Source organism: Helianthus annuus, chromosome 6 (genome assembly GCF_002127325.2).
Source record: "Helianthus annuus cultivar XRQ/B chromosome 6, HanXRQr2.0-SUNRISE, whole genome shotgun sequence".
Classification (NCBI taxonomy): domain Eukaryota; kingdom Viridiplantae; phylum Streptophyta; class Magnoliopsida; order Asterales; family Asteraceae; genus Helianthus; species Helianthus annuus.
In genome coordinates this window covers 133,138,839-133,210,927 of record NC_035438.2, presented here as the reverse complement: position 1 = coordinate 133,210,927, position 72,089 = coordinate 133,138,839, and the positions used below count along the sequence as shown (strand labels likewise).

Genomic DNA, 72,089 nt, shown 5'->3' with positions numbered 1-72,089 from the left:
GATTGAGATCATACTCTTGTTTCATGGTATCAGAGCCACTTCTGAACTTGTGATTAATCATCTTCTCCGACGTATTTTCTGGCTAATCTGGCCGGATTCCGGCTACTCTGTTTCTACTTCTATATAGGCAGTTCTTTCTTCCCTTCATCCTATCTTCTTCTTCTTTTCTTCATTGATATCATCATCTTTCGGTGATATCATCTTCAGATCTGTGTTTCTATGGCTTCATCTGCAACACAGTCATCATCATCATCAACTATGAGTAACAATTCATTAATTCGAACAACAATCTTCCAAATATCCCAAACCGCCTATTAAACTTGATAACACCAATTTTTTGAACTGGCAACATCAGACATTGACAATTTTGAAGACATTAGGGCTTCTTCACTTTCTAAACAGAGAAATTAGACATCCAGTTGATTCAGAAGCTCGAGAAATCTGGAATAAGGATGATGCTTATGTAACTGCCTTCTTAATCGACAATTTATCTTCTTCCTTGTTTCATCTTATGCAAGGTATTGAATCTGCCTCCGATCTATGGCAGAAAATAGAAGAGTTCTTTTATCAACACCAACAGAAAAGAGATACGAACTGTACTTTTTCCGGCGACTTGGTTTCATCTGGCATGTTCTCTTCAGGTGAAGACGATGTTAAGATTAAAGAAGATGAATCGATTCTTTACATTGTGATGACAATGGTTCAGATTTGCGACCCAGTGTTCTCTTTGAAAGAACAGATTGTTCAGATTTCAAATCTATGGTTTTCTTTGAAAGTAGCGATGTTTTTTTGCAAAACTGACCAGTGTACAATTGGGTCTGGTCAACAGACTTCAAGGAAATTTGTTTTGGGCTCTAGTTCTGGCCCAACAAGTGGTTCTCATATGTTTTCTGGATTTAGGCCTGCTACACACTTTGGATTTAGTGCTGATTTTTTGAGTATTTGTGAGAGGGTTGACTCGTGGATTCCGGATTCTGGAGCGACTGCTCATATGACCATTGATGCCTCGATTATTTTTGACGCTATTCCTTATACCGGTTCTGAGAAAGTTGTCGTTGGTTATGGTAAGACACTTTCTATTTCTCATATAGGTAGTTCACTATTACATTTATCAGATCATACTTTGTTATTGCGACATGTGTTAGTGGTTCCTGGCTTAGCCAAGAACCTCTTGTCTATCACACAGCTTGTTATTGAGCATCCTATTGTTGTGATGTTTTCACATCTTGGTCTGCATATTCAGACCTTGACTAGACAGCTTCTCCACCACACGCGTGGTAGTCCACATCAGTTGTATTCACTTGCTGCTTTCACTTCTGCTTCCCGTGAGACTTGGCATTCTCGTTTGGGTCATCCGTCTGATGATGTTTTGTCTAGATGTTCATTTTTACATCTGACAAACAAACCCACACACACACATTATACAGCTTGTAGTGTTTCAAAATCGACTAGATTGCCTTTTACATTAGTTGTATCCCATTCTACTTTACCTTTACATGTTATACATTGTGATATTTTGGGTGCGTCACAGGTTATATCTAGAGATGGATACCGATATTTCATTACGTTCATTGATGATTTTAGTAGATTTACATGGATGTATTGTCACACCCCAACCAATGGCGGAAACATCGGGATAAGACGAAGTGTGAAGATTGCTCGAGACATCATAACGCTAATAATTGTGACAAGTATTTAAATAATCATTTCATTTCTAAAGAATCAAGTACAAGGTTTTGAAACAAAGTACAACAACATGAATAATAAAATGATACAATACAGATACAATTCTTTCTAAGTGGGTATCTAAGCATCCTACTAGATTCCATGCATCGTCAACATCCACCTGTAACATGTTAAAATAAAGTTCAATGCAAAAGCAAAGGCGAGTATACAAGTTTGATACGTACATAGCAAAAGATAAGTTTTGAACAATTCCTCATAGCAAGCATGTGATTCAAGATAAGCCTTTAAATATGGTATGTGTCTAACATATCAAACCAAGGAAACGCAATATGCTCATGACATAACCGAGATAAAGGGGCGGGTCGTTAATCCTATAGCGCTACATATGTCACGGTTTGGCTCGTACGAAGTTAATGATAAATTCAACACATAAGATAAATCCAAGTTTAAAGCATCAAGCCATCACGTATACAAGCATGTTATAGGAATGTTCATGTGTTAAGCAAAATGTTCATGTGTAAGTTGATAGATAAACATGTTACACCCCAAAAGTGGTAAAAGTAAAAAGGGGGAAATACGAGTATACTCACAAAGTTTGCATATGCTTTCCAATTATCCAATTATTGACCAGTTGATGAGGTTGGAAGATTGAATGTGTAGGGTTAAAGTTCAAGTATGCTTAGAGTCGAGATTCGGCATTCAAAACAACTTAAAAAGTAAGATATGTGAATAGCATGTGAAAATAATCATCTTCAACACTTAACACTTGTATGACACTTGGTAACCACAAGGGTTATGATAATGCTTTCATGAGTTGAACACCCATAAGAATCACAACAAGGTTTAGGTCTTAGGTGATGTTCTACTACTTTAACATATAAACATGAGTTCAACATTCCAAGTCTATACAAGTATCAAGGATCCTGTATAAGGAGGCTTGGTGCAAACGGAAAGCGAAGGACCTCATTCTCTTGCTTTTATCCACCCTATTTGCGTCTAGATTCTTCCCTAGCCTCGAGCTAGTGGTATGTTGCTTAAATCACATTCTTGAACTATTTTGAAGTCGTTAATATGATATGTAACGGTTAAAACTTGAAATCTTACAAGTTGATGCATTAAAGTCTACTAAAAACACTAATAATGATGGTTAAAAGCTCATATGTTGTGTAAATGTTGTAGTAATTGATTTGTGTGGTTATTTGGACCCGATCTATGTTGTAGTAGCTCGGATCATCATTTAACCCGGGTTGGTCATGATCATGGATCATGACATAAGGATGTTTTGAAAGAAACAAGGGTTAAAGGGTGAAACTCTATTACACATGAATCATGAACTTGTGTAAAAAGGAATTTTTCTTGTAAAATGAAGTTCTAAACTAATAGATCTAAAGAGCTACAAGTGGAATTTTCGAAAGACCAACTGTAAGACGAAACCATGTTTTAAAACCGAATCTTTCATGAACTAGAGGTGTTTTTGTGAACAAACAAGTGTGTGGACACTTGTGTAACAAAAGTTTTAACAAAGAAATAATTTTCATAAAAACCGACTAGAAGTTGTGAAACTTCATATTCTTTAAAAATAAGGTTTTTAAGAAATTAAACTTATTTATAAAGACAACAAGACTTACTAAATGTGCTAGTAAATTACTACACATTTTTGTAAATATTCAAGTTCATGAAATAGGGAAAATTAGTGATTGTTGTTGATGATTATTGTTGATAATTGTTGTTGATGATTGTTGACGATTTAAAAGAAAATAAACACATGTTTTGAAAACATGGGAAACCTCCACTTTTAGGGGAAACTCTGCCAAAATTTTTATAAATATTGACACTTAGAAAAATATAAGTTTTTGAAGAACTTATTCCCTAAAAATGTATTTAAGAGTATTACCAAGGTTTCCCTAATTTTTGGTGATAAGAAATGAGGATTTCTTCAAAAATAAAAATGGATATAAGTATGTATATTTTTGAGAGAAAAATATATATTATTTTATCACCAACTTTTGTGCTAAGTGGATATAGTATGTGTTATACGTGCTAGCGTATTAAGACTTAAAAATACACATACATCATACAAGATACATAATTCGGGTGCAAAGTGCAAAACACAAGATACTTATATTAATTTTAGAGAAAATAATATAAGTAAGATACTTAGTTAAAAATATAAAATATTTTTAACACAAGAATATATACACAAAAGAGAGTGACTGTACTTGTGCGATGCAAGTCTAGTGACTAACGTTAAGAAAACGCGTATAGGTTACGACGTTAATTAAGCAAATCCGGTGAAGTTTACGACGCACAGGAACGCAAAGTTGTGAGTTCATGCTCCCCCTTTTCTCTTAACTGTTTTCAGTTTTATAACTTCGGGGGTGAAATACATGTTACAAATATTTTTATGTTTAACAAATGGTATAATAATAAAAAGCACACTTGGTGAGAACGAGTACCAAGTGTGTAGCGATATAAGAATACAAGAAACACACGTGGTGAGAAACGAGTACCAAGTGTGATGTGATATAAGAATACGGGAAGCGCGCTTGGTGAGAAACGAGAACCAAGTAGGATGCGCTATATCGTGTCACGAATAGGGTACAGAAGCACCATTAATCAACAATATACCTAGACCGCAGAACAAAAGGTTAGATCTAACGGGTGCCGGGCAGCCACACTCTCGATGAGGGCGAGTATCGAGTAGTGCTTTTGTGTCTCAGAATATACCAATTAAATGCCTAAGGTTTGGTGACTTCCTATGTCGTGTCACATGTTAATGGCTTTGCAACCCATTAACAATCCTGATACTTACAGGAATACTTTATTTACATAAAATTTCATACCATACTAAAACTTGATGAATACTTGAGTACGTGGGGTACTCAAGAAGAGCTTGAATTGTACTTGTAGTACGTGGGGTACTCAAGAAGATGGGAATTATACTTGAGTACGTGGGGTACTCAAGAAGAATTTGAATCATACATGAGTACGTGGTGTACACATGAAACTGGATTTATGAAAACTCGATTTATTCACAAACTATGTTTTCATACAAAGTATACAAACGTTCAATACAAAACTGCATGAATTCACACCAACATTATGTTGACGTTTTTCCAAAACTCACATGTATTTCAGGTAACTAGGATGGATGTGCGCGTGGTCTTACTTATGCTCTTGGATGTCGCTTATGTTTATCTTTAAATAAAGTTGTAAACTTTTAAGACAATGTTTTATATGACCTAGCGATGTAAACGCTAAACGTATGTTTCAAATTATGGTATTTGAAGTTATTTTCATGAGCATGTAGTATGTTTACCTTTCGTATGCAATGAGAACCTTTCATGATCACACCTCGTGCTTCCGCCGCAAAAAGGGGTGTGACAGATTGGTATCAGAGCTGCGATTGTAGTGAACCAGGATTCCTTCTCGAGTCTAGTCTACAATCTCTAGGATCCTATCACGAAAACAATTTTTCAAAGAGTTTTCATTGCATAAAACGTCCCGCGACATCCACTGCCTGAAACTGTTTACATGAGTCTAGAAAGGACACTACGAGACTTAGGGTGCAGGAGTAGCACTTGTCTTAACTGAGAAATTACTTGCAATTATGTGTGATAATTAGCATGTACTAGAAGTAGGATGTCACAAGTATATGTGACTTTACCTGAAAGCAATGGCCCATCCGAAGGAAGAAATACGAGGATGAAACGAACTGTGCGGACTGTGCAAGGAGTTACGTAATTATGGATGCATACATAATTATGGAATTCAGTGCACAGAAACCACAGCAAGTCTCGTCACGTGTAGATTCCCTCAGTGCAAGCCTACTAAGTTTAAACGTACGCTTGGGATAGAGTCTAGTAGATTGGATATTCCCTATTCCATAGAACTAGCCAATGGTAAACTTGTTGAATCGGGCGAAGTTGTTAGAGGTTAGGTTGCACGCTAGAACTTGGTGAACGAAGATTTAGCATCGACCTCTTACCCATTCAATTGGGTAGCTTCGATGTGGTAGTCGGAATGGACTGGTTGTCCAAGAACAAAGCTGAAGTTATTTGCCATGAGAAAATCATACGCATCCCTTTAGCGAATGAGGAAACTCTCATCGTACATGGAGAAAAGCGAGACGCGCCTCTTCGAATCATCAATTGCATTAAGGCACAGAAGTGCTTAAGGAAAGGATGTGTTGCCTTCCTAGCACACGTTGTAGATAAGAAGGCTGAGGAGCCGAAACTCGAAGATATTCCTGTGGTGAAGGAATTCCCGGATGTTTTTCCCGAAGACCTGCCAGGACTACCTCCGCAACGACAAGTCGAATTCCGTATAGACTTGGTTCCAGGAGCCGCACCTGTAGCCAAGGCACCCTATCGACTTGCACCATCCGAGATGCAAGAATTATCTACACAACTTCAGGAGTTGTTGGATAAAGGATTCATAAGGCCAAGCTTCTCGCCCTGGGGAGCTCCAGTATTGTTCGTGAAGAAGAAGGATGGAACTCTGCGAATGTGCATCGATTACAGAGAACTGAACAAACTCACTATCAAGAAGGTACCCACTACCGAGGATTGATGGCTTATTTGATCAGTTGCAAGGATCAAGCTACTATTCCAAGATCGACCTTCGATCTGGATATCATCAGTTAAGGATACAAGAAGAAAGCGTACCAAAGACTGCATTCAGAACACGCTATGGACAATACGAGTTTCTTGTGATGCCATTCGGGCTGACGAATGCACCAGCGGTCTTTATGGATCTGATGAACCGCGTATGCAAACCATATCTCGATAAATTCGTGATTGTATTTATCGACGATATCCTGATCTACTCTCGGACGAAAGAAGAGCATGAGCAACACCTCAGGACCATTCTAGAGCTACTGAAGAAAGAGAAACTATTCGCAAAGTTCTCAAAGTGCGAATTCTGGATTCGCGAAGTACAATTTCTTGGTCACGTGGTGAATGAGAAGGGCATTCATGTAGAACCGTCCAAGATTGAAGCCATAAAGAATTGGGAAGCTCCCAAAACCCCGACTGAAGTTCGGCAATTTTTGGGCTTAGTGGGCTACTATAGGCGATTCATCGAGAATTTCTCGAAAATGGCTCAGCCGCTAACTGCTCTTACGCAGAAAGACAAGAAGTATGACTGGGGTGTTAAACAAGAAGAAGCTTTTCAGCTACTCAAAAGCAAGCTATGCGATGCACCAATATTGTCACTACCCGAAGGCTCGGAAGACTTCGTGGTATACTGTGACGCCTCGCGACAAGGACTAGGTTGCGTGCTCATGCAACGCCAAAAGGTCATCGCTTACGCTTCAAGGCGATTGAAGGTACACGAAAGAAACTATACCACTCACGACCTGGAACTGGGCGTAATGGTATTCGCCTTGAAAATCTGGCGACACTATCTATATGGTACTCGATGTACAATCTTCACAGATCACAAAAGCCTGCAACACATATTTGATCAAAAGGAATTGAATATGCGCCCGCGGCGATGGGTCGAGCTGCTAAATGATTACGACTATGAGATTAAGTACCACCCAGGAAAGGCAAACGTTGTAGCGGACGCGTTGAGCCGAAAGGAAAGAGTTAAGACCCTACGGGTTCGAGCATTGGAAATGACTATCCGATCGAACCTCACTTCACGTATTCGTGACGCACAACAAGAAGCCCTTAAGGTGGAAAACCGCAAAGCTGAATACCTCCGAGGTGCATTGAAGTACATGGCGCCAAATGAAGAGGGAGCCTTGTACTTTAAAAAGCGTATTTGGGTTCCGCTCTATGGTGGCCTACGAGAAGTCATTCTTGATGAAGCGCACAAGTCAAGATACTCGATCCATCCCGGATCGGACAAGATGTATCAAGACTTAAAAGAATACTATTGGTGGCCGAGACTTAAGAGCGACGTTGCTGTTTATGTTGGTAAATGCCTAACCTGTGCTAAGGTTAAGGCTGAATATCAGAAACCGTCTGGCCTACTACAACAACCAGAGATTCCCATGTGGAAGTGGGAGCAAATCTCGATGTAACAAAGTTACCCAGGACCCCAAGAGGGCACGATATGATATGGGTAATAGTTGATCGATTGACGAAGTCTGCGCATTTCCTACCAATCCGTGAGAAGGATAGCACTGGAAAGCTTGCTGAAATATACCTGAAAGAAATTGTGACACGTCATGGAGTGCCTATTTCTATTATTTCAGACATAGATGGACGCTTTGTCTCAAGGATTTGGCAAGCATTTCAGGAAGCCTTTGGATCTCAACTAGATCTAAGCACGGCATTTCATCCTCAGACAGACGGCCAGAGCGAACGGACTATACAAACATTGGAAGATATGCTTCGCGCACGTGTCATGCATCTAGGCGGCAGCTGGGATACTCACCTACCCTTGGTTGAGTTTTCCTACAATAACAGTTATCATACAAGCATAAAGGCCGCGCCGTTCGAAGCTCTGTATGGCCGCAAGTGTCGATCGCCCCTATGTTGGGCAGACGCCGGTGACAAGCGTATGGTTGGTCCTGAACTAGTACAAGAGACAACCGACAAGATTGCGCAGATCCGAGAGCGCATTAAGGCAGCTCGAGATCGACAGAAGAGCTACGCTGATCAAAAACGAAAACCCTTAGAATTCGAGGTGGGAGACAAGGTGTTGTTAAAAGTCTCACCTTGGAAGGGCGTAGCCAGATTCGGAAAGCGTGGGAAGCTGAATCCACGATACATCGGACCATTCAGAATCTTGGAGAGAATTCGTACCGTGGCGTACAAGTTGGAGTTACCGGAAGAACTTAATGGAGTACATGATACATTTCATGTGTCCAACCTGAAGAAGAGTCCAACACAAGAAAACGTGATCATCCCGATGGATGAAGTGCATGTTGATGAAGCCCTCCAATTTACCGAGAAACCCGTTGAGGTTACCGACTGGAAAGTCAACAAGACTAGGAGGAGCAGCGTAAAACTTGTCAAAGTACGTTGGAACTCTATGCACGGACCCGAGTACACATGGGAACGTGAAGACCAGTTCAAAGAAAAGTATCCCCACCTATTCAAAAAGACTCCTGCGAGAGTTAGTTCAGCCTGAATTTCGGGACGAAATTCTTTTAACGGGGGGAGACTGTGACAACTGGCACAAAACCGGTAACTTCCGTACACTTTAATTATTATTTAATGACTGCAATTATGTGCTTAAATGTCATCATTGACTGATTAGATGCTAAGCAAGTGAATTCATGCACGTTGTATACTACAAAATATTGCTTTATGCAAAAACAAGAGCGTTGCGTCAGAAATATTAGTAAACTCACCGGTAAGACACACTGTGTCAACGGAACTGCAGAAAGCAGTCAGACATTAGAATTGAGGCCTAGGTGTAGGTCCTACGACAAAGGTACATTAAAACCCAAGAGTACATATCAGGGTTTAATTTATGGTCGTTACGGAAGCTAAAACACGCACTAAAAGGCACCCGAAACACACTTTAAGTGCAGAACTAATTACGACAAAACTGCGAAACGAACGTTGGTGGCCGCCCGGATAATATTTAATCCCACAAATATTCTGTTATGATTAAAATTTTATTTTAATCAGGTTCGTGTTGAAAAATAAATTAAAACGCTTAAAAACGTTATTTTTTTTCAAGTTTAAGCGCGTACCGCGAGTTCCTACGCGACACAGTGCTTACACTGCAAAACGCAGACAGCGCAGAAAACCCAGGAATATACCAGGAATATACCAGGAATATGCCAGGAATATACCAGGAATATGCTAGGAATATGCCAGGAATATGCCAGGAATATGCCAGGAATATGCCAAGAATATACCAGGAATATGCCAGGAATATGCCAGGAATATGCCAGGAATATGCCAGGATTATGCCAGGAATATGCCAGGAATATGCCAGGAATATGTCAGGAATATGCCAGGAATATGCCAGGAATATGCCAGGAATATGCCAGGAATATGCCAGGAATATACCAGGAATATGCTAGGAATATGCTATATGGAAGGTCTACAAAAACCACCATTCCATCACTCCATCTTCCTCATCACCACACTTCAACTCTCTCCCTCTCTCTCTCTAGAAAAGCTACGGCCAAACACCCCCTCTCAATCCATCAATTTTTCGGTTTTGATCACCACATTCCAAGTCCATACAAGTATCAAGGATCCTGTATAAGGAGGCTTGGTGCAAACGGAAAGCGAAGGACCTCATTCTCTTGCTTTTATCCACCCTATTTGCGTCTAGATTCTTCCCTAGCCTCGAGCTAGTGGTATGTTGCTTAAATCACATTCTTGAACTATTTTGAAGTGGTTAATATGATATGTAACGGTTAAAACTCGAAATATTACAAGTTGATGCATTAAAGTCTACTAAAAACACTAATAATGATGGTTAAAAGCTCATATGTTGTGTAAATGTTGTAGTAATTGATTTGTGTGGTTATTTGGACCCGATCTATGTTGTGGTAGCTCGGATCATCATTTAACCCGGGTTGGTCATGATCATGGATCATGACATAAGGATGTTTTGAAAGAAACAAGGGTTAAAGGGTGAAACTCTACTACACATGAATCATGAACTTGTGTAAAAATGAATTTTTCTTGTAAAATGAAGTTCTAAACTAATAGATCTAAAGAGCTACAAGTGGTATTTTCGAAAGACCAACTGTAAGACGAAACCATGTTTTAATACCGAATCTTTCATGAACTAGAGGTGTTTTTGTGAACAAACAAGTGTGTGGACACTTGTGTAACAAAAGTTTTAACAAAGAAATAATTTTCATAAAAACCGACTAGAAGTTGTGAAACTTCATATTCTTTAAAAATAAGGTTTTTAAGAAATTAAACTTATTTATAAAGACAACAAGACTTACTAAATGTGCTAGTAAATTACTACACATTTTTGTAAATATTCAAGTTCATGAAATAGGGAAAATTAGTGATTGTTGTTGATGATTATTGTTGATAATTGTTGTTGATGATTGTTGACGATTTAAAAGAAAATAAACACATGTTTTGAAAACATGGGAAACCTCCACTTTTAGGGGAAACTCTGCCAAAATTTTTATAAATATTGACACTTAGAAAAATATAAGTTTTTGAAGAACTTATTCCCTAAAAATGTATTTAAGAGTATTACCAAGGTTTCCCTAATTTTTGGTGATAAGAAATGAGGATTTCTTCAAAAATAAAAATGGATATAAGTATGTATATTTTTGAGAGAAAAATATATATTATTTTATCACCAACTTTTGTGCTAAGTGGATATAGTATGTGTTATACGTGCTAGCGTATTAAGACTTAAAAATACACATACATCATACAAGATACATAATTCGGGTGCAAAGTGCAAAACACAAGATACTTATATTAATTTTAGAGAAAATAATATAAGTAAGATACTTAGTTAAAAATATAAAATATTTTTAACACAAGAATATATACACAAAAGAGAGTGACTGTACTTGTGCGATGCAAGTCTAGTGACTAACGTTAAGAAAACGCGTATAGGTTACGACGTTAATTAAGCAAATCCGGTGAAGTTTACGACGCACAGGAACGCAAAGTTGTGAGTTTATGCTCCCCCTTTTCTCTTAACTGTTTTCAGTTTTATAACTTCGGGGGTGAAATACATGTTACAAATATTTTTATGTTTAACAAATGGTATGATAATAAAAAGCACACTTGGTGAGAACGAGTACCAAGTGTGTAGCGATATAAGAATACAAGAAACACACGTGGTGAGAAACGAGTACCAAGTGTGATGTGATATAAGAATACGGGAAGCGCGCTTGGTGAGAAACGAGAACCAAGTAGGATGCGCTATATCGTGTCACGAATAGGGTACAGAAGCACCATTAATCAACAATATACCTAGACCGCAGAACAAAAGGTTAGATCTAACGGGTGCCGGGCAGCCACACTCTCGATGAGGGCGAGTATCGAGTAGTGCTTTTGTGTCTCAAAATATACCAATTAAATGCCTAAGGTTTGGTGACTTCCTATGTCGTGTCACATGTTAATGGCTTTGCAACCCATTAACAATCCTGATACTTACAGGAATACTTTATTTACATAAAATTTCATACCGTACTAAAACTTGATGAATACTTGAGTACGTGGGGTACTCAAGAAGAGCTTGAATTGTACTTGTAGTACGTGGGGTACTCAAGAAGATGGGAATTATACTTGAGTACGTGGGGTACTCAAGAAGAATTTGAATCATACATGAGTACGTGGTGTACACATGAAACTGGATTTATGAAAACTCGATTTATTCACAAACTATGTTTTCATACAAAGTATACAAACGTTCAATACAAAACTGCATGAATTCACACCAACATTATGTTGACGTTTTTCCAAAACTCACATGTATTTCAGGTAACTAGGATGGATGTGCGCGTGGTCTTACTTATGCTCTTGTATGTCGCTTATGTTTATCTTTAAATAAAGTTGTAAACTTTTAAGACAATGTTTTATATGACCTAGCGATGTAAACGCTAAACGTATGTTTCAAATTATGGTATTTGAAGTTATTTTCATGAGCATGTAGTATGTTTACCTTTCGTATGCAATGAGAACCTTTCATGATCACACCTCGTGCTTCCGCCGCAAAAAGGGGTGTGACAATGATAATGTTTTCATGAGTTGAAAACCCATAAGAATCACAACAAGGTTTAGGTCTTAGGTGATGTTCTACTACTTTAACATATAAAAACGAGTTCAACATCAAAGGTTCGAATGAGTGTATATATATATCTAGGTTAAGTACTACATATTATTTAGTCCAATAATTCAAGTAGGAGGTAGAAGATTAGAATCTTCATTTAGGCACCTCGTGTGACAACTCGTATTTCCAAACCGACCTTTGTACTTTGATGTAACGTATGTGTACAATATGTGAATGTTATGTGAATGTTATGTTAACACGTGCTTGTGATTATATGAATGATTATGTGTTTACGAACCGAACCGCACAACGTGACCCAGATCGCACAACACCCTTGGACCGCACAAGCCTATTGGGCTTTACACTTGCTTGCGGACCATTAGAAGTAGCCGAGTGGGCTCGGCCCACTCCCCTTATGCGCAAACAAACAAAACACCCCTTAGGGACTTGTTTTCTCATTAGTTGCAAAAACACGCACACAAGTCACAAAACCCTAGAAGCTCTTATCCTCTCTCTCGTTTCTCTTGAAGCCGACGGCACCCAAAGGCTCACGAGTTTGGAATTGTTCTTGCATCCTTCACCTTTCGGTTAGTGTTTGGTTATTAAATTGGTTGATGTTATGTGGTTTCACATGTTTTAGAATTGCATGATGATAAACTAGGGCTAATCCGGTTAGTGTTTGATGTTAAGTGCTTGCTAAATGATGCTTCGATTATGGGTTATGGAATGTTTGTAACCGGCTATAATAAGAATCGGTTTGATTAGGTTGCATGATAGTTTATGATTTTGTAAAGCACATGATCCGATTTGATGCTTGATTAAGTGCGAATTCTGTATTCTGGATGATGATGCTATGAACGTGTATGAATGTGTTTGATTTTGGAATGAAACTGTTGTTTGATCTGATCTCCGAAACTGCCTTAGATGTTTGCTAGAATCACGGATAAATCATTGCATGAATTATGGAAATCAGTTACACACTTGGTTGCGACTCAGATTGCGAGTCGGGAACCCACAGTCTCGACTCGAGACCACATCAGCATGAACCGAAACCACGGTTGCGAGTCCTGTTGCGACTCGTAACCAGACCATGACAAGCCGAGATCACCATTGCGACTCGTAACCTCCTGTTGCGACTCGTAATCTCCTGCTGTGACTCGTAATTCCCTGTTACGACTCGAGATCGCCGGTTGCGACTCGAGACCAAGTATGCACGTGCACTGTTTTGGGCCTACACCGTCACGGGCCCAATCATTCTGGATCAAACCTTTTGGACTTATGCATTTGACTGTCATGTGTTATGTAATTGGGCCGTGTATACCATGGGACCTCTATTGGGCCGATATGCATTTGGTAGTATGTAATTGGGCTGATTGTCTTTTGGGCTTAGACATTGGATCACATAAGTTTAATATATTGGGCCGGGTTATGTTGGGCCGAGATTAGAACGCACAAGTTATGCTCTTGACTGCTAAGTGTCACCATGTTCTTTAAGTGCTCGAAACATGTTAACTTGTATGTTTTATACGTGCATTACGTGAAGTCAAAACCTGACTTGTATACAAACAGTGATAGGTCGTGGTTGACCATTTACTTGCTACCTGTACTCTTTGTGTATCTGCCGAGCAAACCAAGGTGAGTTCACACAGCCAAGGCATGGGATTCCCGGGTGGGAATTGGGTTGGAATGATTACTCGTACTTACGCAATCACTAGACTATAGACCATCGTCCTCAGGATAGTCAGGACACGTTACGTAAAGCCTACGTAACCCAGTAAGTTGCCATTTGTCTCCTGGGTCGGGAGGACACGTTACGTAAAGCCTACGTAACCCAATACCTTCTACTGTCTTCCGGGTCGGAAGGACACGCTGCGTAAAGCCTACGTAGCCCCCACGCGTACCACTGTCCTCGGGGAATGGCACGTCACGTAAAGCCTACGTGACCCAGTACGTATTCCTGTTCTCGGTAAAGAAGAACACATGGTTGGAAGTTAGTCTAGTAAGTACCACTAATGAGAAGCCCTCATTAGTAAGGATAAACGTGGGAAGCCCCCACCAGTAATATAAACACAAGGTTTGGGAAGCCCCCACCTTTAGTACATATTAGTATGGGAAGCCCCCACTAGTTAAACTTACGCATTATGTTATAAACTTACTTTCTGTGAACTCGCTCAACTAGTTGTTGATTATTTTGCTGCATGCCTTGCAGGACCTTAGGTACATTATGGAGCTTGCACAGGGAGGAGCAGGTCGTTGTGGGATACGGATCATGAACGATATCTGAACTTATAACTATTTTGAGATTACATTACTATGCTTCCGCTACTTAAACAATGTTTGGTTTTGAAACATCAATCATGTCATGATGAATTACATTAATTACTTTCATTACTATTAAATGCTATGTTTGATATGATTGATGGCTTGATCCTGGTCATGCCACGCCTCCAAGCGGTGATACTCCGCAGGTGGATTTTGGGGGTGTGACAGATTGGTATCAGAGCCATTGGTTATAGAGAACTTGGTTTTAATATGGGAAAACGTTTTTATTAAAACCAGACTATAACCAGAACAGTGCTCTCAACGATCCACAACGACGCTTCGCTCCACGTGCAAGACTCGACATCCTAGGTAATAAGGTTTATGTTTATTGCCTGTTTGCTAGAACTGCTTAGAACTTTGCTCGCATTACGTTTAGATACACATGATACTATAGCATGAGAATCCCTACGTGCTTACACTTTTCTGTCATCGCCCTACTCGCGAACCACTCTCACTCACGTTACTTTTTACTATGAAGATCATGTTTGGAAGAATTAACATGACACAAGCCCAGCTAGAGGCTCTCGTCCAAGCTCAAGTTGCTGCGGCACTTGCAGCTGCTCAAGCAGGTAGTATACCCTGCAGTATAGATTCATACTAGGATCCTTAGATCCTACATTAACTCTCGTATTTAACTTCGTCCTATTCGCACACAATAGGTCAACACGCGCAGCAGCCTGTCTGCACATTTAAGAACTTCATGGACTGTCGTCCAAATTCTTTCAGCGGCACCGAGGGGGCAGTGGAACTCCTCCATTGGTTTGAAAAGCTAGAATCAGTATTCGAAATGTGCGAATGCCCTGAGGCTCGCAAGGTCAAGTTTGCCACCGGCACCTTGGAAGGAATCGCGCTAACCTGGTGGAACGCGCAAGTGCAAATTCTGGGGTTGGCAGCTGCTAACGCCACACCCTGGAACGATTTTAAGGAACTTATCAAGAGAGAATATTGTACGCGTGAAGATATTCACAAGCTGGAAGACGAGCTGTATAATCTGAAAATGGTTGGGTCAGAGATTGAAGCGTATACTAAGCGGTCAAACGAGCTGGCCGTGCTGTGTCCAACTATGGTAGACCCTCCATACAAGCGCATTGAGATGTATCTCAAGGGGTTGGCACCAGAAATCCAGAGCCATGTTACCTCGGCTAATCTCGACAACATCCAGGAAATTCAACGTCTCGCTCATCGCATCACTGACCAGGCAGTGGATCAGAATAAACTGCCTAAGCGTGTCAACGCTACTACTACAGTCACTCCTTCAGCTACTCCTGCTACTACTAGCGAAAGCAAAAGAAAATGGGATGGAGATTCCAGCAGGGGCTCAGCGACTGTTCAGCCACAAGCTCAGCAGCAGAAGATTGACCACTATCAGAGTCCCAGTCAACAATCCTCTGGTGGTCACAGACAGAGGAGATATCAGGGAAGTCAACCTAAGTGCCACAATTGCCACAGACATCACAATGGCCCGTGTAACAAGGGTCGTTGTCAAAGGTGTCTTAAGATGGGTCACGAGGCCAAAGACTGTAGGAGCCCTCGTCCTGCAAACCAGAACCAGCAACCGCAACCACCAGCTCCACAGAACCAGCAGCAGCAGCCACAACGTGGAAACCAGGGATGTTTCCAGTGTGGGGCTGAAGGTCACTTCAAACGCGATTGCCCTCAGTTGAACCAGAACCAGAACCGCAACAACAACAACAACCAGGGCAATGGGCATAACAACGGCGGGAACAACAACAATAATGGCAACGAGGCAAGAGGTCGAGCTTTCGTTTTGGGAAGAGGAGACGCAGTGAACGATCCCAATGTGGTTATGGGTAAGTTTCTCCTCGACAACATTTACGTTACTGTTTTGTTTGATTCGGGTGCGGATACAAGCTATGTGTCTGTGAAAATGAGTCAACTGTTAAAACGCGCACCAACACTTTTACCCACCAAACATGTAGTAGAGTTAGCTAACGGTAAAAGCCTAGAAGCCACGCACGTAGTTCAGGGTTGTAATCTTATCCTAGCTGGTCAAGCTTTCTCTATCGATCTCATTCCCATAGTTTTGGGTAGCTTCGACGTCGTGATTGGGATGGATTGGTTATCCCAACATCAGGCAGAGATCTCATGCAGCGAGAAGATTATTCGCATTCCTCGTTCGGGTCAGGAACCTCTCGTAGTTCAAGGCGACAAGAGTGGTGCAGTGGTTGGCATCATCTCTTTCTTGAAGGCTCAGAAATGCTTGCGTAAGGGTCACACAGCCATCTTGGCTCTTGTTTCGGATGCATCGGCGAAAGAAAAGAGACTGGAGGATATACCAGTTGTACGTGATTTTCCTCAGGTGTTTCCTGAAGACTTACCTGGCTTACCGCCTCATCGACAGGTCGAATTTCAAATCGAGCTCGCTCCAGGAGCAGCACCCATAGCTCGCGCACCATATCGTTTAGCTCCATCAGAATTGGAGGAACTGTCAAAGCAGCTACAAGAGCTCTTGGAAAAGGGTTTCATACGTCCAAGCTCTTCGCCTTGGGGAGCTCCAGTACTTTTCGTGAAAAAGAAAGACGGTACGTTCAGGATGTGCATCGACTACCGTGAACTCAACAAGGTGACGGTGAAGAACCGTTATCCTCTTCCACGCATAGACGACTTATTCGACCAGTTGCAAGGGTCGTGTTACTATTCGAAGATAGACTTAAGGTTAGGGTATCATCAGCTGAGAGTCCGGGATGAGGACGTCTCCAAAACCGCATTCAGAACTCGTTATGGCCACTACGAGTTTCTTGTCATGCCGTTCGGATTAACGAACGCGCCTGCTGTATTTATGGACCTTATGAACAGGGTGTGCAAACCCTATCTTGACAAGTTCGTCATAGTATTCATCGACGACATTCTGATTTACTCCAAGAGTCAGGAGGAACACGAGCAGCATCTTCGTCTTATTTTGGAACTCCTTTGGAAGGAACAGCTGTACGCCAAGCTTTCTAAATGCGACTTCTGGCTTCGTGAAGTCCACTTCTTAGGCCATGTGGTGAACAGGGATGGGATCCATGTCGATCCATCCAAGGTAGATTCGATCAGAAACTGGCCTGCACCGCGTACATCGACAGAAATACGCCAATTCTTGGGTTTGGCAGGTTACTACAGACGGTTTATCAAAGACTTCTCCAAGATCGCGCAACCACTTACACTACTGACACAAAAGGGTGTCACCTACCGTTGGGGCAACACGCAGGAAACTGCTTTTCAGTATCTAAAGGATAGGCTTTGCAGCGCACCTATTCTCTCATTGCCAGAGGGCACCGATGACTTCGTAGTATATTGTGACGCATCAATACAGGGTCTGGGTTGCGTATTGATGCAGCGGGATAAAGTTATTGCCTACGCCTCTCGTCAACTAAAAGTTCATGAACGGAACTACACGACGCACGATTTAGAGCTGGGAGCTGTTGTTTTCGCGCTTAAGATATGGCGACACTACCTGTACGGTACCAGGTGCACGATTTACACCGATCACAGGAGCCTCGAGCATATTCTTAAGCAGAAGGATTTGAACATGCGCCAACGACGATGGGTCGAGTTACTGAACGACTACGAATGCGCTATCAAGTATCATCCAGGCAAAGCCAACGTTGTGGCTGATGCCCTCAGTCGGAAGGACACTTTACCACGGCGCGTGCGAGCGCTACAGCTTACGATTCAGTCTAGCCTTCCTGCACAGATACGAGCTGCTCAGATAGAAGCACTGAAACCTGAAAACGTCAAGGCTGAAGCCCTACGCGGCTCACGAAAACGATTGGAACAAAAGGCAGACGGCGCCTACTATGTAACGGGGCGTATTTGGGTCCCACTTTATGGAGGTCTACGCGAACTTGTAATGGACGAAGCTCACAAGTCTCGCTACTCGGTACATCCAGGGTCGGATAAAATGTACCACGACATCAGAACAGCATACTGGTGGCCTAGTATGAAAGCCCACATTGCTACGTACGTTGGAAAATGCTTGACCTGTGCAAGAGTCAAGGTCGAATACCAGAAACCAGCGGGTCTACTTCAGCAGCCTAAGATACCTCAATGGAAATGGGAAGAAATTTCCATGGATTTTGTTACAGGCCTACCTAGATCCCAGCGGGGGAATGATACCATATGGGTGATCGTGGATCGACTCACCAAGTCTGCACACTTCCTACCTATAAAGGAGACGGATAAGTTCTCCACTCTCGCAGACGTCTATCTTAAAGAAGTTGTTTCGAGGCACGGGGTGCCCACATCCATCATTTCGGATCGCGATGCACGATTCACGTCAGAGCTATGGCAAGCGATGCACAAATCATTCGGCTCACGATTAGACATGAGCACAGCATATCATCCTCAGACGGATGGGCAGTCTGAGCGAACGATCCAAACACTTGAAGACATGCTTCGGGCATGCGTTATCGATTTCGGCAACGGCTGGGAAAAGCACCTCCCTTTGGTGGAGTTTTCTTACAATAACAGTTATCACACCAGCATTCAAGCCGCTCCATTCGAGGCATTGTACGGGCGTAAATGTCGGTCACCTCTCTGTTGGGCAGAGGTGGGGGATAGTCAGATTACGGGTCCAGAAATTGTAGTGGACGCCACAGAAAAGATTGCACAAATACGACAACGTATGGCGGCAGCACGCGACCGTCAGAAAGCCTACGCGGACAAGCGTAGAAAGCCATTGGAATTTCAGGTCGGGGACCGGGTTTTACTAAAAGTTTCACCCTGGAAGGGTGTAGTTCGTTTTGGCAAACGGGGCAAACTAAATCCGCGGTACGTCGGACCATTCGAAATCATAGAAAAGATTGGCAAAGTAGCATACAAGCTAAACCTACCAGCTGAACTCGGGGCAGTTCACAATGTCTTTCATGTGTCGAACCTAAAGAAGTGCCTATCAGATGAAACCCTCATCATTCCTTTTAAGGAACTCTCGATCGACGAGCGGTTGCAGTTCGTCGAGGAACCAGTTGAAATCACGGACCGAGATGTAAAGGTCCTCAAAAACAAGAGAATCCCTCTTGTTCGAGTACGTTGGAACTCCAAACGTGGCCCAGAGTACACCTGGGAACGCGAAGACAGGATGACAGAAAAGTACCCCCAGTTATTCGAAACCAATGCAACCACTACTGAGGCTGAAGCTACTACTTCGGAATTTCGGGACGAAATTCCAGATCAACGGGGGGAGGATGTGACACCCCAGGAAAACCAGTGAACGTTTGAACTTACCTAGCATCCTCAGTGAGTGCATACCAAATTTCGGGACGAAATTTCTAATTAGTTGGGGATAATGTGACAACTCGTATTTCCAAACCGACCTTTGTACTTTGATGTAACGTATGTGTACAATATGTGAATGTTATGTGAATGTTATGTTAACACGTGCTTGTGATTATATGAATGATTATGTGTTTACGAACCGAACCGCACAACGTGACCCAGATCGCACAACACCCTTGGACCGCACAAGCCTATTGGGCTTTACACTTGCTTGCGGACCATTAGAAGTAGCCGAGTGGGCTCGGCCCACTCCCCTTATGTGCAAACAAACAAAACACCCCTTAGGGACTTGTTTTCTCATTAGTTGCAAAAACACGCACACAAGTCACAAAACCCTAGAAGCTCTTATCCTCTCTCTCGTTTCTCTTGAAGCCGACGGCACCCAAAGGCTCACGAGTTTGGAATTGTTCTTGCATCCTTCACCTTTCGGTTAGTGTTTGGTTATTAAATTGGTTGATGTTATGTGGTTTCACATGTTTTAGAATTGCATGATGATAAACTAGGGCTAATCCGGTTAGTGTTTGATGTTAAGTGCTTGCTAAATGATGCTTCGATTATGGGTTATGGAATGTTTGTAACCGGCTATAATAAGAATCGGTTTGATTAGGTTGCATGATAGTTTATGATTTTGTAAAGCACATGATCTGATTTGATGCTTGATTAAGTGCGAATTCTGTATTCTGGATGATGATGCTATGAACGTGTATGAATGTGTTTGATTTTGGAATGAAACTGTTGTTTGATCTGATCTCCGAAACTGCCTTAGATGTTTGCTAGAATCACGGATAAATCATTGCATGAATTATGGAAATCAGTTACACACTTGGTTGCGACTCAGATTGCGAGTCGGGAACCCACAGTCTCGACTCGAGACCACATCAGCATGAACCGAAACCACGGTTGCGAGTCCTGTTGCGACTCGTAACCAGACCATGACAAGCCGAGATCACCATTGCGACTCGTAACCTCCTGTTGCGACTCGTAATCTCCTGCTGTGACTCGTAATTCCCTGTTACGACTCGAGATCGCCGGTTGCGACTTGAGACCAAGTATGCACGTGCACTGTTTTGGGCCTACACCGTCACGGGCCCAATCATTCTGGATCAAACCTTTTGGACTTATGCATTTGACTGTCATGTGTTATGTAATTGGGCCGTGTATACCATGGGACCTCTATTGGGCCGATATGCATTTGGTAGTATGTAATTGGGCTGATTGTCTTTTGGGCTTAGACATTGGATCACATAAGTTTAATATATTGGGCCGGGTTATGTTGGGCCGAGATTAGAACGCACAAGTTATGCTCTTGACTGCTAAGTGTCACCATGTTCTTTAAGTGCTCGAAACATGTTAACTTGTATGTTTTATACGTGCATTACGTGAAGTCAAAACCTGACTTGTATACAAACCGTGATAGGTCGTGGTTGACCATTTACTTGCTACCTGTACTCTTTGTGTATCTGCCGAGCAAACCAAGGTGAGTTCACACAGCCAAGGCATGGGATTCCCGGGTGGGAATTGGGTTGGAATGATTACTCGTACTTACGCAATCACTAGACTATAGACCATCGTCCTCAGGATAGTCAGGACACGTTACGTAAAGCCTACGTAACCCAGTAAGGTGCCATTTGTCTCCTGGGTCGGGAGGACACGTTACGTAAAGCCTACGTAACCCAATACCTTCTATTGTCTTCCGGGTCGGAAGGACATGCTGCGTAAAGCCTACGTAGCCCCCACGCGTACCACTGTCCTCGGGGAAGGGCACGTCACGTAAAGCCTACGTGACCCAGTACGTATTCCTGTTCTCGGTAAAGAAGAACACATGGTTGGAAGTTAGTCTAGTAAGTACCACTAATGAGAAGCCCTCATTAGTAAGGATAAACGTGGGAAGCCCCCACCAGTAATATAAACACAAGGTTTGGGAAGCCCCCACCTTTAGTACATATTAGTATGGGAAGCCCCCACTAGTTAAACTTACGCATTATGTTATAAACTTACTTTCTGTGAACTCGCTCAACTAGTTGTTGATTATTTTGCTGCATGCCTTGCAGGACCTTAGGTACATTATGGAGCTTGCACAGGGAGGAGCAGGTCGTTGTGGGATACGGATCATGAACGATATCTGAACTTATAACTATTTTGAGATTACATTACTATGCTTCCGCTACTTAAACAATGTTTGGTTTTGAAACATCAATCATGTCATGATGAATTACATTAATTACTTTCATTACTATTAAATGCTATGTTTGATATGATTGATGGCTTGATCCTGGTCATGCCACGCCTCCAAGCGGTGATACTCCGCAGGTGGATTTTGGGGGTGTGACACCTCGTGTTATCATAGATGTCATGTATGGGGTAGGAAGGACATGCTTCCATTTAGGAACCCCTTGAATGTTCACCACTTTACTTGGTGTAACAACAACCAAGGAGGGTCACGAACTAGGATTTGCACAATAACATAAACAACCTAACTATAGAGAAATCATCAAATCACGTGAGGATTGTATGTAGGACAACCCAAGTTGTTCCCTAATCACTCATTCATCAAGACCTAAGCTTGACATGATTTGTGGGTTGAAACCCTAGACAAAACACCAAGTTTATGAGGTTTAATCCTCTGATTTTAAATGTCTCAACCTTGTTTTTAAGCTTAACCAACCATGGGATAAGTTGTAAGCATTAGGACATAGGTATGAGATGTGTTGAACACAAGTTACATAGGTTTAAACAAGTTTTTGATGAACATAAAAACAAAGAAAGTTTATGGACGATTTCGGGGCATTTCCAGGTCTGATTTCTCCAAGGAGAAGTCTAGGAATCGAACCCCATGATTATCCAAGTAAGTAGGAAAAAGAATCAAGTGATTTCGTTAAGAAATGAGTGAGTTATGTTCATTTTCGTGAAGGGGTGTCAATCTGCTCGAACCTTTGCTTTCAGCTACGGTTTGGAGGATGTTTTGAGAGTTTTTAGTGTTGCAAAAGTGGTAGAGAGGCTGGTTATAAGTGGTATTTATAGGGGGAAGGATTAGGGTTTCAATGGGTTGGGCTTTGGAAGTGTTTAGAAGGGGTTACACCTTGAAACTAACCCACAAAACCCAACTATATGGGGCTGAATTTTGCTGAATTGGGGCTGCCATATTTCTTTATTTTTTTATTTTTTTAAGACATTATAATGAGTAATTTTGTTAGTTAAGTTGTGTAATAATATGCAACAATGTTTCCCCTAACTTGTAACAAGGTGAAATATGAAATAAAACATGATTTAACTAGGTAAAAAGTGTAATGTACAAGTATGTAACATGTTTGTAAGTGACAAGTATATGTCACATATTAGATGATTAACCGTTGTATAAATAAGCATATTATTAGGGGTTTTTAGGTATCAACAATTTAAGGACAAGCATGGACATGCATCGTGAATAAGTATCGTATAAGTATAAATTACAAATAAGGATTCGATGTACAATGAATTCGAACGTATGAACATGTATGAATATGTAGATGGTGAATTTAAAGAAATACGAATTTTATTTATGATCCAAGTCTCGGATTTACAATGATTACAAGGAAAGAACGATTACAAGAATACAAAGTTTCCAAAAATAGTTTTACAAACGATGGTTTCTATATATTGAAAGTATGAAAACGCGGGGCGTTACAGTCTCCCCTCCTTTAGGAAATTTCGTCCCGAAATTTATTCAAGAGGTAGACTTGAAGAGTTCTAGTAAAAATTTGAGACATGAAAATTTTGAAATGTTTCGAAAGGCACAAAACTTTGGGAAAATAAGTTTGTAAAATGATTTGTCGGGATAAAATGGTTTTGAGGCATAAGCAGGGGTAAACGTGGATAGGTAAAAATGATTTGAAATGGCTAAAATTAGAAAATCGGTTCTAAAGGTAATAAGGTAAGTTAGGATTCGAATGCTTGAGTGAGCTTGATTGTGACCGAGGCTCGTATGACAGGAAGGAAATGGGAGCATGGGGCGAACAATTGACACCAAAAGAACGCAAGTATATTAGTGATATGGGTATTAGATAGATGAAAGTTGCATGTTAAAGATGAAGTCTCGTCATGGATAATCGGACGTAATGCGTTTGTGAGTTGTTTAAAGCTTGTATTAGGTCCAAGAGGTCTGTAAAACACTGAATTTCTCATGGCACGTTTTACGAAAGTTTGGTAATATGGTGAAAACACTTATATATAGGAAGTACCAGCGTCGTATCCACCGTGTTTTGACCATGTTACATCCGTTTCGTCTTCGGTGTCATGTCACGTTCCGTGCATTACCATACGCAGTAGCACACTCTATGGTTCTCATACGCCTATCACTATAATCCCGTGTGCACCCGTGATTATTTTGATCGTCGCATGATCCACATAGCTTGTACTAGTTGTGTATGAATCAGGGTATACAAAAAATTAGAATGTGCACGTACAAGGATATAGTATATAAGCAAGTCCATGCTTAAGTATGTGTGGGACCCACGTAAGCGAATCCCTCGGATTCCGCTCGCGTACGGGTACGAATGTATGAATCATGAGTATAAGCAAAATTATGAGCATAAGTATACGTTTAAGTATGAATATACACGTAAGTATGGGTATCAAACGTACGAGTAGTATGAGTATACGTGTAAGCATGAAACGTATAAATATAATTAAAATCATAAAACGCATGAGTACAAGTATGAATACGATTACAAGTATAAGCATAAAATGTGTTGTTATGAATATGAGTGAGAGGGTGAGTACAAATACTATTGATTACGTATATAGTATTAATTGAAACATAACAAAGTTACGTATGTAAGAGTGCTCAAAAGGTTGAGTATGTAGATACGAACGATATAAGTGGAGTTGTCGTGAGATAGTGACAAAAACATGTAGGATGATATGCATGTATAGTTGTTTAAACGAAACATTGAGTTTATTGAATCAAATTTAGATTAAGCTTGGTTTGAAAGGTAGAATATACTTTGCATGTGTAAAAAGGATATAAGGTACTCATTGGTTAAGCATAATGCATTTTGTAAAGAATGGAAATGCTACTTTTGTTTTAAAAGAGTTTACGTAATCCAAGGATGGTCGGTCTCCAAGAAGTCTTCTTGCCCACGAGTTTTGTAAATTGGTGTAGGAAAAAGGTTTTCAATCAAAAGTAAGTTCATTTCATCAAACAAGAAATTATGAATTTAAGAGGTTCTTGTGAAAAAGAGGATCCTTCGAAAAGAATTTTTAGCAAAGAACTTAGTGATTGTTAATAGTTCTAACAAATGATGTGTCGATGTTTGAAAAGAGTATTTGGTAAAACGATCATATAACATCTAAAAGATCTTATAAGTAATTGAGAAAGGTTGGTTCGATTTTGACTAAGAATGGAAGTCTCTAGTATGATGATATAACGTGAGTGCGTTTTAGTGATTAAGTCGAATATGAAGTTCATGGGCAAGAGATTCATTGGACCGGTTAAATTGATAGGTAGCATTTCGTAAGCTTTGGAAATTCGTGTAGTAAAACGTTTAAGACATGATTAAGAGTCTCGTGTATATGAGTTAAGTGAAAATAGGTTGTAGGATAAGGAGTACGCTTGATGAAACAATGTATTTTGAAATTATATAAGTAGGTATGTTGATAAATGATAAATGATCTAGGTATAAAATATAATCGAGTTTGCATAATAAGATATCTTGAAGAGACGTTTTGGTAACGATCACCTAGGCAAGGGAAACCACCCCTAACTCGTTGGTGAGGTCGTTTTTAAGAAAAAGAGGAGTGGAGTTAATCGTTGAGGTAAGGAAATCACTCCTATCTCGATGATATGTCCCCACTCGTTGTTACAGGGAATGCAAGTTTAAATTATAGGAAATTATGCATATGTGTAAATGTGTGAAAAGGATTAAATAGGTTGTATGTGTGTGGAGAAAATACCGAGAGTAAATTCGTATTTGAAAGGTTGCATCGTATAAATAAATAATATAACATATGTTTGATCAAAGTTGGGATGGTTCCAAAACGGAACGTTGACTAACCAAAGCGGTCGAAAGTCTTTCGAATTTGAGGAGCATGCTTTGGCCTAATAGGTGAAATACTCTCGCCGACAAGTCGGTTAACGGTATTTACCCTTCCGGTTACTACATGTCCCAAATCAATCAAAATTTCGAGACTTGGCGGGATTAAAAAAATCAAGGAGTGGAACTAGTCGACAAGGTGCGGGTTTCACCCCTAACTTGACGATTTCGTATCCTAAGTGTGGTTGGTACTCGTCGGGTCAAAATTTAATTTCAACACTTTGACGAGGGTCCACTAGAATTTGAAATTTGAACTTCTCCATCAAGGTGAGGATTTCACTCCTAACTTGATGGTGAATTTCGTGTAAAAAGAAAAGGAAAGTGGATGGATTGAGAGTTGTTCACCAAATTATGGGCTTCACGCCTATTTTGGTGAACTCGTCTCGTTTGTGTAATATGTGTGTTGTCGGATTTAGAATAATCGAGTAAAACGCGTGAGGAAAAGTGTATATTAAAGATTAAACAAACAAGTATAACATGTCAAGAATATCACAATAAAAGTGAAATGATGAAACGAATATTAACGCATAAAAAGTATGTCAAGAACACGCATAAAAGATAAAATGATGAAACAAGTATTAACACATAATAAAAACAAGTATAGCATGTTAAGTGTTAACACATAAGTGACACATATGCTTACAAGATCAAAAGAGAATAAATAAAAGCAAATAAGATAGCATGCTAGTAATTTCAAGTAAAACATACGAATAAAGCTCTAGAACTATAGACTAGGTTAAAGCATTCCTACTTTTCCTAATTCCCTATAGTTATGGCTCTGATACCAATCTGTCACACACCAACCAATGGCGGAAACATCGGGATGAGACGAAGTGTGAAGATTGCTCGAGACATCATAACGCTAATAATTGTGACAAGTATTTAAATAATCATTTCATTTCATTTCTAAAGAATCAAGTACAAGGTTTTGAAACAAAGTACAACAACATGAATAATAAAATGATACAATACAAATACAATTCTTTCTAAGTGGGTATCTAAGCATCCTACTAGATTCCATGCATCGTCAACATCCACCTGTAACATGTTAAAATAAAGTTCAATGCAAAAGCAAAGGCGAGTATACAAGTTTGATACGTACATAGCAAAAGATAAGTTTTGAACAATTCCTCATAGCAAGCATGTGATTCAAGATAAGCCTTTAAATATGGTATGTGTCTAACATATCAAACCAAGGAAACGCAATATGCTCATGACATAACCGAGATAAAGGGGCGGGTCATTAATCCTATAGCGCTACATATGTCACGGTTTGGCTCGTACGAAGTTAATGATAAATTCAACACATAAGATAAATCCAAGTTTAAAGCATCAAGCCATCACGTATACAAGCATGTTATAGGAATGTTCATGTGTTAAGCAAAATGTTCATGTGTAAGTTGATAGATAAACATGTTACACCCCAAAAGTGGTAAAAGTAAAAAAGGGGGAAATACGAGTATACTCACAAAGTTTGCATATGCTTTCCAATTATCCAATTATTGACCAGTTGATGAGGTTGGAAGATTGAATGTGTAGGGTTAAAGTTCAAGTATGCTTAGAGTCGAGATTCGGCATTCAAAACAACATAAAAAGTAAGATATGTGAATAGCATGTGAAAATAATCATCTTCAACACTTAACACTTGTATGACACTTGGTAACCACAAGGGTTATGATAATGCTTTCATGAGTTGAACACCCATAAGAATCACAACAAGGTTTAGGTCTTAGGTGATGTTCTACTACTTTAACATATAAACATGAGTTCAACATCAAAGGTTTGAATGAGTGTATATATATATCTAGGTTAAGTACTACATATTATTTAGTCCAATAATTCAAGTAGGAGGTAGAAGATTAGAATCTTCATTTAGGCACCTCGTGTTATCATAGATGTCATGTATGGGGTAGGAAGGACATGCTTCCATTTAGGAACCCCTTGAATGTTCACCACTTCACTTGGTGTAACAACAACCAAGGAGGGTCACGAACTAGGATTTGCACAATAACATAAACAACCTAACTATAGAGAAATCATCAAATCACGTGAGGATTGTATGTAGGACAACCCAAGTTGTTCCCTAATCACTCATTCATCAAGACCTAAGCTTGACATGATTTGTGGGTTGAAACCCTAGACAAAACACCAAGTTTATGAGGTTTAATCCTCTGATTTTAAATGTCTCAACCTTGTTTTTAAGCTTAACCAACCTTGGGATAAGTTGTAAGCATTAGGACATAGGTATGAGATGTGTTGAACACAAGTTACATAGGTTTAAACAAGTTTTTGATGAACATAAAAACAAAGAAAGTTTATGGACGATTTCGGGGCATTTCCAGGTCTGATTTCTCCAAGGAGAAGTCTAGGAATCGAACCCCATGATTATCCAAGTAAGTAGGAAAAAGAATCAAGTGATTTCGTTAAGAAATGAGTGAGTTATGCTCATTTTCGTGAAGGGGTGTCAATCTGCTCGAACCTTTGCTTTCAGCTACGGTTTGGAGGATGTTTTGAGAGTTTTTAGTGTTGCAAAAGTGGTAGAGAGGCTGGTTATAAGTGGTATTTATAGGGGGAAGGATTAGGGTTTCAATGGGTTGGGCTTTGGAAGTGTTTAGAAGGGGTTACACCTTGAAACTAACCCACAAAACCCAACTATATGGGGCTGAATTTTGCTGAATTGGGGCTGCCATATTTCTTTATTTTTTTATTTTTTAAGACATTATAATGAGTAATTTTGTTAGTTAAGTTGTGTAATAATATGCAACAATGTTTCCCCTAACTTGTAACAGGGTGAAATATGAAATAAAACATGATTTAACTAGGTAAAAAGTGTAATGTACAAGTATGTAACATGTTTGTAAGTGATAAGTATATGTCACATATTAGATGATTAACCGTTGTATAAAAAAGCATATTATTAGAGGTTTTTAGGTATCAACAATTTAAGGACAAGCATGGACATGCATCGTGAATAAGTATCGTATAAGTATGAATTACAAATAAGGATTCGATGTACAATGAATTCGAACGTATGAACATGTATGAATATGTAGATGGTGAATTTAAAGAAATACGAATTTTATTTATGATCCAAGTCTTGGATTTACAATGATTACAAGGAAAGAACGATTACAAGAATACAAAGTTTCCAAAAATAGTTTTACAAACAATGGTTTCTAAATATTGAAAGTATGAAAACGCGGGGCGTTACATATATCCTTTGACTTGTCGTTCTCAAGCGGTCGATTGTTTTCGGCACTTCAAACGCTTGTTGAGAACCACTTCTCCTGTACCATCAAACACCTTCAGTGTGATGGTGATTCTGAGCTCATTCGTGGTCCTATGGCTCGTTTTCTTTCAAATGCTGGCATTGCTTATCGAATTTCATGTCCCTATACTCCCCAACAAAATGGGGTTGCTGAGTGGAAAAACCGCCATCTTTCTGAGGTAGCTCGAGCTTTATTGTTTCATGCTCGGTTACCAAAGAAATTCTGGTATGATGCATATGCCACCGCTGCCTTCCTTATTAACCGGTTACCATCACCGGTTCTTCATCACTCATCTCCTTATGAGGTTCTTTTTGGATCTCGTCCCGATTACTCTCTTCTTCGTACTTTTGGGTGTTTGTGTTATCCGTTTCTAGGTGATACTCGAGTGGATAAACTTTCACCCAAGTCTACTCCTTGTATCTTTGTTGGCTATGCTCCATCTCATCTTGGTTATCTTTGTTATGATCCTCATACATCTCGTACGTATACTTCTCGATATGTTCGATTCCATGAGTCGATTTTTGACATTCCGGGGAGTTCTACTATTCCCACAGCTTCTTCAGATTCTATTCCTTTCTCCATTCCTCCTCCTTTGCTTTCTACTTCTTTTTCTTCTCTTTCTTCTTCATCTTCTCCTATTATTCCTTCCTCATTTTCTCATGTTAGTCCCTCTCCTGATATCACTTCACCTTCTTTTCCTCCTTGTTCTCCTCCTCCTACTACTACTCTTGTTCTGACTCACCCGATGGTTACACGATCTTGTGATCATACACGGCAGCCGCGTCAGTTTCCTGATCATGTTCTTTTTCATGTCTCTACTACTCCCACCACTGAGCCTTCCACATTTCGACAGGCTCAGCAGTATTCTGTTTGGTGGGATGCGATGCATGCTGAGATTGATGCTCTTCATGCCAACCAGACTTGGCGTCTGGTTCAGGCTCCCACTGACGCCAACATTGTTGGTTGTAAGTGAGTTTATAGGATTAAACATAATCCTGATGGATCAGTGATTCGTTATAAAGCCCGGCTTGTTGCCAAGGGCTTTCATCAGACTGAGGGTATTGACTACATTGAGACTTTTAGTCCTGTGGTCAAACCTACTACTATTCGTCTAGTTCTTTCAGTCGCCTTCTCTTGAGGGTGGTCTATTCGTCAGGTTGATGTCAACAATGCGTTCTTACATGGGGATCTTTCTAAGACTGTGTATATGACCCAGCCCCAGGCTTTGTTGACCCATCTAGACCACATTATGTTTGTCTCCTGTAGAAGGCTCTTTATGGCCAGCTTGGTTTTCCAAGCTATCCACCGCTCTGCTTGTTGATGGTTTTACCCAGTGTCTTTCTGATGTATCTCTCTTTGTTTACAGCCGAGATTAGATACTTTGTTATGTCTTGATCTATGTTGATGACATCATTATTACTAGGAGCTCATCTGATTTTGTTACTGGTTTGATTGGGCGCTTGCACTCTCAGTTTGCGCTCAAGGATTTGGGATAGGTTATTGTGTTTTTCTTGGGCCCAACCTCATCAGTTGGAGTTCTAAGAAACAACATACAGTTGCTAGGTCGAGTACTGAGGCTGAGTATCGAGCTCTTGCTCATACAACTGCTGAGTTACGATGGATTACATCTATACTACATGAGTTACATATCACGATGACTTATCCACCGTCTCTTTGGTGTGACAATATTGGAGCTACATATCTTGCAGTCAACCCAGTGTTTCATCAGCGCACCAAACACTTGGAGATTGACTTGCATTTTATTCGGGAAATGGTTTTGGGTGGTACTTTACATGTTCAGTATGTTCCCACTACATTCCAGATTGCAGATATTTTGACCAAAGGATTGTCTGGTGTTCGTTTCGATAGTCTGAGGTCCAAGCTTCACGTGGATGCTCCTTGTTCAGCTTGAGGGGGCATATTAGAGTGTGTATGTTAGTTAGTTTGTTGAGTTAGTATTGACAGTTGTCATCGTTAGTTGTTTAGCATGTGGTAGTTTGTATCTTTGAACTATTCTATTCTATGAGATTGAGATCATACTCTTGTTTCTCTTTGAGTTCGATGATTTTTAAATTGATCAACGTTATGGCTCGTTCCGATGTGGATTTTGATATCGGTGTCGAATAGATGGAAGAGGTTGGAGGGGGCTGTGGTGATGGTGTGGCGGAGGTGGTGGCCCTTGTAGTGGTTGCACTCGATAACGGGGTTATGTTACCCATAGCGCCTTATAGCGTCCCGCGATGAGCATAACAACGCTATACACTGGTTTCTCTCTCTCACACATATATATACATATGTATATATAATTGAAGGGGTTACATAACTAACCACTGCACACTCAACTTATATAACCCATTTCTTACACATTGACCACGTATGACCACACATCTACGTAACCGACCTAAATTCAAAATGACTTGTAGCAAAGAAAAAAAAAATCCAAAAACAATATGTGGATCAATCAGAAGGTGAAAAAATGGACCAGTAATGAGAAGGCACTTAATCCCACTTGTTAGAATGTATTTTTTTTTTTGTTTTTAAATGTAAAAGAGTATTTTGGTCATTTAAAAAAAATTATCTGAGAAAATCTAACAGAGTTAGTAATTTGGACTTAGAGGGTTACAAGATAAGAATTTAGATACTTAGAGTGTTAAACCTTTTGATTTTGAACTCAATTGTTTAAAACCACTAAAACATAGAGACTCAAAAAGTAATTTACTCTAAATCCCAGATTGTAATCATAATTAAACTTTTAAACTTATAAATTATAGCTAATAAGTTTACATATAATTTAAGTTACAAGTAAGTTATTCTATTGTAGTAATATTATTCTTCAAACTGAAAACGATTTAAGGCTAATAAACAAATTATATATCATTTATTTTTGTAACAAAACGGAAATATCGTGGATGTTACAATATGTTTCTTTGTGTTGCTTTTTTTTTTACATCAGTTTTGATGTAAGTTTCTTTTATAAAGGAGTTGCTGATAATAAGTCATCTAAGGAGCAAGTCATGTAAGCTTTTTATTTTTTTTATTTCCTTTTCACGTGTTTTTTTTTTTTTTTTCGTTTTGACATAGTTATTGCTTTCTGTGATAGTGTTTTACGTTTCGGCTTTGTTTTTCATGTTTTACGTGTCACAACACACGAGTTAACACGCCGTAATATGTATGCGTGGTTCAATATTTTTACGTCTAACTTTTGTTTGATTTAACTGTCCCGTCATAATGTGCAGATCCTAAATACTAGTATATAAAATATATATTTCCTATATGTACATTTCCTATATGTACATTTACTAAATGGGGGAATAGTGCCACGCAGCTGCCTGACACTCCCCCATTGGACCAACGCGTTTATTGTTTTATATCTATTTTAAAATTACGTTTTTGCCCCAAGCTCAAAATAAAATTACGCTTTTTGTTCCCATCTCAAAATTACGATCTTGCCCTCAATTCAAAATTACGACTTTGCCTGGCACTCTCCCATTGTACCAACCAGTTTATTATTTTATATCCATTCTAAAATCACGTTTTTGTCCCTCTTTAAAATTACGGTTTTGCCCCAGCTCAAAATAAAATTACGCTTTTGTCCTCATCTCAAAATTACGATTTTTCCCTCCATTCAAAATAAAATTGTGGTTTTGCCCTCAACTCAGAATTACCTTTACGCCCCCAGTTCAAAATAAAATTTTGTTTTTCCCCCAGCTATAAATTACGATTTTGCCCTCTGTTCAAAAATGTAATTTTTCCCCGTTAACAAAATTGTGATTTCGCCCTCAATTCAAAATTATGCTTTTTCCCCAGTTCAAAATAAAATTATGTTTCTGCCCCCAACTCAAAATTACGAATTTGCCCTCGGTTCAAAATAAAATTGTGCTTTTGCCTCCAGCTTAAAATTACGATTGTGCCCTTAGTTCAAATTTATATTACGTTGTTATCCCAAGTTCAAAATTACGAATTTGCCCCTGTGAAAATTTACAATTTTGCCCATGATTCAAATTTACAGTACTGCCATTACTTTAGCTTTTGGCAAATTACGATTTTACCCCAGTCAAAAAATACAATTTTCCCTCAGTTAAAAATTACAATATTGCCATTGTTTTAGTTTTTTTTTATCAAAACTATAAAAGTGTTTTATTTTAATTTGTTGACTCGATTTAATTGTTTTTTGTATCAATGAGCTGACTAACACTCGTTCATTATTCGGCTATCGCCCCGCACGCGGGCTGGGCATTAACTAGTTATTTACAAATTACAAATTTTCACTCCTCTCACATTTTTATAGGGCTGGCAATTTTACACGAATACACGACACGAACCTACACGAAGTTAACAGGTATCGTGTATGACCTTAACAGGTATCGTGTACCAAACAGGTAGACACGAGATTACCTGTTAATTTTCGCGTATAAACAGGTTAAATACCTGTTTACCTGTTAATACCCGTTAGTACATGATAAGAAATTAAGTTAAATAAAACTCATCAGCCATGTGCGTGTGAGTTCCTTAATTCCTTTCTATTTTCATTCCTCATTCAATTCAAAAAAAAAATAAAACCCTAAACTCCCTTTGTAAACTCTCAGATAGCATGTCATGTTCGTGTTTTTGTTCGTGTTAACAGGTATTAACAGGTATTTTCGTGTATAACAGTCGAACAGTCGTGTTAACAGGTCTTAACAGGTAATTTTCGTGTATATCGTGTCGTGTTCGTGTTCGTGTTTGAAAAAAAGGACACGATAAGTTATCGTGTCGTGTTCGTGTATGAGATTTCGTGTATCGTGTCTTATCGTGTCGTGTCTTATCGTGTACGGGTATACACGATATGCCAACCCTACATTTTTACTATTCATTTTCTTTTTATTTTTTACCCCTGTATTCTTTATTTTTTACAAATTTGTCATAAACATTTTCATTTTTGATACCAACATTTTTCCACTTTCAATTTGGGTTTATATACTTTTCAACTTTTACAATTTTTTGTTTACTTTTCGATATAAACTTTACGAGCTAACACTCTATAACACGGGTGTGTGATTCAACGTTTTTATATCAATTTTTCTCGTTTAATGGCCCGCCGTAATGCGTGAGCACTTAGTCGACTTAGTTATATTTTTTAATATTTTATAATGACTTCAAAAGTCTCTCGTTAAGAATTCAAAGTAAGAAGTCTACAAAACCAGAAGCCTTTTAACTTTTATATTAGATACCTTTTGGAACACCACACCTCACATATCTTTCTCCGACCACCGCTATGTCGTCGTCGACCGTTGCCCACAACTTGCGGTCATCTCACTCTCCGGTACTGTGTGTGTTTTTTTTAATTTGTATAAGAACAAGATAACAAGTTTATAAATAGAAGATCAAATACTTGACCATGATCTGAATTTTTCTGATCTTCTCTAGATGACGGACGATGAACTGTTCTACTCCCTTTCAAGAGAACTGAAGCCCTCTACCCCTGCTAGGGTTGTTAAGGTAAAAAGTCATAAGAAATGTGTAGTCTAAAGCTGGGGCATTATGCGACAAGCGGCGGAGCTTTATATAACTTGAGTGTGTAATGGGGATATATATATTTAGGGATGATTCAAATGAAAACCACTTTTATTGCGACAACTCGAAAACTAACTAAAAAAAAGCCTAAAAAACACATCAAATTTTTTTTTCAAGTTTTTTATAAAAATCGCATGTTTTTTTATATAGAAAAGCTTTTAAAAAAAATTGTAGTGCACATATGTAATAATTCACATGTGTAATATATGTGCACTACAATTTTTTTTAATTTTTTTATATTATTTAAATAGCGAAAATTGGTATGCAAAAAAAATGGTATGTTTTTTAAGCTTTTTTAGTTAGTTTTCGCGATAACTAGTGGTTTTCATTTGAACCTTCCCCTATATATGTATGGGGCTTTATATATGTATGTATATATACTAGCCATTTACCCGCGCGATGCGGCGGGAGTGGCGATTTACAATAGGATACCCGTTTACCGTTAGTTTATCAGTCGTCTCGTGATATATTGTATAGTACTTAAGTTAGTTTTTTATTCGTGACATGTTGGCACTGGTTTTTCTGTTAGTTTATCGATTCTTTGGTGATATACTTTTGTACATGAAACAGATATGAAGTGAAGAATTAATGCTCTCGAACTTCTATGTAGAGATGAAATCTGGTTCAGGTTTTTTAAGGGAACCGATATACCTGACTAAGCTTTAAACCGATAATGATTTATAAATGATGTCCAGATTTCGGTTCTGCATTTTCAATACTTTCGGGTTTCGGGTCAGGTCGGGTCGGTTATGTGTATTTGCTCACCCCTATTACTAATAAGACTTACACATCTCAGTTACCTTAATGCGATAAAATATATGATTTTCCTTCATATTTCATCTTAATTGTAGTTTATTGAATCATTTCAAATATTATAATATCAACTTCATAAATTTAAGAGCTAATACTAATCGGTCTATCATTTTAAGTTTTTTTATTCTTACTATAAATGATAATAAATCCGGACAAAGTTCATTTATTTTTTGAAGAAATATAATTGATTTATTTATAGTATATATGATCAATTAACTTTATTTATTTCTAATACATACGATTACTAAACATTATTATCTCAAGCGCGGTAGTTTTATCACTATCATTGTGTTCATATGGAAAGAAGTTAGCTTATGTTCGTATATGTATATAGTTCTATATAAACTTTGGTTGCTCTTCGAATTGATGATCAATGCAGACTAACACAGAAGATCTGATTGTTAGTTTCCTATTGCAACAACGCATCCTTTGTAATACCACAGTAAACTGATTATTGATGCTAGGCAAGTGAATATATGTGTCTGTTAGTATGTAACATGCACAATAAAGTTGTGATAGTTACAAAAAAAAAAAACATAATGATTAGTACTCATTTTTCTTTAAATCTGTAAATAAGTATTTACGTAGACATTAAAAATAATCCAAGTATGTTATGGTAGTATAGTTTGTTAAAATACACAAAATTTTAACCTTGCTGTCCCTTGTATTTCATGGCCATCTAACCCGATGAAACAGTGACATTTTCTAATAACATAGTCGCCAGTAGAGTTGCATGAGAGAGTTGCATGAGTTCAGGCACTACTCAAATTTCAAAATAAGGTCAATGGCTACAACTGTGAGTGGCAACAAGATATACAGGTATATTAAAATAACCTTTTTTTTGGGTAAAGGGCATTGGCCGGCAAAGTATATTAAACACACACAAAAATAAATACATCATCCAAAGGGGCATACCCCCGTATCATTGTCACCCAAACCATGCTTTGGGGACCAAAAATAAGAAACCAAACACCCCACACGAGGGGCTCGAAAAAACCTATTTCTACTTTGACTATTACAAAAATAACTTAACACTATAAAACGACTACACATCATACAATAAATGGGACTTGTGTAAAGCAAACCACTTTGAGCATCGGTCTTTAACATCGAAGCAGCCACCCAAATGGGCCTAGACACAACCCAATTTAACAATATGGCCTGAATCCACTGATAACAAAGCCGCTGAAGCATCAACAGAAGATGGGCCTGTAGAACCCCCTTGTGGGCCTTCAGCCAGATCCAAATCAACATAAAACATATCAGTAACATGTATCCGAGGTCCAGATGGTGAATCTTGGACCAAAAGCTCATCTTCTGATAGGAATTAATCTCTAAATCCAGGCCAAGTGACTCCAAGAACATCTATAGGGTTTTACTACCCACCTCCCCCTTATAACACCAGCCCAACCCGAAGCTGACCCATCCCAAACAGCAAAAATGTAGTAAACAATCCCAGCCCATGGCCCTTGATGACCCTGCCAGCACGGTATGAAAGCCACAGCAGCCCACACCTAGCCCCACCCTCCCAAACCAGAGCAAACCTGAGAGAAAAAGCAACAACGGTCCGGTTTTTTAACCGGTTTTGGTTTTTTATGGCACAAAAAAACCAGTTTGATGCGAGAACCCGAACTGGTACTGACCAGTTCGGTTTTTAACTGTAAATTTTCAAAGCCCTAGACACATCTCCCCTGCTAAGGTATCAGATATATAGCCTTCATCGATATCTGAACCTAATATGTCCGAAAATAATTCGTTTACCAATAATTCGAGTTCTGAAGCGGAAGAGCATCTGATATGATACAAACAGACGCTGTGTGGAACATATACTCAGCAACTCAACCCTAATATGCAGCGCTAAGGCCTAAGTGCAACGTATAGGTTTAATATTTAAAAAAAATATTTAGTTTTTTACTGTAGTTAATTCTCAAATTATTTACCCCATAACTGCTAACTCTCTTTATAACAAATAGCTTTTAAAATCAAATTTAATACCCTGTACTTGCTAGCTCTCTTTACAATATAGTAACCTTAGTCAATCCCTAACCCCAAAAAAAAGATCCAGAACACATATATAGCATCATTTCCAACTGAAAAACCGAAACTTTAAAAGATACCTTTGTACACAACATTTCCGTTGAATTGGGATAAAACCCTTCAACCTCTGCATCAACAAACTGCAAACTGCAAATCTTCGACTTTTCCGTTTTCGGTTTGCTTACAGATGGCACACTTGTGAGCTGGACAAATAAACGGTTACCCTGCAGCAATATTTTCTTTAAGCGTCTGTCGCTTGGTCATATCATTTTTCTGGAGCAGCTTAGCTACGCATTTCAGGTGATAAAAGTGGCCACACGTTGCGGAACTACAACAAACTGGAGCAGCAATATTTTCTTTAAGCGTCTGTCGCTCGGACATAGGTGATAACAAACTTGATGTTCTTTGTCGAACACCCGCAACGGCCAAGGCACCTTCACCTGCTTGCATTTTTGCCCTTAGTTCCTGAAAAAAAGTATAAGCCTTGTCATCATTTTCTATTTGCCCCCAAATTCAAGGTCCAAAAATCATGCAACTTGTTAATATTATTCCTACATCATTATATTCAAGGTCCAAAAAAGCATTCGACCTGTTTCTTTTTAAGCGAAAAGGTTTCTACCCGCTTCTTTTTAAGCGGTAAAGCATTCGACCCGTCTCTTTTTAAGCGAAAAAAGTTTTCGACCCGCTTCTTTTTAAGTTAAAAGGCATTCGACCCGCTTCTTTTTGAGCGATAAAGCATTCGACCCATTTCCTTTTTAGCAATAAAGCATTCCACCCGTTTCTTATTTAGCAAAAAAGAATCCGACCCATTTTTAAGCCAAAAAATCATTCGGTTAATTTTTAAGCGATATATTATCTATTTTTTTTACATATTTTACCTATCAAAAAATAAAACAAAAACTAAAGAGTCTCACCTGCCATTCCCTATGACCTTTGAAAGGGGTAATACTTACAGTTGTAAATTGCTGCTGTTTGAAGTGCTATGACCATTAACATCTAAATCTGCCCCCTGAAATCATTTAGAAAACATTCAATTCAATTTCATGTAAACCTGACCGAATAACCGTTACGGTTTCGGTTCCTTTTTTAACCCAAACAACAGGAACATTGAGTTTGTAAACCGAATTAACCAAACCGAAACCTGAATAAACCAAAAACCAAAGTTTTAATTACCTGGTAAGATGCTGTGATTATATATCCACACAAACAAAATAATGTGATTCTTTTGTGTTCCAAATCCTTTCAAGGGTCCTGAAAAGATTATTACTCAGCATTGTAAGCCAGATAATAAAAAAATGTAAAGATATAAAATGTGCAAGTTAAAATAGTTTGTAATCACATATGAAGGATCAACACTCTGAATCTGAACTCGAGCATTCTCCAGTTCCTTTTGTAACGCCTCAACCACCTTAGCGTTCTTGAACTAAAGCTCCCGAAACTCAAGTGCGAGCAATCAGCAGTCTGAACTTGCAGGTGGTTCGGAATCACTACAGAAGGGATGTCTTCTTCAGGTTCATCAAACTGTCTTTCTTCTTGTATATTAAGTTGCTGCATGTTTGTACTCAAATATTTCATACACGGAACGTGCAGTCTCCTCCCATCTATCAAGAGCCTCAAGCTGAAGCACACATAATGCCGCTGCACAAAATTCATCAATCATTTAAAAGATAACAATATGTAACCGAGTACTAAATATATATAAAAAGTTTGTTTTATTAAAGATCATACCGATGTTAGAAAATCATGGACTCGTGACTCCTTCATTGCGTCTGTAGCATGCTTCAACAAGGCCTGACCAGTAGATAACATGTCAAGATTCACAATTAAAAAAACAAAAGGAAGTCCATTTGTTTTGTTGATTACCGACCGTTTTGATATTCTCCATGCTTATGGATCCGGTTTTGCTCGGTTCTAATAGCGAAAATTGCTCCTTTAGATAATATAACTCATCGGTACCCAATGTCTTTACTAAAGTCTGCAAATGAGAAGATTAAACTGAATGTGATATTATTGAAGGATATTGTCAACCAGACCTGTAAAAAAACTGACATGTTTTAACCCGAACTTATTACTTATTTTGACCAATTAGCCATCCCGCCCATCTTGTCACCTCTAGTTTAATGTCCGTTCATAATTTGGAACAAAATACCTTGAAGCCCTTGGATCTAAGTGACATCAGAAATATAATACATTGGGTAGATGGTGCTAAAAACCTCAGGTACGAAAAGCGGTGCGCTTTTGCGCTTGATGCTTCGATCCTGGGTTTTAGACCTTGTCGCTTTTTAAACGAAGCTTACCAGTTACCAATACACTACTTCTTGTTTGATACCGAATTATAAACAGTTTTCAGACCAGTCGTTAACTCCGGTGTGAAGGAAAAAAGAACCCGCCCCTTTTGAAAATTTCTAAAAAATATGCTCCCTGTTGTAACAAAATTCAGCTAGAGTGCTAAGTTCAAGGACCAGACTATAGACACTGTTATATAAATATAATAACATACAATCTTACATCTTATCGAAAAATAATATATCTATCCAGTAAAATACCTCAAAAATGTGTGTCAAACCTTTTTGATATGATACATGTCTAATAAATTGCACAATTTTGGATCTTCCACCTGGTGGAATACGAACCGGGCGATAACTTTTGTCAAGCCAAACTACGGTTGCACACGCCTCCAAACCGGGCTACACCAGAAAACAAAAAAACATATGACAATCAACAGCAAACAAATAAAAAGAAACCCTTGAAGGGTTTTTTATGTCTTTTATTATCTTGGTAAGCAAAAGTAAGTTACCTCTTCATTTGGGATCTTGACGATGAAATGTTTAAAGTATACGCGAGCAGCTGATGTATCAGATACCCTCACTCTCACCATTAATTTATCTCCAATCTGCTTTCACAAGAATGCCATTAAAGTAAGTATAGATTTTGTATTTTTTTGTATTTGTTGGAGTTCAAAAGCGTACCTTTAGAGGTGCAATGTATTTGAGTGACAATTCTGATAATGCGACTGCATTACCAGTTTGAGCTATTGTATCAATATTGATTCCAATCTTTTCCATAAGTTGACAACAAGCTGTTGAAATAAAGATTTACAACATGCCAAATAAGAACATGTAAATGTGAATTATATTACATCAAAGACTCACCGTGTTGACAGTAGTTTGCGAAGATTGCATTGTTCACTACTCCATATTTATCCAATTCATAATCTCGAACGCTAAATTCAACCTCATGATATCCACTCATTCTGCCAAGAATTGAGACCAAATAAACGCTAAGTAGTTAATACGATAAAATATTGGATATTGGTCACGGATCGATATTTGAGTTATCAATTATTGCAGTGGGATATTGGCAATTTAACACTAAAAATTAAGTATACTCTCCTACCTTTAACAAACTAACCTTTTGCAATTTGCAATACAATAAAAATTGTATCCAGTAAGGACTGACTAAGACTTAAATCAAAGAGCAAGTGTGATTAGTTTGGCTAGTTACCTGTAAGCATTTTATCAAAAGTCAACGCATATTTGGTGGTGTCCTCTTTCTGTATGTCACGCATAATGCTAATAAATACCCACACATAAGACGGACCACCCTGTGACACTCGAGTTTCAGTCTGACCTTGTTGACCAGCTTTGACTGACTTGACTCGGTTGACCCTTATTTGACCCGCCGCGCTCTTCGTGTTGACCAAGCTTTCACCAAGACCCGAACAAGCCAACACAGTCCTAAATCCTTTCCACCTGCGTATTTTAGTTATCATATCTATCCATATGAGCAAGAAATATTATAATTTTGTTGTTATACTATTCATGTGTACAGAAATACAAAACTTTTTTTCAAAAAAATATGAGCGATGTCGCTCGAGCTCGAACAACTTGTTAAGAGCTTTCAAGCCGAGGCAAGCCGACCAGTTTAACTTCGAGCCAGGAGCGAAGGATAGTTGGTGCCCAGGGGTGCAAGCTTGCCTCTACATGTTATAAGGCAATTAGTGATGAGAATGAGCAAACAAATACAACCAACTAACTTACAGGTTGCTAAAAGCATGCCAACATGCACACAAATTCGACCAGCCCTTAGTTTAAAGCTCTTTACTCTACCAGTCTGGTCCGATAACATCCAACCTGAAATAACCATTTATACTTGATGGGTTAAATATTCCACCTTTAAACTTTAACTGATATTGAAGTGAAAAAAATTAGGCCAAGTTAATTCACAATTTATCGACATAGACCAAATAACTAACCAGCTTTATTACGAATCTTCGCTGACATAGCAGGTTCATTTCTAGATGACATAGCCAGCAATAGTAGAACCCTGTTGGCCACACGACAGATATGAATACAAAAAATACATATTCGGTGGATGAACTCGTCTCTGTTGTGATACAACTTTGACCAACAGCAAGTGACTCGATATTATACCCTCTCCTTGCAAAGACTCCTGCAAGGACAACGTAATTAATAGTAATTCAAGTTGTGCAAAGGACAACGTAATTAATATGGAAGTAAAACGTCGTCTTAAAGAGCGATTTGTGTGTTTACCTTCATCTGAAACATGATTCCAGAGAGATTCATGGACATACAGTCACCTGATTCCGGCCATTCTCCAGCAAATCTGTGGATCCCTTGTTCAAATCTGTGGATCCCTTGGTGCCTTCGACATCTGAAAAACATATAGAAACTACCGTCAAACATCATAATCATAACTTGCCATATTAGAGCCAAATATATTCATTAAATCAGAAGAAAGAAATGATTCTACACGTATCAGTTCTTACCAAAACCCTAGCTTGTTTAAGCCCTATATCGCCAGAATCTCCACTTACAAAACCCTAGATTGCCTGAAATCAGCAAAGCCCTAAAAACAAAATCAAGATCAAAGCTTTCGATTCTTAGAGAATGACGATTCCTGAATAAAAGACAAACCTGGAATGAAGGAGAAGCCGCGATTGAAGCAACGTAACAAGGCGGAGGGGAATAGGCGGTGGAATCATCAAAGATCTGCTCATGAAACGGATCTGGTGATAGATCTGACGATAGATCTGGCATGGGTTTCTTGAGTCGCCGAGAGAGAGAGAGAGGAGAGAGAGAAGTTCTGATGGTTTTGTGAGATGTGTGAGGAATGAGAGAGAAAGGAATTGTTGATCCGTGTGAGGTGTAATGGACGGCTGAGATCGCGATCCGTGTGAAAATTGAGAGAAATGGACGGCTGAAGATGAACCAGTAGAAGGGTAATTTATTTGTGTTTCTTGGTGCCTTAAGACTTGTACATTGTGCATTGAGGGTGTTTTCAACACATTGCTGAATTACCATTCTGTCCTTCCTATATCCTTATTAAAGTAGTATAGACGTGTGTGAGTGGGGAAGGATGAAACACGCTGTTATGAGTGAGGATATATATGTATGAGGCTTTGTGTGTGTGTGTGTGGGGGGGGGGGGGGAGGATGAAACACGCCGTTATGCATTCCGCGAGAAGGAGAGATTTTCAACCCATGGCGCCCCCTGTAACGGTGTTCAGGGGCGCCATGGGGCGTTATACTTAAGTTTGGCGTGATGTGGCGCCCCACTACGTATAGTCTACTAATGAAAACTAGTATATTTGATCTAAGATTTAGACTTTTAGCAATCTGTGATTATGAATCATATGAAATTATCCGTTTTGGAATAACTAGTGTCGATACCGACACTCTGTATAACATCTCTCACTCAAAATATAAACTATAATGATAAAATAATAAACTCTTTATAATAATAAAACAATAAACTCTTTATAGTGTACGGGTACGGGTATATGGTATGGAAGTGTGTAAATGTGTTTGCTAAGTATTGCAATCTGCCATCTTTTTTTCATTGGGTTATCTGTTGGATTAATCTTGTTTGATTATGGATTTTAATTAATGTTTATCTAGTTGGTTAGAGTTAGATAATTATAGAGATTATGTTATTATTTAGGGTAAATTACTTTTTGAGTCCCTGTGTTTTAGTGTTTTAACCACTTGAGTCCAAAATCAAAAAGTTTAACGCCCTGAGTCCCTAGTCATTTATTTTATAACGTTTTGAGTCCAATTTTGTTCATTTTATAACGATTTGAGTCCAAAAAATTGGACTCAAAAGGTTAAAATTTGGACTCAAAATGACTCAAATGGTTAAAGAAAATGCTTATAGGGTTAGATAATTATAGAGATTATGTTATTAAACTTTTTGATTTTGGACTCAAATGTTAAAACCACTAAAACACAGGTACTCAAAAAGTAATTTACCCTATTATTTAATTAGGTGTAATGGTATAGTTAGGATAGGTTTTATTACTTGGTGATCAAGTATTGTTTAGGGTATGTTTGGCAAAAGTGGCTGGTGGCTGGTGGCTGGTAGCTGTTGTAGCTTGTAGCTGGTAGCTGGTAGCTAGTAGCTAGTAGCTGTAGCTTTTTAGATATATTTGGTGTTTGGCAGAGTAGTTGAAGCTTTTAATAAAATGTATAAAATAACCAAAATGAACATAACTAAAAATTTAAAAAGTCCATTATCTTTAGAGGTTAAAATAGTCATTTTCCCTAAAAGTTTGTAGTTCCTTCTAAACGTTACCAGTGTCCAGTAGGAGCGTTCAACCAAAAGCTTCAAGCTCCTAACCTAAAAGCATCAAGCTCCTTCAACCAAACAATGCTTTTAATTGAGTATGAACTTTTTCTTAAAAACTTAAAGCTAGAAGCTTCTAAAAGCTCCTAAAAGCTGTATATATAGATGATTTATGAACATTGTAATGTTTGCTCTTTATTCATAATAATATAGAGTTCGTAACTAGTGATTAGTTACATAAATCTTCTTGTTTATGTTGTTTGCTCGATCCGATTGTTCCAACATTATCAATGAGTCGATTCTTGTTATGTTTGTCATACATGTTAATTAGGTAAATTACAACACATTAGCTAAAATATAAAAGTTTAATTTAGATCATTAATCAAAAGCCTGTGTTATCAGTCAAATGCCCTTCAGTTCTCCGGGCGAGGCCTATGCACCTTGAGTGCATCTTGTGCCTTTGGCAACGTGGATTGAACCAGATCCTAATTATGTTCTTGTACTAACATGGTTCCGCTCTTGAATCATGGTAGCCGTCTCATGCAAGAACATTTCTTCGTAAAGCTGGTAGTTTTGGCTTTGAAGTCCTAGACACTCTTCGAAGCAGCATGACATAATTACTTTTTTATAATGGCGTTGTACCTGATTCAGATTTAAGAGGGTTTAAAATATCTATTTTTGCATTTGAGGTGGCTAACACTATCGTTAAAGGCTTCAGTTTGATGGAATCCCTTACGGATGAAAACATCCGAATTCTTTTAAATGAGATTTTTCTTTTAGAAGGGGTGCAACTTTTGGTTTCTACGGATAAAAAGGAGCTGTTAAGAATTGCAATAGCTGACAAGAGGTAATTTCATCATCGTAGGATGTTACAACGGCACAGGTTTGTTGTATCTTGTTGCATATGGGCTCAATGGGTGAGTTTAGATAGTTTAGCTAAAAAGAAAATGGGTCAAATGGATTTGTACTTTTAACTAGGAGGTTTTTTTTTTCGAGCCGAGGGTCTCACTGGAAGCAGCCTCTCTATTTCTACGGGGTAGAGGTAAGGCTGTCTACATCTTACCCTCCTCAGACCCTACCTTTACTTTGCTATTTGTGGGATTTACTGAGTATGATGATGGTGATGATGATGAACTAGGAGGTGTTTGGATTTGTGGTTTCATAGTAATCATTACTACTTGCTTAAAGATAGATGTAGATAAGTAATTATACTTTCATCTCAATAGTCGGTTTTCTTAAAACTACATGTTTCCTAATTATCCGATTTGATGATTTTTCAGTAACCACACATCCAAACCATTTTAAACCCCCCCTCCCCCGACCCGACCTTCCCATATTCCCCCTTTACCTATTATTGGAATGAATATATCTTTATGTATTTGTCGACTTTTTGAGGCATTTTTATGTTCATTTTGTAACATGTCCTTTTAGAGAGGAATTTGAAATCTTTTCTAGAGAAGTGGTGAGATTTCGAGATATGTGTAAAGATCGTAAATGGCACAATTTGGATCGTGTGTTCTTAACCATGTAAGGCTCAGATTGCGAATTGCATGAATGTTGATCTTTTTGCTTTCATGACTTTTGAACATGTTTTAATGTTGGTATGAAGCACAGGAATCTAACATACAAAACTCCAAGAGAAGAGGCTGAAATTGCGATGTAAGAACTCGTCAATTTGGCTCGGCGTACTTCTGTAAGTCATTTGCTATTGATTTGTTTAAATATAAAGGTGGGTATAGTGACAAATTTACTTATGAATGGGTTAGGAGTTTTTTTTTTTTTAAAGCAATCACAAACAAACAATTGAATCATGAACTAAACCATAATAGTGTGAACACAAACCAAAATGATGCGTGAGGCTGTGATGGCGCCTCAGGGCAGGTGAATTTTGTGATCTCATGAGATGTGGCTGCAGAATCACCAAAATAAACAAATTAAAGCGGGAGATGAGGGGGATAGTTGTGTAGAACCACCTAAATAAACAAAACTCTATTATGTTAATACTACGAACTCATAGTTTATTTTATGTTGATATGGGTTTGACTACCTAGCCTTTAGCTTTGAGGAAGAATACTAAGTGTATCCTGAGTAATCGTCAACCATGACAAAGTGTATCTCTTAAGTCTTACCTCCAAGGTCAGGTAACAGGGGCGGATCCAAGTGGTTTCAGGGGTTGCCCGGGTGCAATTTTCTTTTTTATCTTCGTTTTATTTGTCAGGGCCTGATTCACACGATCACTTGTTTTTTGAATGCAACTATGCGGCTCAAGTTTGGGATGGGGTTAAAGTTAGCGCAGGTATGAATACTATTCAGAATCAATGGGACGACATTGTTAATTATCTGGTGGGTATAGCTACTTCCAAAATAAGTAGCCATGTTATCGCTAAGTGATGACGGGGGTAGCCCAAGACAATATAAAAGGACTAAAATACCTGAGTGCTCAAAGGGTTAAAGGGTTCGAAGGTCAAACAGTCGTAGGGGTGAAGTAAAGTAGTGTGAAAACAGTAGCCAGTCACATCCAGGGATTGCTTCACCAACCACAGCCGCAAAAGCAACGCAGGTCTGCAGAACACATGCTATTATCCAGGGGTCAAAAGGCTTCAACCCCCGAAAGGGCAAGCCCCTCGCTGCAAGCTAGGTCACTAGTCAAATGAATGCCTCTTTGGGAGATGTCTTCTCCTATATAATTGACACTTCATTTACTGAGTTGGGACATTCCGGACCAGGCCTGTTTCCTTAAAACTCTGGTCATTCACATCGTGTACTTACTTCATGCAAGTTACTCCCTTTCACACCCAACTCACACATATTCTATTTGTTTCTTCATCCGAATCTGAACACATTTCAGAGAAGGATCCTCAGCAAACAACAAAAATAAACTAGTGAACCTCCTTCCACGTCTTGCAAATGTGGGGGGACCCCACGACCTGCGTTAGGCAAGGTTAAACCCTTTAACCCTTTTGCCTAACCATCCCCGCTACTACGTTTGGTCTATTATTTGTTGCTTCAACAAGTTGGCGCCCACCGTGGGGCTACGCCGCTATTTCTCCTAAAAAAGACCTAGTAGTGTAGCTCTTTTCTCTTGAAATCACCATGTCTGAAAGTGGATCCCCGGGTGAAGTAAATCAGGTTCCAAACACTTCAACCCCGGGTAGCAGCCAAGCTCATGTGGCTATACCAACCTCTTTCTCAACTCCGGGGAGCACACCCGAGTTTCTTACCTTTAACACTCCAACTCCTTCCAGATCCGGAGTTCCTTCCCCTAATGTTGGCGTCACTGACACTCCAACGCGTATTGAACTTACCCCTGTGGGAGTTGCCAACAATTTCCTTGAGTTGAGGTCTCTCCTCAACCAGTATGTGAACAAAGAGAAGGATAAGGGAATAAGGATTCGTCTAGACTACGATGAGCCTGAACCAACGCTGTCTCCCGGACCTCCCATTCCACCTTTTACAACCAGGAATAGGAATGAGGCTGGCCCCAGTAATCCTCCAAATCCTGTTCCATATTTGTCTACAATGGCAAACCCCACAACACATCCTCTCTTTTCATCTCAGCCAGTTATGAGTGGTGCTCCTCTGGGCCACGAGCTGACCCTAGATCAGCTCCTACAGTCCCCAGTAACAAGCTTTCCAGCTTCTACAACAACTTCATGGGAACAAGCCCTGTCCATGCTTCCATTGGCACGAAGTGCAGTTATGAGCACTCCCCTTGGAGTTAGCTGCCCAGTTGCACCTGGAAGCCTCCAAGGCTTCAACCCTATGTCCCAGATGATGACCCATATGATGGCCAGCTTCCCGTGGTAACACTTCATCAATCAAGTGCTAGCCACTCAAGGGAACAACAATGGTAATAACAACGTGGGTACAAGGGTTGAAGATTTGGCCAAGCCTTATAAACCGAGCAACCTTTCATGCTTTTCACAACAGATAGCCGATTATGACTTCCAAACGAAAATCAAGATGCCGACCCACATTAGAACATATGATGGGACAGAAGACCCTGAAGACCATCTTCAGATCTTTACCGGTGCAGCGAGAATCGAGAAATGGTCGAACGCTGAATGTTGCTTAATGTTCATGCAAACCCTTGTGGGGTCAGCAAGAATCTGGTTCAATGACTTACCTGCTCGAAGCGTTCGAAGCTTCGATGATCTTAGCAAGGGGTTCTTAGCCAATTTCTCCCAACAAAGGCGATATGTCAAAGATGCTACAGTGATCTTCCAGATCAAGCAAAAAGATGACGAAAGCTTTCGAGAATTCATAGAGAGATACAAGAAGGAAGGTCTAACTTACGTGGGGGCAGATGAGAAAATGAGGGTGGCCGGTTTTATGAACGCTATCACCTCGAAATATCTCACAAGAGATTTCAACAAATCCCTGCCCAAAACCTTGGAAGAAGCTCTCGAAAGGGCGGAAGCCCATATTCGGGGAGAGGAGGCAGTTGATATTAAAGAACAAAGGAAAAGAGGGTCTAGTTGGCGAAGTAACAACCCAGCCAGAAAAAGAGGGAACTATAACTCCTATGACAGATGACAGAAGGGTTCAGACCATCGAAGGTCTGAAGGTCGGAACCCTCCAATCAGGGAGAAAGGCATGAGCTTCACACCCCTCACAAAGACTCCTCAAGAAATCCTTGCAACAGAAGAAGTCAAGCAGAACTTTAGGTCTCCTAGGCCTCTCCCCAAAAGCAGGAAAAATGAGAACTCCACACAGTATTGTGAGTTCCACGAAGAAAAGGGTCACCACACCAATGATTGCTTTCAGCTCAAGAAAAGAATTGAAGAGGCTGTTAAGTCCGGGGAACTCGCTCATTTGGTAAAAGGGGTTCGGGACAAAATGGCTGAAGGAAAGGGCAAGGAAGTCAATATGGTGGACTCTGATGAAAGGGTTCCTCGTAAAAGACAACGGTTGGAAGCTTGGGAGCTTCAGTGTGTTTGCTTTCCCCCAACAGAAAAAGACCCTCTTTCAAGCCCTCTTGTTGTAGAAGCTACTGTGGGAACGTTGAAAACATATAGGGCATACATAAACACCGGAGCGGCCACTGAAATCATGTTCGAGAAGTTTTTCAACCGTTTGAGTAATGAAGAACGTTCCAGGCTTCAACCCTCTGGTGTCACACCCTGCTAGTAGCGGAAGCGTATTGTGTGTGACGTAAGAAAGGTAATCATTGCATCCAAATGTATTAACAACATGAACCAACAACGATGCCATAGATATATAGTTTTCATCAAAAGATTACAAGTTTTCAACATAGTTTCCGAGTTTCAACAACGTTTGACATAGCATAGTTCTAAGTTATTTACACATAACCAAAAGTTAGTTTTTGACATAAAACATAATGAGGTTTTGTCCCCTATATACCCATACGAAGTTGGGATATAAAAGACAAACCCTCCAAAAGTGGCCATCGTTGTCATTTGTTTTCCCGAATCCCATAGTGAATCACCGGCTCAAGACCTGTTTCCTGAAATACATGTAGTTTTAAAAAGTCAACAAAAAGTTGAGCGAGTTCATGCAGTATTTGTTATCATATGAAAACTCGTAAATGTTATCTTGAAATCATGGTATGTTCTGATTCATTCATGAAGTCTGTTAAGGATCTATCAGTGGGTAGCGAGCCCCTGACATAATGTACCATAAGTAAATAACCAAACCGAGAACACTTTGTTATCATTTGGGATCACAAAAGCACTCCACGGTTAACAACTAGGAGTGGGGCGTGCCTCAAGCCCAATAGATCTACACCTTTTGCACCTTGGTCACTATGTGATTAATGGTTATTAATGTTATCATCCTACTTATGCACATTGATCATGTTATCTTCTACTCCGTAACTAACATACCAATAGTTTAGCATGTATTTCCCCTCGATGTTTTTGAAAACAAAACATTGAAATCAGTGAAAGGAGGGACATGAACTCACAAGTTTGCGTTCCGTGTACTATGATATCGAAGTGAGCGTCCGTACGTGTCGATAACCTACATGTGTACTAATCTCGTTAGACACTAGGTCTTTCGGACCTCGTACAAGTTGTTCATCTTGAATTCTTATTGTGTTTTCATTTGTCATCTTTGGAACAACTTTGTATTTTTAAAGCGTTGGTAGTTTATTCGCTCAATTGTTATATATATTGAATTCATAAGTGTTTTCATGTATTCTATGTGTGTTGACTTATGTGTGACCCGGCTTCGCCCTTCACATGTCCTCGTGTCGCGCACGCATGTTATTGAGCCTTTGCTCATGTTATTGGGCCGAGCCCATGTCATTGGGCCGAGCCCATGTCATTGGGCCAAGCCCATGTCATCTATGTTATTGGGCTCTAGCCCATGATTTCTTGCTATTGGGCTCTAGCCCATGATTTATTGTTATTGGGCCATGCCCATAATCAGTTTTGTGAGTCCATTAATAATCTTGCATTTTTATCCAAATTTTACTAAGTATAGGACTTTTAAATATGTTCATGTCCTAAAATAAATACTTAGTAATTTTATAGATTTTCAACTTTCCGGATTTTGTTATCGGTAGTATATATTTGTATTCGTTAAGCGTTCTAAAAATATCTTATTTTTAGACGTGTCGTCGTAGTGGCTTTATAGGTATATTTCCGCGTCGAAGAGTCGCCCAAATGTCGTAGTAGTTTCCCGCGGTGACGATACGCTCGTTTTATCGCCGTCGAGTGTTATGTATTACTGTTTCGACCATTTCGTTCATTCATCCGTTTTAATAGCATTTCATTGGAATGTTAAAGAAACATGTATATGTATATTTGTGCCATTTTATACTTGTTTCACACAAGTATTTATTGTAATTCGGGGTGTATTATTTTTATCACCCTAAGTGTATCTAAATACATACACATAGCACATAATAATTATGCTTAATGAGTTTTCCAAAAAATATATAATTTTTGCCCAAATATATATATATATATATATATATATATATATATATATATATATATATATATGTATGGTTATTATTTTCACCATTTATTTTTGTGAAAATACATGTTTTAGTTCCCAAGAACACTTTACCATTTAAGACTTAACCATTTTCATGAAAGCTGCCATAATGACTTTTAAAACCATTAATCGCGTTTAACATTGTTAATCACCCTTTAATCCCCTCTTTAATCGCGATTAGATTTTTAGAAAAAAAATTCGCCATAGTTTCCCCTAAAACTATGACGTTTCCCACGTTATAAAAACGCGTTTAAACAACAATCACAATCAATTTCCAAATCGTCAACAAGTTGTTAAGCTTTACCAAAAACCCCCTTTTTTTTTAAGTAATAATCACACATGCTTTCATTCTTTCATGAGCTTTTAACATATATATATTTTCCAAGTTAGTAAAATACAAAGACTTTTATATATCACCCTTTTTTTATAACAATCTTTATATGTCCACTTTTTTATATATATATATATTAATACCAAGTTTACTAATTTTTAAAAGTTAAGTTTCATGTTCACTACATTTTTAATATTTCAAGAACCATAATAAAAGTTATATACACATGTAAAGCTCATGATTTTAGGGATGATGATCTTGCATGATTTAAACATAATCATGTTTAAATCATATTTTCATGTTTAACATGGCAAGAGTAACATGCTTATAAATTACTACAATATATAAGCATCGAGATCATCATAATCCCATTTTTTTTACACAACTTGTTCTAACATGATCAACATAAACAACAAGATTAGACTAACTAGCTATCACAAATCTAATAAATCAACATATAATATAATTATATTTAGTGTTTATTAGCTTTGTGTTTAGGGTTTTTGATTATGTTAAGCTTTAAATTCAAGAATAACAACTTGTACTTCCATAAATTACTAGTAATTTAAAGCTTAAAAATGGTGGTTTGAAGACTTACAATATTGCACTAAGTTAGACAAGAAAATAAGAAGACATAAGCTCCAAGATAAGCTCCTAGTAATGCTCCATGTTTAAACCATGTTGAGATGTTCTTAGAAGGTCTTGAAATGGCTAATTTTAGTGTGAAATGTGAAGTTCAATGGAAGATTCAAGGTGAGTTTGGGTGTCTCCTTGGTGCCGTGAGATGAGAGAGAGGCTAGGAAAAGTTGCTTGTTAATTTTTGAAATTGATAAGTGATGTATGGAATGGTGTAGGTTAGGTGATTTAAATCATACATTTCTAATCAAAATCAATTGCATGCCATACTTCATATCTTAACATTTTCAACAAGCATGGTGAGGCCTAAGGTGGCCTACCAAAAACGTAGGTAATGGGGGTGGTTTTTTTTTTTTTTTTCTTTTTTAACCATGTGATATAAATGGTAAAATGTAAGATATTTTGGTAATTAATTTAGTTAGGGTGATTAGGGTGTTAATGGTAGTTTAGGATTCTAAATAAAGTCCAACTAGTTTATTTAATGGGTATTACTTTTGGATGGCAAAAATGCTACTAGTTCACTCGTCGGTTCGATACCGGGTGGTGTATGGAAGGTATAATATAATACCGGGAACTATGGTTTTTAATTCACCATCGATACTATGGTGTTTATTTAGGGTACTTGCGTCGTCAAAATATGATTAACTAGTTTGCTAGACTAGTGTAAGTTGGATTTTGATACCTTAAACGCTTTCCGTTTAGGCGTCGGCTAGTTAACGACACTTTTATGCCGTACCGACAAACTTTTTCCGCAAGTTGTTATCTCGCATCCGAAGGTTGTATGAAGTGATTCCGAGTCCCAAATTTAGCTTAACTAGCTCGCTAGATTCTTCGTTTGCTTGTTTCGTGACCAAAAATGTCGCCTACTAGTTCGTCGAGTCGCTAACGGACTAGTTTAGTGCATAGTGACGTAACGCCGGAAACTTGTGATTATGAACATTCCGTTGATATCATCTTATTGTTTTAATATATTTTTCATCAATTGACATTATTCCAAAGTCCCGAAATGCTTTGTTATAGGTTCGGACGTGTTAAAAATGCTATATTTTAAGCCAAAACGGACGTTTTTGCAATTAGGGCGTCAAACCGGAAAGTTTTGTATCTTTGCAAGATATGTTTTCGTATTAGTGTTTTCTTATTATAATGGACTCAGTTATGTTATCCGTGTGTCGTTTTTCAGTGTTTCGTTCCGTTTTCACGGTTTTACTGGCATGAATAGTGTAACCGTGAATAGTGCACGCAGCACTTTCTAGCAACACTTTTAGGACATTGTTTGCTTGGTTTCGTAATATGACGAAAACCAACATATGTTTTAGCTATGTTTTCTTGTCCTAACACTGCTATCCAGTATTCGACACAGTTACGTAATTAAATTACGCTAAATGCATGAGATTAAGAAATATAAATAGTGATTAGATTGTACGGAATTACCAGTTATTTGCCAGTTGTCACATTCTCCCCCTGTTAAAAAGAATTTCGTCCCAAAATTCAAGTTGAGCCATCCTTTGCAGGAGTCTTCTTAAACAGGTGGGGATATTTTGCCTTAATCTGATCTTCACGTTCCCATGTGTACTCGGGTCCGTGACGTGAATTCCAGTGGACCTTGATTAGTTCGATATTACTTCTCCTTGTCTTGTGGACCTTCCGGTCCATAACCTCTACGGGTTCTTCCGTAAACTGAAGCGTGTTGTCTACATGGATTTCATCCGCTGGAATGATAACTGTATCAACGGTCGGACTTTTCCGGAGGTTCGACACATGAAATGTGTCATGTACGTTACTGAGTTCTTCTGGCAGTTTCAACTTGTACGCAACGGTACCGATCTTCTCCAAAATCTCAAATGGCCCAATGTATCTCGGGTTTAGTTTCCCGCGTTTCCCAAATCTAGCTACGCCTTTCCAAGGTGAAACTTTCAGTAAGACTTTGTCTCCGACCTCGAAGGATAATGGTTTACGTCCTCTGTCCGCGTAGCTCTTTTGTCTGTCACGAGCCGCTTTGATACGGTCTCGTATCTTTGCTATCTTGTCGGTAGTCTCTTGGACTAGTTCAGGGCCAATGAGTTGTTTGTCTCCGACTTCCGCCCAACACAGCGGTGATCGGCACTTCCGTCCGTATAGTGCTTCGAATGGGGCGACTTTAATGCTTGTGTGATAACTGTTATTATATGAGAACTCTACCAGCGGTAAATGCTTATCCCAATTTCCGCCCAAGTCCATCACACAGGCGCGAAGCATGTCTTCCATCGTTTGGATGGTTCGCTCACTTTGCCCATCGGTTTGCGGATGAAAAGCGGTGCTCAGATCTAGATGAGATCCAAGTGATTCTTGAAATGATTGCCATATTCTTGATACAAAGCGACCATCACGATCCGAGATTATCGAAGTAGGCACTCCATGACGTGCCACAATCTCGTTGAGGTAGATTTCGGCTAACTTCGCGGTACTGTCTTTTTCACGAATAGGTAGGAAGTGAGCCGACTTGGTTAATCGATCAACGATAACCCATATCATGTCATGACCTCGAGAGGTCCGTGGGAGTCCTGTAACGAAATCCATTGATATCTGCTCCCATTTCCAAACAGGAATCACGGGTTGTTGTAATAACCCAGATGGCTTTTGATATTCGGCCTTGACCTTTGCACAAGTTAGGCAATTCCCAACGTAGATCCCAATATCTTTCTTGAGTTTAGGCCACCAATAATATTCTCTCAGGTCCTGAAACATTTTATCAGATCCTGGGTGTATTGAATATCTGGACTTGTGTGCTTCATCCAGCACTAAGTCTCGTAAGCCACCAAAATAGGGAATCCAGATCCTTCCTGCGAAATATAAGGTGCCATCCTTATTTGTTTCCATGTGTTTCCTTGCTCCTCGCAAGTATTCTGCTCGTATATTTCCTGGTTTTAGGGCTTCCCGTTGTGCGTCGCGCACCCGAGTTGTAAAGTTCGTCTGGATTGTCAACTCTAAAGCCCGTACTCGTAATGTTCTAACTCGTTCCTTCCGGCTCAAAGCATCCGCAACAACATTTGCTTTCCCCGGATGGTATCTGATTTCGCAGTCATAGTCGTTCAACAATTCCATCCATCGCCGCTGGCGCATGTTTAATTCTTTTTGATTGCATATGTGTTGGAGACTTCTATGATCAGTGAATATGGTACACTTAGTACCATAGAGATAGTGACGCCAAATCTTTAAAGCGAATACCACAGCGCCCAACTCTAGGTCGTGAGTGGTATAGTTCTTTTCATGAACTTTTAACTGCCGCGACGCGTACACGATGACTTTTTCACGTTGCATTAACACACAACCCAAACCTTGACGCGATGCATCACAGTAGACCACGAAGTCATCGGTGCCGTCAGGGAGTGATAAGATTGGCGCTTGGCATAGTTTATATTTAAGCGTTTGGAATGCCATTTCCTGTTTTTCGCCCCAATCGAACTTTCTATCCTTTTGAGTGAGCGAGGTTAGCGGTTGAGCAATTTTAGAAAAATTCTCTATGAATCTTCGATAATACCCCGCTAAACCCAGAAATTGTCTTACTTCCGTTGGGGTCCTTGGAATGTTCCAGCTCTTTATGGCTTCTATCTTAGTTGGATCAACATGTATTCCGTTCTCGTTCACCACATGACCGAGAAATTGTACTTCACGAATCCAAAATTCGCATTTTGAGAACTTGGCGTACAATTGTTCCTTCTTAAGTAACTCCAGAATAGTTCTCAAGTGTTGCTCGTGTTCCGCCTCCGTTCGTGAGTATATTAAAATGTCATCAATGAATACGATCACGAACTTGTCCAGGTATGGTTTACATACCCGATTCATCAAGTCCATGAATACGGCGGGAGCGTTCGTTAAGCCGAAGGGCATAACAAGGAACTCATAATGCCCATAGCGAGTCCTAAACGCTGTCTTAGGAATGCTTTCCTCCTGAACCCTCAACTGATGGTATCCGGATCTTAGATCGATCTTGGAGTAGAAGCTGGAACCTTGTAACTGATCGAACAAGTCATCAATCCTCGGTAAAGGATACCGATTTTTGATAGTTAGCTTGTTTAGTTCTCTGTAATCGATGCACATTCGAAGGGTTCCGTCCTTCTTCTTGACAAATAGCACCGGAGCTCCCCAAGGTGAGAAACTCGGTCTAATGAATCCCTTGTCAAGCAACTCCTGAAGCTGAGTAGATAATTCCTGCATCTCCGAGGGTGCGAGTCTATATGGAGCTTTTGCCACCGGCGCTGCTCCTGGCACCAGATCGATATGAAATTCCACTTGTCGTTGTGGTGGAAGTCCCGACAAGTCTTCTGGGAAGACTTCGGGATATTCCCTTACCACAGGGATGTCTTTCACCTTGCGCTCCTCGGCCTTCTTGTCAACGACATGAGCAAGAAAGGCGATACATCCTTTCCTTAGGCATTTTTGAGCCTTCATGCAACTAATGATTCGTAGCGGCGTGTCTTGTTTCTCCCCGTGTACTAGCAAATGTTCTCCATCGGGCAGGGGGATGCGTATGATCTTCTCATGACATATGACCTCGGCTCGATTATCGGATAACCAATCCATACCGATAACAACATCGAAACTACCTAACGGAACTGGTAAGAGATCTATATCGAACTTTCGTTCACCCAGCTCTAAGGTACATTTCTTTATGATTTCCCCTGTTTCTACTAATTCACCATTAGCTAATTCAATCGAATATGGAATATTTAATTTGCTCGATTCTACCCCAAGTATATCTCTAAATTCCTTAGAAATAAAACTATAATCTGCTCCCGTATCGAAAAGGATAGATGCGAAGTGATTATTGATAGGGAACGTACCGGTGACCACATTCGGGTCCTGGCGAGCGTCCTTGGCTCCTATCACAAAAGCTCTTCCCCGAGCTTGAATCTCTTTCGGGCAATCCTTCTTGAAGTGTCCCTTGTCACCACAATTGAAACAACCTTGGTCCCTGGTATTCGTACCCCGACACACTTCGGTGCGATGCCCAAACCTACCACATTTGCTACACTTGGGGCCACGACACTCCCCGTAGTGGTGGAAGGGGCATTTATTACACTTTGGTGCAGTTCCAGTGTAAGACTTCTTGCCGGGGTTGTTGGTGGTAGTGGTCACATATGCCTTCGTCTCTTTGACTTCTTTCGAGTTTTGCCCCTTACTGTTATTGTTCTTTCCCCGAGAACCTTTCTTAAAATGGGAAAACTTCCTTTTATTGGAGCCCGAAGCTTCCCCAGCAGTTTCCTTTTTGTTCAACTCAGGCTCATCAAACTTTCCCTGACGTAGTGCTTCCTCGGTAAGTGCTACAGCCAAATCGATTGCTTCGCCGATCTCCGTGGGCTTCGAAGTGGTAACCATACTTAGAATTTGAGGGGAAAGTCCCCAAATGTACCTCTCGATCCTCTTGAATTCGGGTTCCACCAAGTATGGAACTACACGGGATAAATCATGAAATCGCTGCGTGTAACCCGCAATATCCGGACCAATCATTTTCAAGTTCCAGAATTCCGTTTCTAGCTTCTGGATTTCTGACCTTGAGCAATACTTTTTCCTCATCAATTCTTTTAGTTCCTCCCAAGTCAGGCCATACGCAGCGGTTTCGCCTTTTGTTTGTACCTGGAGGTTCCACCACGATAGTGCCCCATCGATGAATAGTCCGGTGACATAAGTAACCCTTTGTTCAGTAGGGCACTTGCTCATTCGAATAACTGAGTCGGTCTTCTCAGTCCAGCGAACGAAGGAAACAGCACCTCCCGTACCATCAAAATTTAGAGGTTTGCAGTCTAAGAACTGCTTATAAGTGCAACCTGAAATTATCATATGCACAAATTCAAGAGTGAGTATCAAGAGCACGATTAGAATAGATGAGAGTATCGTGTAGGTTAAAGATTATCCAAGCATTACCAGTTGGAGGGTTGCCTCCAGTAGTACCTCCCGTTCCACCGCTTTGTTCAGTGCGGTTAGCTTCGTATTGAGCAATTGCTTGGGAAATGCGCTCGTTCAATTCCTCTTGTGTTGTCGGCAGTCGGTTCGCGTTTGTGTTTCTACGGCGAGGCGGCATTGTCTTCTAGATAAAATATCAATCTCCATTAGACAAGTATTTAATAATAAATATTGTCAAATATATATATAAACACATCGGGTTTATATAAATAAGAAATGTATATAAATGTACATGATATAACCACACAATCACGTTCATACATGAACACACCAATCATCACAATGGTCGTATAGCTCAACATGTAGAAAACATCATGCCACAACATAACATCAACCATAAGTCCACCATGTCATAACAATATCAACCACAATATCATCACCATAATATCAACCACAACATAAAAGAAACACAATGTGAAATACAGAAAACATACTTTTATACATAACGACAACTTGTTACATTTGTTCATGAAGATCAAAAGGACTTAGGGGTACATATCCCTAGTCAGTACAAGTCATAATACAAAAGTAAGATTTTCTACTACATTGCATCTTCATGTCTTCCAGTTGTCTTCAAAAGTCTTGATCTTCATATGCCTTGGTCTTCACAAAAGTGATGGTCTCCCCAAAAGATAGCTATATACATAAAACTAACATGAGACCAACATGCAACCGACAGACTACTAGTGCGGAGATGGAGGGGGTGGTGACTGTGGTAGTGGTGGGGGTGATGGAGGGGGTGACACTGGTAATGGTGGCTGTGGTGATGCAGGTGGTGGTGGTGTGATAGCGGCAAGGACCGCAGCTAACTGGGCATCAAGCTCTCGAACCCTACGGAAGAGTATGGTAAACTGGATGTCATAGGATATCATCCTATCCACCATGGTAGTCGGAGAAAAGTGGGAAGGATGATAAGGGTCAGATGGGTCCATGCCTGGTGGGGGTATCTCGGCATATAGTCTAGCATAGTCAGAGGCAAGTCCGGCGGGCTGAGATGGTCCCGCAGCATAGGGGTCCTGGGGTGTACTAGACATCGGCTGATATGATGATGGTCCAGACTGGTAATGAGGTGGGGGATACATGGAGTGTGGGAATCCTGGTAGGCGCATGGGGTCAATAGAGGGGGTAGGTGGTACAGCAGTCTGGGCGGGTAGTACGGTATCAGGGGATGATGCAGGGGTGTGAGTAGAGGGAGCAACACTAGACGCTGTAGACGAAATATCAACAACAGACACAACAGGAGAGGGCAACTCGAGAATAACAATGTCATGAATCTCTCCGTCACCAAGATCATCGTCAAGATGCTCGACATGTATCACCGGGATGTCGACATCATCGTCGTCCTCGAGATCAACAAACGGAACAGCAGCTAGTGGCTCAGGCAGATGCACAATCATATGCTCACCCTCCGGGTGGCCGTAGATAATAATACCATGAAGGAGCTGCGGCATGGCCAGCACGTCGTCCTCAGGTGGGACGGGATCCTCCCCAAAAGCTGCAAGAGCAAAAGGTTGGAAATCATCCAACATGTAGTCGTCGTCTGAAGATACATCATGCTCGGACTCGTCGTCCGACGATATGATAATGATGTCTGGCCCATACTCGTCGTCCGACACTACCAGCATCGGGTCCACCTCTGAAAGGTCCGAAGAAGAAGATGAAAACATCGATCCTGGCAAATAAACCGTACAATATGCATGTATGTTCGTTAGAAAAAAAAATGTATTACTACTCATGATACATTCCATGCAATCGCTATATATCTCATGCAATATTTTGTTCTCATGTTTCACATGTAAGCCTTAGTGTTTTCAAGTCTATTCCTTATCGACTATCCATGTATTGATCCATATTCGTTACTAGTGATTGAGCCCGCGTGATAGATCCTCAGGTTATGGTGACACAATGAAAACCTTTTGTCATTTTGTCCTACTTTCGAAATCACTTTTGTAATGTTATCGACTTTGTTTTCATGTGAGAGCCCTTTGGTGATTGTAGACCAAACTTTAATAAAAGTTTTTCCCTGGTTCACTACAATCGGAGCTCTGATACCAATCTGTCACACCCTGCTAGTAGCGGAAGCGTATTGTGTGTGACGTAAGAAAGGTAATCATTGCATCCAAATGTATTAACAACATGAACCAACAACGATGCCATAGATATATAGTTTTCATCAAAAGATTACAAGTTTTCAACATAGTTTCCGAGTTTCAACAACGTTTGACATAGCATAGTTCTAAGTTATTTACACATAACCAAAAGTTAGTTTTTGACATAAAACATAATGAGGTTTTGTCCCCTATATACCCATACGAAGTTGGGATATAAAAGACAAACCCTCCAAAAGTGGCCATCGTTGTCATTTGTTTTCCCGAATCCCATAGTGAATCACCGGCTCAAGACCTGTTTCCTGAAATACATGTAGTTTTAAAAAGTCAACAAAAAGTTGAGCGAGTTCATGCAGTATTTGTTATCATATGAAAACTCGTAAATGTTATCTTGAAATCATGGTATGTTCTGATTCATTCATGAAGTCTGTTAAGGATCTATCAGTGGGTAGCGAGCCCCTGACATAATGTACCATAAGTAAATAACCAAACCGAGAACACTTTGTTATCATTTGGGATCACAAAAGCACTCCACGGTTAACAACTAGGAGTGGGGCGTGCCTCAAGCCCAATAGATCTACACCTTTTGCACCTTGGTCACTATGTGATTAATGGTTATTAATGTTATCATCCTACTTATGCACATTGATCATGTTATCTTCTACTCCGTAACTAACATACCAATAGTTTAGCATGTATTTCCCCTCGATGTTTTTGAAAACAAAACATTGAAATCAGTGAAAGGAGGGACATGAACTCACAAGTTTGCGTTCCGTGTACTATGATATCGAAGTGAGCGTCCGTACGTGTCGATAACCTACATGTGTACTAATCTCGTTAGACACTAGGTCTTTCGGACCTCATACAAGTTGTTCATCTTGAATTCTTATTGTGTTTTCATTTGTCATCTTTGGAACAACTTTGTATTTTTAAAGCGTTGGTAGTTTATTCGCTCAATTGTTATATATATTGAATTCATAAGTGTTTTCATGTATTCTATGTGTGTTGACTTATGTGTGACCCGGCTTCGCCCTTCACATGTCCTCGTGTCGCGCACGCATGTTATTGAGCCTTTGCTCATGTTATTGGGCCGAGCCCATGTCATTGGGCCGAGCCCATGTCATTGGGCCAAGCCCATGTCATCTTTGTTATTGGGCTCTAGCCCATGATTTCTTGCTATTGGGCTCTAGCCCATGATTTATTGTTATTGGGCCATGCCCATAATCAGTTTTGTGAGTCCATTAATAATCTTGCATTTTTATCCAAATTTTACTAAGTATAGGACTTTTAAATATGTTCATGTCCTAAAATAAATACTTAGTAATTTTATAGATTTTCAACTTTCCGGATTTTGTTATCGGTAGTATATATTTGTATTCGTTAAGCGTTCTAAAAATATCTTATTTTTAGACGTGTCGTCGTAGTGGCTTTATAGGTATATTTCCGCGTCGAAGAGTCGCCCAAATGTCGTAGTAGTTTCCCGCGGTGACGATACGCTCGTTTTATCGCCGTCGAGTGTTATGTATTACTGTTTCGACCATTTCGTTCATTCATCCGTTTTAATAGCATTTCATTGGAATGTTAAAGAAACATGTATATGTATATTTGTGCCATTTTATACTTGTTTCACACAAGTATTTATTGTAATTCGGGGTGTATTATTTTTATCACCCTAAGTGTATCTAAATACATACACATAGCACATAATAATTATGCTTAATGAGTTTTCCAAAAAATATATAATTTTTGCCCAAATATATATATATATATATATATATATATATATATGTATGGTTATTATTTTCACCATTTATTTTTGTGAAAATACATGTTTTAGTTCCCAAGAACACTTTACCATTTAAGACTTAACCATTTTCATGAAAGCTGCCATAATGACTTTTAAAACCATTAATCGCGTTTAACATTGTTAATCACCCTTTAATCCCCTCTTTAATCGCGATTAGATTTTTAGAAAAAAAATTCGCCATAGTTTCCCCTAAAACTATGACGTTTCCCACGTTATAAAAACGCGTTTAAACAACAATCACAATCAATTTCCAAATCGTCAACAAGTTGTTAAGCTTTACCAAAAACCCCCTTTTTTTAAGTAATAATCACACATGCTTTCATTCTTTCATGAGCTTTTAACATATATATATTTTCCAAGTTAGTAAAATACAAAGACTTTTATATATCACCCTTTTTTATAACAATCTTTATATGTCCACTTTTTTTTATATATATATATTAATACCAAGTTTACTAATTTTTAAAAGTTAAGTTTCATGTTCACTACATTTTTAATATTTCAAGAACCATAATAAAAGTTATATACACATGTAAAGCTCATGATTTTAGGGATGATGATCTTGCATGATTTAAACATAATCATGTTTAAATCATATTTTCATGTTTAACATGGCAAGAGTAACATGCTTATAAATTACTACAATATATAAGCATCGAGATCATCATAATCCCATTTTTTTTACACAACTTGTTCTAACATGATCAACATAAACAACAAGATTAGACTAACTAGCTATCACAAATCTAATAAATCAACATATAATATAATTATATTTAGTGTTTATTAGCTTTGTGTTTAGGGTTTTTGATTATGTTAAGCTTTAAATTCAAGAATAACAACTTGTACTTCCATAAATTACTAGTAATTTAAAGCTTAAAAATGGTGGTTTGAAGACTTACAATATTGCACTAAGTTAGACAAGAAAATAAGAAGACATAAGCTCCAAGATAAGCTCCTAGTAATGCTCCATGTTTAAACCATGTTGAGATGTTCTTAGAAGGTCTTGAAATGGCTAATTTTAGTGTGAAATGTGAAGTTCAATGGAAGATTCAAGGTGAGTTTGGGTGTCTCCTTGGTGCCGTGAGATGAGAGAGAGGCTAGGAAAAGTTGCTTGTTAATTTTTGAAATTGATAAGTGATGTATGGAATGGTGTAGGTTAGGTGATTTAAATCATACATTTCTAATCAAAATCAATTGCATGCCATACTTCATATCTTAACATTTTCAACAAGCATGGTGAGGCCTAAGGTGGCATACCAAAAACGTAGGTAATGGGGGTGGTTTTTTTTTTTTTTTTTTTCTTTTTTAACCATGTGATATAAATGGTAAAATGTAAGATATTTTGGTAATTAATTTAGTTAGGGTGATTAGGGTGTTAATAGTAGTTTAGGATTCTAAATAAAGTCCAACTAGTTTATTTAATGGGTATTACTTTTGGATGGCAAAAATGCTACTAGTTCACTCGTCGGTTCGATACCGGGTGGTGTATGGAAGGTATAATATAATACCGGGAACTATGGTTTTTAATTCACCATCGATACTATGGTGTTTATTTAGGGTACTTGCGTCGTCAAAATATGATTAACTAGTTTGCTAGACTAGTGTAAGTTGGATTTTGATACCTTAAACGCTTTCCGTTTAGGCGTCGGCTAGTTAACGACACTTTTATGCCGTACCGACAAACTTTTTCCGCAAGTTGTTATCTCGCATCCGAAGGTTGTATGAAGTGATTCCGAGTCCCAAATTTAGCTTAACTAGCTCGCTAGATTCTTCGTTTGCTTGTTTCGTGACCAAAAATGTCGCCTACTAGTTCGTCGAGTCGCTAACGGACTAGTTTAGTGCATAGTGACGTAACGCCGGAAACTTGTGATTATGAACATTCCGTTGATATCATCTTATTGTTTTAATATATTTTTCATCAATTGACATTATTCCAAAGTCCCGAAATGCTTTGTTATAGGTTCGGACGTGTTAAAAATGCTATATTTTAAGCCAAAACGGACGTTTTTGCAATTAGGGCGTCAAACCGGAAAGTTTTGTATCTTTGCAAGATATGTTTTCGTATTAGTGTTTTCTTATTATAATGGACTCAGTTATGTTATCCGTGTGTCGTTTTTCAGTGTTTCGTTCCGTTTTCACGGTTTTACTAGCATGAATAGTGTAACCGTGAATAGTGCACGCAGCACTTTCTAGCAACACTTTTAGGACATTGTTTGCTTGGTTTCGTAATATGACGAAAACCAACATATGTTTTAGCTATGTTTTCTTGTCCTAACACTGCTATCCAGTATTCGACACAGTTACGTAATTAAATTACGCTAAATGCATGAGATTAAGAAATATAAATAGTGATTAGATTGTACGGAATTACCAGTTATTTGCCAGTTGTCACATCTGGAACCTCCATAAAAGGTATTGCTGATATCCCCCTCAAGCCTTTAGGGTAACTAACACTAAATGTTCGTTTTAACGAAGGTCAGAAGGAAAGAACCCAACCACTCACCTTTGTGGTTATCAACATACCTTCAAACTATGATATGATCATAGGAAAACCAGGACAGTGTGCCTTCTACATGGTCGTGTCTGTTGGACATGGCACAGTAAAATTTCCAACTGAGAGGGGGATAGCAACCCTTCAACCCTCTCAAGAGGCCTACCTGGTTGAAGGTGAAAGTCTCAGAAGTGAAGAAGACAAGCAAAGACTAATCATAAATCCTAAGTACCCTGAACAAAGAATAAGGGTCAATCCAAGCCTTTCACAGGAAACTCTCTCTTATCTGGAAAAGTTGTTAACACGTTACAGCGATGTCTTCGCTTGGTGTCCAGAAGATATGACAGGGATCCCCCGAAACATTGCTGAACATGAGTTAAGAATACCACCCGATGTTAAGCCCGTGGTCCAAAAGAAAAGAAGCTTAGCACCCGAAAGAAGCCTGGCTGCTTGCCAAGAGGTTGAAAAGCTCGTATCGGCCGACATTCTTCGAGAAGTCAAGTACCAATCATGGGTTGCAAACCCGGTTATGGTCAAGAAACCAGACAACTCTTGGAGGATGTGCATAGACTTCAAGGATCTCAACAAGGCTTGTCCTAAAGACTGCTATCCACTACCGGAAATCGATCTCAAGGTTGACTCGCTCACTGGTTACCCTTTCAAATGCTTTCTTAGTGCTTACAAAGGGTATCACCAAATACTCATGAAAGAAGAAGACGAAGAGAAAACGGTGTTCCACACCGATAAAGGGATCTTCTGCTACAAGAAGATGCCCTTTGGACTCAAGAACGCGGGAGCAACCTACCAACGTCTAGTAGACAAAGCCTTTGCAAACCAAATTGGTAAAAACATGGAGGCAAAAGCAAGACGGAGTATCAAATGCTTGACAACATCCAAGAAACTTTCAAGAATCTCAGAAAGGTTAACATGAAACTTAACCCGGAAAAATGCTCATTTGGATTTGAAGAAGGAAAATTCTTGGGTCACATTGTCGGGAAGCAAAGCATCAAGGCTAACCCAAACAAAGTAAAAGCTGTCCTCGAAGCCAAACCACCAAAAAACCAAAAAGGAGGTGGAAAGCTTAAACGGGAAGCTTGCAGCCTTGAAGCGTTTCACCTCCAAGTTGGCTGAAAGGTCTCTACCCTTCTACAAAACACTCAAAAATTGTTCTGATAAGAAGGATTTCAAGTGGACTGATGAGGCCGAAGAAGCCTTCAACCAGATGAAACAACATCTCGCTTCCTTGCCAGACATTGCAACTCCTCAAATGGGGGAATTAATTTCAGTCTATCTATCAATTGCTAAAGAGGCCATAAGTGCAGTTCTCACAATCGAATGAGACACGGCTCAGGTACCCGTTTATTTCTTCAGCAAAACTTTAAAATTGGCTGAGACCAAATATCCTCCCCTTGAAAAGCTTGCCCTAGCCCTAGTTTAAACAGCTAGAAGGCTTTGGAGGTATTTCCAGGCACATCCTATATAAGTGGTCACTGACCAACCTATTAAGAATGTGCTTGAAAACCAGAGAATTCGGGAAGGTTGGTAAAATGGGCAGTGGAACTAGGTGAACACAACATCACCTACGTCCCACGAAAAGCTATCAAAGCCCAAGTCTTGGCTGATTTCATCGTGGAAGTCCCGAACCAAATAATCAATGAAGTAAACACTACCACCACTGAACCCTCCAACCCTGAAGCCTGGAAGCTTTTTACCGAAGGGGCTTCAAGCATTGAAGGGTCAGGGGCTGGGCTAATTTTGATCAACCTAGAAGGGTTGGAATTCACATATGCTCTTCACTTTGACTTTCAGACCACCAATAACGAGGCTGAATATGAGGCACTGATCGCCGGTTTAAGGCTGGCCAAAGAGATGAAAGTCCAAAAGCTCGAAGTGTTCACAGATTCATTACTAGTCTCAAGCCAGGTAAACGATAGCTATGTCGCCAAAGAACCCAACATGAGAAGATATAAGGAAAAATCCAAGGAGTTGATGAATACCTTCCAAGCATGCTGCATCAAACAAATCCCCAGATCCCAAAACAAAAAGGCTGATGCCTTAAGTAAGCTAGCATCTCTCACCTTTGCCCACCTCACTAAGAAGGTGTTGGTAGAAGTGCTAAAGGCTCCATCGATTGATGAATTGGAAGTCTAAGACGTAGTTACCGAGGAAGATCCAAATTGGATGACTCCTATCAAAAAGTTCCTTAAAAATGGTGAACTACCCGATGATCAAGTAGAAGCTGAAAGGGTTAAAATCAAAGCAAGGCAATACGTGCTGCAAGGAGAAAACCTTTACAAAAAGGATTACCTTGCCCCATTGCTAAGATGTGTCAGTCCTGAGCAAAGTAAGTATTTGATTAAAGAGGTTCACGAAGGCATATGTGGAGCTCATTTTGGAGCTAGGTCGGTGGTTGCAAAACTCATGAACCTCAATGCACCGTGACACCACTGAGCAATTGAAAAAATGTGATGCTTGCCAGATTCATGCACCAATCCCAAAAAATCCCAAGCATGATCTTGTCCCAATAACCTCGGCATGGCCATTCCATAAATGGGGAATGGACATTGTTGGACCATTCCCTCCAAGCAAAGGAGGAGTAAAATTCTTGCTAGTGGCAATAGATTATTTCACCAAGTGGCACGAGGTTAAACCACTCACAAAGATCATAGGCAAATAGGTCATTGACTTCGTTTGGGAAAACATCATCTGCCGTTATGGATTGCCGGGAGTAATTGTCACCGACAACGGGAAGCAATTTGCTGAGAAGCCTTTCAGCGTTTGGTGTAAAGAGTACAAGATCAATCAGATCTTCAGCTCAGTGGCTTACCCGCAATCAAATGGCCAGGTTGAAAGGGCAAATCGAAGCATTGTGGAAGGTATCAAGACAAGATTGGGAAGATACGAAAGCAACTGGCTTGAATAATTGCCTAGTGTTCTATGGGCAATTAGGACAACCGAAAAAAACAAGCCACACGAAAACACCTTATAGCCTGGTATTTGGATCCGAGGCTATAATCCCCGCTGAAATAGGAGTTGTAACCCAACGAATTGTCAACATGGATCCCGAAACAAACCAAAAAGAGACCATGTTGAATTTACAACTGCCAGAGGAAGCCCGAGATCAAGCCGCAATTCAAGAAGCCAAATATAAGCAACAAATGGAAGCCTACTGCAACAAGAAAGTCAAGAATGAACGATTCAAGCCAGGGGACCTAGTCCTTAGAAACAATGAAGCTAGCATAAAAGAAAATCAAGGAAAGCTTGGCCCAAAATGGGAAGGTCCATATACCATCCTTGAAGCACACAAGGGTGGATCCTACAAGCTAGCAGATTCAGAAGGCAAAAGACTTCCAAGGCATTGGAATGGCAAAACCCTGAAAAGGTTCCATGTTTAGACAGGAAAGTTTGGTTTATATCACAATGTATTCCGAACAACACTATGAATACCTTTTGTAAAAAGCAAGTATTGCTTGAGTGAATGAAGTTGTTTTATCAAACTTGTCTTTCTATCCTAAAATGAGGTTGAGAACCTAGCAAAAAACTCCATGGCAAGGGCCATGAAAGGGGATGAGCTCCCAGGCCACATCGCTCAATAGGTTCAAGGGTTGAATGAACCTATATAAGGGGTGAGTTCCTAAATCAATACAACTCCATGAGACTTATTAAGCCAAAGCAAAATTGTCTCATAGACAGGTCTGAACAACCTACACCAAATGTTCCTTAAGCCTTAGAAATATAACCAACAAACAGGCTTACGAAGTCAAATAAATCACAAAGAAATAATAAAAAGGATAGGTGCTATGTCTTCTTGTTAAAAAACACCAAGGCTAAGTGTCTGCAGCACTGAACTCTTTAAGGTGTAAAAAACATAAAAGCAACACAAACTCGACAAAGACAAAGTTACAAGAAAGCAAAAGTAATCCAAAGGATGACAACTTGAACAAAAAAGTTAAAGATACAAGCCAAATCAAATAACAAAACTAAGAAGCCTTCAAGGCTTCAAGCCACCTTCATGACAACTCGAAACCCCAAAGGCTCCTACCTACGAATAGCCAAAAAGCTTGAAAGGTTAAAGCCAATCAAGCTGCCTAAAACAAAACAGGCACAAGTATAAAAACATAAAAATAGTTAAACATAATATTATAGCAAAAGAAAGCCCCAAAAGATTTTCAGCAAATCACAAAGCAAGTCCTACTGACTTGCAAGGTCAGATATTGTTCAAAAGGCCATACAGGCCTAAAAGCACAAACATATAACAGGAACCCTTAAGGGTTCCTGCAAAACCTAATATTGTTCAAAGTTAATATTACAAACCACAAATTGTTTTGCTAAGAAAGCTACGAATAACCATTAAAGAACGGCAGAAGGCTTGGAGATCCCGGAACCTTCAGCTTTGGCTTTCTTTGCCTTCTTGGACTTCTTAGCCTTTGCACCACCATCACCACCTACTGCTGAAGCCTCCAAGCTTGCATCCTTCGAAACATCCGGTACACTTGAAAGAGTGTCATCACTATCTCCTGAATAGGATCTTTTCTTCGAAAGTGAACCCAAGACTTCCGCACAAACTTTTTCATTAAGGCCTTCCGGTTTCAAGTCCTGTAAAACAGAAAGAGGCTTACCAAAACAAGAAGAAACCTGATGAACATAAGGATAGGTCAGCCTTTCCATTTGTTCAACCGAGCCTTTAAAAACATCAGAAGCTTCAGGACGAAACAAAGGAGACTTTTCCAGAGGATGCCCAGCTTTATGCAACTTATAACCAGCAATGAGGCCTTGGTGTTTTCCCAAATTGAGCAACTTCGTGTAAACCTCACCAAGAGCAGAGTTAAATTCAGCGGAATGAAGCAGATAAGTAACAACTTGTTGAAAACCCTGCTCAATCAACCACTGATTATCACTAGTAGCCCGGGAAACCAAAGCCTTCAAGCTTTCCTTTTCCTCATCAAAGGCTTTCTGAGCAACAGACAAAGCCTCCTTGCCTGCCTTTAGCTTCAACCGATCGGCCTCAAAACTCTTTTTAAAATCACTCATCTCAATCTCATGCTGCTTCGACAAATCTTCAACCTTTTTTTGACCAAGCTTCCTCCTTCTCAGCAAAACCACTTATCTCCTTCTTCATTGCGGCCATCGAAGATTTCATTTTGTCTTTCTTCTTAGAAACTCCTCATATTCTTGCATCCTCTGGCGAAAACGGGCAATGCCCTGAGAAAGCACGGCAGCAAGATTACAAGTGCTTAGAATCATACGAGACAAGATCACATCATCATCCATTTCGGAGATAGTATTATGAACCGAAGGAGGAGCAATATGACTCAAGGCATCTTCACAAACAGCAGCATCCTTAAGACTGTCATCAATCTTCACCGACCAACCTGGCACATAAACCGCATCCGAATCTAACCCTTCAACATCCATGCTCGAAGAACCCTGAACAGGAGTAGCAACAACCTTTTTGGCTGAAGCCTTTTTGCCATGAACAACTAGCTTCTTCTCTTTTTCAGAACCCACTTCAATACCTCGATCCCCAGAAACTTCGATATCATCACTCAACTCCACCGGTTCAGTAGAGGTGGATTGAGGAACACCTTTTAAACGACGAGTAGATCGCCGGGTCGAAGTCTTGGGGGCAAGAGGCTTCGAAAAACCTTTCATGTTGGAAACACCGACATATCCAGTACCCTCAAACCTTTGTTCAGTACCTTTAACCACAGCATTCTCATCAGGGATAACGGGAACATCTTAAAATACCACATCAGAAGTGTCGTCACTCTTAATGAAATCCAAGACAGACATAACTGCAAACAACAAACAGACAGAACATAAGACATAAATTAAAAAAAAACACAAGAAAAGTGGAGAAGAAAATGCATATCCATGCCATTCCTCATCAGAACCGGATCCCGATTAGCCTTTTCCCATGACTTACTAACCCCTAACAAGACTAGCAAATGCTCAGGAAAGGGACGAACCCTTGAAGGGCATTCCCGGATGGCTCTCAGAAAAGCATCATTCAAATCAGATTCAAGGGGTTCCGGTTCACTGAGAACAGCATCCGGGTGCCTCCACACCATCTTGAAAGGGACAATAGAGTCAAAAACCCAGAAAAAACGGTCCTTCCAGGTACCAAGGGTGGCAACCATGGAAGAAATAAGGCAAGCATCGACCTTAGACGTTTCAAAGGTGAACCAGTCACCGTTCTTGGCTAATCGAAAAAATCGGCGAAAAAGCAAAAGCAAAGGATCATAACCAAGAGCGCGACACAAAACCTCGAAATGTAAAACTCTAGCCATACCCTTTGGATGAATCTGACCAATGGAGACTCGATAATACTCCAATAAGTTCAATACAAACAGGGAAAACGGATGACGGAGGTTCGAAAACTCGAAGTGACGACAATAAAGAGCAATAAAACCAACCGGACATTTGTCAATTGAAACATCGCACGCAGGAGCAGTAGGTTTAAATTTAGTCCCAATACCATATTCCATACAAAACAACTCTACTTCTTCCTGGGTTAATCAAGAAAAGGATCTCGACAAATCCTTACGAGCACCCATTTTTTTGAAAAAATACGAAATAAGTAAGAAGAAAAGGAAGAAGCAGGAACTAACCTTGAAGTAAAGAAACGAAATTGCAGAGAGAAACTTGAAGGGATAATGTGAAGAATGAATGACTAATCTCTATAATAAAAACTAAAATAGGGTCATAATGGTAAACAGTTAAAGACTTCAAAATCGCCGCCCTATGAACTGCTACACATCAATCAAATCAGTTGTCAGTTTTTAAAATTCAAAATTTTACCGACTCCAACCTTTCAAGCCTTTAAGCTTTGAACACCTTGAAACCTTTTGTCAATAAAAACACATGTATAAAAGTCAGAAGTCTTTGAGCTCACCTCCCAAACACCCCTGACTTGGGGGGCTGATGACGGGGGTAGCCCAAGACAATATAAAAGGACTAAAATACCTGAGTGCTTAAAGGGTTAAAGGGTTCGAAGGTCAAACAGTCGTAGGGGTGAAGTAAAGTAGTGTGAAAACAGTAGCCAGTCACATCCAGGGATTGCTTCACCAACCACAGCTGCAAAAGCAACGCAGGTCTGCAGAACACATGCTATTATCCAGGGGTCAAAAGGCTTCAACCCCCGAAAGGGCAAGCCCCTCGCTGCAAGCTAGGTCACTAGTCAAATGAATGCCTCTTTGGGAGATGTCTTCTCCTATATAATTGACACTTCATTTACTGAGTTGGGACATTCCGGACCAGACCTGTTTCCTTAAAACTCTGGTCATTCACATCTTGTACTTGCTTCATGCAAGTTACTCCCTTTCACACCCAACTCACACATATTCTATTTGTTTCTTCATCCGAATCTGAACACATTTCAGAGAAGGATCCTCAGCAAACAACAAAAATAAACTAGTGAACCTCCTTCCATGTCTTGCAAACGTGGGGGGACCCCACGACCTGCGTTAGGCAAGGTTAAACCCTTTAACCCTTTTGCCTAACCATCCCCGCTACTAC

General features: G+C 39.4%; 2 protein-coding genes and 1 long non-coding RNA gene across 3 annotated transcripts; all 3 read right to left on the bottom strand.

Moving 5' to 3' along the window:
- Positions 1-38,888: 38,888 nt before the first annotated feature.
- Positions 38,889-39,673, bottom strand: LOC118479473. Its single transcript, XM_035974015.1, has 4 exons — positions 39,573-39,673; positions 39,434-39,496; positions 39,045-39,343; positions 38,889-38,956 (listed from the first exon to the last, which is right to left on the bottom strand). Exons 1-4 carry the CDS (start codon positions 39,588-39,590, stop codon positions 38,896-38,898), a joined length of 441 nt encoding a protein of 146 aa, XP_035829908.1. The 5' UTR covers positions 39,591-39,673; the 3' UTR covers positions 38,889-38,895.
- Positions 39,674-40,209: 536 nt separating this feature from the next.
- LOC118479630 (acyl-acyl carrier protein thioesterase ATL3, chloroplastic-like) lies at positions 40,210-40,957 on the bottom strand. The gene is made up of 4 exons (XM_035974262.1): positions 40,858-40,957; positions 40,675-40,784; positions 40,503-40,598; positions 40,210-40,392 (listed from the first exon to the last, which is right to left on the bottom strand). The coding sequence occupies exons 1-4, from the start codon at positions 40,955-40,957 to the stop codon at positions 40,210-40,212; spliced, it is 489 nt and encodes a 162-aa protein (XP_035830155.1).
- Positions 40,958-42,284: 1,327 nt separating this feature from the next.
- Positions 42,285-42,775, bottom strand: LOC110884599. Its single transcript, XR_004859655.1, has 3 exons — positions 42,643-42,775; positions 42,495-42,557; positions 42,285-42,379 (listed from the first exon to the last, which is right to left on the bottom strand). It is a non-coding gene; the product is annotated as an uncharacterized LOC110884599 (long non-coding RNA).
- Between the last annotated feature and the right edge of the window lie 29,314 nt (positions 42,776-72,089).

Excerpts from the sequence above, each read along its gene's own strand:
- LOC118479473 (XM_035974015.1), bottom strand. Across the intron at positions 39,344-39,433 it reads TCCATGATTTTCTAACATCG|CGGCATTATGTGTGCTTCAG; the intron begins GTATGATCTTTA and ends AATTTTGTGCAG. Across the intron at positions 38,957-39,044 it reads AGAGTGTTGATCCTTCATAT|GACCCTTGAAAGGATTTGGA; the intron begins GTGATTACAAAC and ends TAATCTTTTCAG.
- LOC118479630 (XM_035974262.1), bottom strand. The coding sequence starts at position 40,957 with ATGAGTGGATATCATGAGGTTGAATTTAGCGTTCGAGATTATGAATTG. Across the intron at positions 40,785-40,857 it reads CGCAAACTACTGTCAACACG|CTTGTTGTCAACTTATGGAA; the intron begins GTGAGTCTTTGA and ends TTATTTCAACAG. Across the intron at positions 40,599-40,674 it reads AATACATTGCACCTCTAAAG|ATTGGAGATAAATTAATGGT; the intron begins GTACGCTTTTGA and ends TTGTGAAAGCAG.